The 59,509-nt window shown below is 29.7% G+C and overlaps 3 protein-coding genes across 3 annotated transcripts; 2 read left to right on the top strand and 1 right to left on the bottom strand.

Moving 5' to 3' along the window:
• Positions 1-1,673: 1,673 nt before the first annotated feature.
• Positions 1,674-9,655, bottom strand: LOC129988346 (exosome complex component RRP4-like). The gene is made up of 8 exons (XM_056096545.1): positions 9,290-9,655; positions 7,799-7,903; positions 5,881-6,016; positions 5,722-5,787; positions 5,535-5,603; positions 4,696-4,869; positions 2,844-2,972; positions 1,674-1,830 (listed from the first exon to the last, which is right to left on the bottom strand). Exons 1-8 carry the CDS (start codon positions 9,400-9,402, stop codon positions 1,750-1,752), a joined length of 873 nt encoding a protein of 290 aa, XP_055952520.1. The 5' UTR covers positions 9,403-9,655; the 3' UTR covers positions 1,674-1,749.
• An 8,865-nt stretch (positions 9,656-18,520) lies between these two features.
• On the top strand, positions 18,521-38,198 carry LOC129987575 (uncharacterized). The gene is made up of 10 exons (XM_056095539.1): positions 18,521-18,583; positions 20,356-20,672; positions 21,622-21,745; positions 25,036-25,160; positions 27,949-28,067; positions 29,992-30,152; positions 31,320-31,418; positions 35,690-35,789; positions 37,182-37,245; positions 38,084-38,198. The coding sequence occupies exons 1-10, from the start codon at positions 18,521-18,523 to the stop codon at positions 38,196-38,198; spliced, it is 1,287 nt and encodes a 428-aa protein (XP_055951514.1).
• Positions 38,199-39,895: 1,697 nt separating this feature from the next.
• Positions 39,896-47,806, top strand: LOC129987851 (uncharacterized). Its single transcript, XM_056095814.1, has 4 exons — positions 39,896-39,940; positions 42,748-42,773; positions 43,436-43,511; positions 47,505-47,806. Exons 1-4 carry the CDS (start codon positions 39,929-39,931, stop codon positions 47,703-47,705), a joined length of 315 nt encoding a protein of 104 aa, XP_055951789.1. The 5' UTR covers positions 39,896-39,928; the 3' UTR covers positions 47,706-47,806.
• Positions 47,807-59,509: the final 11,703 nt, after the last annotated feature.

The following is a 59,509-nucleotide window of genomic DNA, read 5'->3' as shown; positions in this document are numbered from 1 at the left end:
GGCTTTGCTAGCAGCAGGAACCTAGTAGCTTTGCTAGCACATGGAACATAAGGACTATGTGGATAACATGAACTGTACATAATCAATTGAAAAGAAGGAATGAAGGATGTTGTACGAACGTATTTCAGAGGAAAAATGCCCGGCATCTGTAGAAGGCGCCGGGCATCCTAAAGTTCAGAGATTTTATGTCAATCTTATCATTTGATCATAGTTAAAAATAACTAGACTCATCCTGATGTAGCTCATTTGTTTCAAAACAGAATGTTTCCTTACATTCTGAGCAGAGCTTAATTAGACAACACTGTACACTCGGAACGATCATTACACAAAAAAGCAAATGAAGATGTGACAATATAGATGGTTACAATAGAATAATTACATTACAGACTAGTTGAATATTTCTCATAAAACAGTTAATTTTTTGGAAAAAAAAAATCCTGTTATTAATAATAGTGATGTCATGTCATTTAACAGAGAAATATGTTATGAAGAAAATTTAATAATAATAAATGAATTCATTTTTCAAAACATTCACTATATGAATAAAAAAGTATAATATGCAATAACAATGTTTAAAAAAATATTGCAATTGACACCAATTGATATCAGAAATGGTGTGAAGCTGGGATAGTTGGCAAGATATATAATACTTTATGTATCATAAGATTAAAAGAAACTTGCACATTGAGGCAATATTGGAGGTCACATAATAAAGTTTGAGATTAGAACAGATAACATTAAAGCAAATACTTAAAGGTAAAACAAAGATAGCAAAAGATCAATGGAAAAACAATGAATTCTATCCTAACAACATTGGAGTACATTAACCTTTGCTGATCTCTCAAAAATAGGTAGAAATTGGTTTTAATTGGCTCATACATCTTTTTTTTTTCCTTCTTGGTAATAGGAAATATTTTTCAAGTCATATCTCTCTTTCTTTCCTCTCGTAAAAATAGGGAGAAATTGGTTTTAACTGGCAAATACATCATTTTTTCTTCTTCTTGGTGATAGAAAATATTTTCTAGGTATATTAATTACTCTTTCTGCATAAAGATTAACTAGAAAAGTTTTAATATTAATAACCTAAAGGTTCCGAGGAACACTGCAGCAAATTTACGGAAATATAGAAATAAAGTCAATAAATGCAGTAAAATGAAATACATGCAAAAAAAAAATTAAATCGAAAATAATGAAAGTAAGCAGAAGACGTATGTGCAGGAGGAAAAAATCAAGGGAAATGAACAGGAAAGATCGAAATACAGTAGCAGACAGTAACATAAAAAAAAAATAGCGGCCATGTAACAGGAAACAAAGTGCAACCGAAACGCTACCAACCTCACAAAGTGCAAAATGACTGTATATTAAAGCTTAGCCCTAAATATTCTTGAATGTGGAGGATAAAAAAATTGTTTTGTAGTTATTTTTGATGATTTCCAAATATTTTTTTTTATCCCGCATGACATTCCCATCTCATATCGGGTGGAGGCTAGACTAAAGTCTAAAGCTAATTTTTCCTCTTGGATATTATGCTACAGGCAATGCTGTGCAGGTACTAATAGTATATATATAGATGTTGCAAAGTTCTATTTGTTTCATTTACAAATCTTTTAAATTAAAGCTAATAATTAAACAAATGCAGATGAGATAAGGACAGCTCTTTAAATAAATAAATAAACATTATAAAATTTTTTTATAAATTATATACAGTAGTACAAAATGCCTAAAGACAAACAAATTGTAATATACAATTTATTGACCTTCTAATTCTATTCTTTGCAACACAGCATCAACAACTTCTTTCATGATCTCAGGTTTCAGAAGCTGTTTTGGCTAAAATAGATATTCAAATTATTAAAAGTTGACAAAAAGATTTTTGTATCATAATAAAATTCACAAAATATATCAGAATGTATAAATTGCAGAATACATTAGGAAAAATTATGGTAGATTAAAAAAAATGTAAACCAAGAATACTAAACTTAAAAGTATGCATGGACAAACAACAACATATATTTATTAAATTAACACAATATTAGGGGCGGGGGAGAAGACAAAATTAAAAATATGTTCTGACATATGACATTTTTCTCTATCAAAATCTTTTTTTTTTTTTTTTTTTTTTTTTTCACTTCTGAGATTATCTTGTACACAATTATTAATTTCAAAATTGATCCAAGGTAAATGCTAAAAATTTGGATCTCACATGAGATTTATTATTTTCCATAAATGAAAATAACTGCTTGTGCTGCAAGTACTTCCAAATTTTTATGCAAAAATTTTCACTGTTTTTAAACTTGATTGGCTAACATTTTCAAAAGTCCTAGAATTCCATAAATTTAGCCTTCACATATGAATGACATTGGATCTTGATTATCTTCATTGTATAAGGTTACTTCCATTTGCTATTTTTTTTTTATTAATAATGAATCAATGAAGAAGATCAAATAAACCTTTTCTTAACAAAAAAATATTTGCACTATTAAAGGGGGGGGATGGAATATCAATGTAATTAGTCTAGTAACCAATTACTGAATGTTGTGTTTATTAATAATTATATATAATTAAGAATTTTAAAAGTTAAGCTAAGAAATTTTATTAAAAATTTCATGACATATGGAAAGATGTTTACAGAGGGACAAAAATAATTATTGTGGCCCACATGTGGCCATAGAGTTTGGCATCCTTGATGTATACATTTATTTTTAACTTGAAGCATTTAGATAAAGACAAAGATGCATTTATATTTGAATTGAAACAAAACAAAAATACTTATTTTTCATTCACTAACAATTTATCTCCTGGTTTTGAAGGAATTTAGAGTATTACAAATCTTTCATACTTACTTCATAATTCATAGACTCTTGATATGCATAAAGGACTATTGTATCAGATAATAGCTTATTATGGGCAGTTAAAGCTAGAATGCAGTTTCTCAATCTTGCAATATTTTCCCGATCTGATTTGGAAATGTACTGAAACAAATTTTAAACGTTAATTGTTAAATTCTTAATTATATATAATTAGGACCATTCATATAAAATTGTATATTCTTTATTGAAGTATATTCATAACCCATAAAGTTGTTGATAGACAACAAAAAGAACAAAAATTGTAACGAATCATGATGTTACAAATTTTATTTAGCTGGGAAAAATTGCTGAAATATATAAACTATATATATCCAAAAAATTCATATTTTAATGCAGATTCAAAAACACTGGACAGATTAATATTGACTAATTTATATCATAAGAAAAAATGGTACATCACTTAACATGCACTTGTGCTAAGATAATGAATTAATCTGCTTAAAAAAATTTTAATGTTCGATTACAATAAAAACTACTACAGATGTCTTAAACTATCCTTTTTTCATCTATAATGAATTTATTATTAATATTTGACTAAATCATTTTCATACATATTATAGCTATATTTTTCTCATTTTCATGTGCCATTAGCAAAAATATTTTCTATTTTTTTTAAAATCATATTTTAAATTGGATTCAAGAGGTCTCAACAACTTTTGCAATACTCATTTTAAGTTAAAAAAATGTTTTACAAAATCAAATTTAATTGATAAAGCCCATTCACTACTTCAATGAACATAAATATAAAACAAATTATTATAATTTCACAACTTTTTGAAATAAAAACACATTTATATTCTCCCTCCCCCTTCTCTTTTCCTTTTAAGCTTTGTGTCCCTAACGCAAATGCCAATTCAAGTTCTTTTAGATGCATACTACAGTACTATGAAATGATATTACAACACTTAAAATGAAGGGGAGGGGGATTTGACCATGAGTTCAGCTGACAACAATAATAAGATAACACAAAATATTTAAAAAATTATATTATATATACATAATATATATAATAATAATATATTATTCTTTAAATATAAATTTCGTTATTCTTGTCTCTTTTGTCGTAATTAAAAAAATTCTAAAACAATCCTGCAACATAAGTAATGTTGAAAAATTCATTTAACTTTAATTTTAGGGAAGAAGCTTTTATTCATTTTCTCCTTCCTTTCTCATATTACATTATTTTTAGAAACAAATAATGGAATTTGCTTTTGAAGAGTTTAAATAAATTTCATTGTTTAAATTTTATTTCCGATTACTTAAAGGTTTTTTTTCTTACTTTCTTTTTATAATAAAAAAAATCAGGATGAGCTTATGTCCCAAGGTAAAGAATACACAGATACTGATTTCAATTTTCAATTCTATTTTGCAATCTCTTAAATATTACAATATGAATATTTTTTTTATGTCTATTGATATTATTCTGAAAATCCAATTGATATTATTCTAAAATATAATCTAAAAAAGAATGCAATGGCTTTAAATTTCTATAAAACATATTAGAATGTTATGGAATTAAAAAATGATAATTTATAAAATATAATTTTTATGGAGAGAGAATACAGAACATTATCAAACTTTTTTTATCATTTGTTAGATCTTTTATCCTTTGAATGGTGGAAATGTTTTTGTTTTTTTTCCCACATTCAATTCAACAAACAAATAATTCATATTAATAAATATATATTTTTTAAACACCCATGGATAAAGTATTTTAAAAATTTCAGCTATATCATGATTAGTGCTTACAATAAAAATACTAGTGCTTACAACACCAGATTTTATAAATGAATATATTAATAAACAGAAAATAAACAAGACTTACTTCTAAATTTTGTACATAGCCACCAGTTTCAACATCTTCTCCTGATGTTGGAGCAATCCAAATATAACCATTATTACTTAAAATTAACTGCACACCACTCACAATATTATGAAAATGAGTTTTGGTTCGCTGAACCAAAGAAGGTGACACTTTCACCAACTGCCCTTGTGAAAGCTTAAAGAAAAAAAATAAAGTTTTATTTTTAGAAATAGTGATTAGTTTCACATAAACATTTTTTTTTTTACTTTTAGAAAAAAATGATATTGTAATACATAAAGAAAAGAACTCACATTAGTGAATAACAAACTATTTTGATTAAATTTTTTTTAAAAAAAGCATTAATTTTTATTAATGAAATGTTATAATTAATAACTATTAAGCAGTTTTGAAAACAGGCTTATTCCTATATCTTAAAACTTAATTACCAAAATAAATCAAAGTCATAATAATGAATACTAACTCATATTAAGAATTTAAAACTGAAATTCATTATCTTCAGTATTTGATTATTCTCAAATTTTGACCTTAATTAAAACAGGCAGTACCATTGTTTCCTTATAATAATAATTATTATTATTGTAAATTATCTAAGGATTCATGGGTTGCTCAGTTATGAAAAATAAAGAAGTCTTTTTTTAAAAAATCATATTTACATTTCCTTAATATTCTCAGATTCAAGAAAAACTATGTTATTTAACTTTATATGAAAACTAGATAAAAACAATGTTACATATATCATATTCCTCTCTTTCTTGCTTTCTTTTTTTTCTTTCTTATTTTATTTATTTATTTGCTAAAATTTAATTGGTCTCACTATCAACAAATTTAGTATCACTTACTTTTCCATACTTTAAACTTCTTGTATGTAGTGACAATGCACCATCAGAAAATACTGATTGTACTTCTGCCTATAATTATCAATAAAGGAAAGTTTTTTTTTTATTATTCATCAAAAAATTCAAACTTATAAGAAAATGCAAGAGAATAATGTACAATCATAAAAAATTACAAGTTGTAAAAGGATACACTAATCAGATCTCCAATTTCTAAGTGATGCCTCATCATTAATTCGTCTTCTTCTGTTTTTCTTCTCTTAAAAACAATAATAATTTTTTAAAAAGTAAAACATAAAATTATCAATTAAAAAAGAATAAATTAATCAGATAAGTTGCAAATATTACTTACCAATTCACCACCAGGCAGATTAACAGAAGATAGTAATAAAATAGCATTCAAGCGAGCATTTATATCAACTAACCATCTTTTATGCTGCACCTCTACTATTCTTCCAACAACTACGTCACCAACTTCACCATTATAACTAAAATTAATCATTAAAATAATCCATTATAACTAAAATTAATAATTAAATGAATTGCAATCAGAAATACTATATGGCAACTCATATTTACTACATATAGAATTTCACAGATGAACACAATACTGGTGAATGATGACACACATGCTTTAACAATTTCATGACAATACAATGACTTTCATGAAATTGGTTTACTTTCAGTTTAAATATATAATTAACAATAAAAATACTGATTTTTAAATTTTTCTACCATATAGTCAATTTAAAGTACATTAGCAAGATACATATATACCAGTATTGTATGTATAATATATAACAGTACATATATAACAGTATTGTTATGTTTGTGCCTTTTCCTGTACTGTTAAATTATGTTGTTACTGATTACATTTGGCCCATTAATGATACAATGAAATTTTTCTTTTCTTTCCCCCAAATAAACAAATTTTAAATTTATTTTGTGGGGTTTGAAAATTATATCTGTTGTTTTATTAAATCAGTGTAATATGCATTCAAAAGTAAACCTTTATAGCAGGTATGCAAATATTTTATGATGTCAAAAAAACCAAAACCAAAAAAAAAAAAAAAAAAATATCTAAAATCAAACCATTAACCAATAAAGTACTGAAAAAATGTATTTAATTAATTTAAAAAAGACAGCATAGAAACTTTTTTTGTTAAAGTAATAAATATCCAAATCATTGCCAGAAGTAATTATTTTCCTCAAACTCTATATAATATATTACATCTATGTTAAATCTTAAATTTTATATTCATTGTTTTACACATAATTTCTATTGATTCTAGCTATATAATTTATAATTTTGATCAGTACTTTCCAAGGATAATTTAACAACATGTCATGTCATCATATAATTTACACAAGATTCAATTTACATCATTAGAAATATTTCTTGTGTTACATAATACAATACCCTATTGATTAACAACTATTTAATAAGCAATGATAATAAAACAAGATGCAAATATTACAGATTTGATTTTTTAAAAAAACCCTGAGGCATTAAGATACATATACATGTATCTTAATGCTTCAGGGGTTACTTAATTTTAATGCAAAAACATTTCTACTTTAATGAGATGGAGACAAAAGTATTTACATTTCAGCTTATGAATCACATTATATTTACTTTTCACAAGTTTCATAAAATTATTTCATGTACCTTTTTCCAGAAGTTTCTTATTCTGAAAGTATAAAAGCCTGAATGAAAATTATAAATTCAGGCCTTTTTGCATTTGATATTTTCCAGTGATATGTATTGCTTTTTGTGCAATATTTTAATAATAGTTATATTTTAAAATATCTACTAAAATCTTAACATGATTATTTAGTGGTAGCAAGAATATGGTGACAAAAATACTTCAATTTTTGTATTTATTATGAATTTTAGGATATTTTGATACTGTAGCTCAATTTTACATTCATTTATAGTACAGTTTTAAACATGTATATTTAAATACATTTGATGCATCAAGATGCATTTAGTAAAAAATTAAATTTGCAAGGAAGTTTTTAAAAAGGCATATCAAGATTATATATATATATATATATATATATATATATATATATATATATATATATATATATACACACACACACACATTATATTAAAAAAAGTTTTAGCATAGATAAGCTTGAGCATAGATGTAGAAATATAGCTTTAAACATGGATATTTTAAAAGATCTAAAAGTATCAAGAAGTGCATATTGCACATTGAATTTACACAGAATAGCTTTAAATATGCATATGTAAAAAGACTCACCGTGATCTTTGTGGCCTTACAGAATACAGCTTGTTTATTCTCTCAACAGTTCCAGCAACAGTAGCACATATTTTTTCATTTTCATCAATCCAGGTTCCATGACCTCTATGTTATGGAATAATATATATTAGAGTCCAAAATTCAAGTTAATAGAAAACACTTCATCTGTTCATAAAATTTATATGACTTGTTTTGAAATACTACTTTAGAAAGTGGTGTAGTAAAATAAACAATTTAAAATTATCACAAAATATAAAAAAAATTATGTACAAAACTTGGTAGAAAAAAGAACAGCACAATAGTTGTAACTTAAGGTGAGATTTAGTATCCAGTAAATATAAAGACGCAGAATGTCAGTTATTTGAAAATGGGAACTTGACAAAGCCTTACTATATTCTTTAATGCACATCTTTTTACAAAATAATATTATTAATTTGCTTATAACTATGCATCTATAAATTAACTGTATCAATCAAAAGATTATTAAATTCAAGATTAAAATCAGTTGTAAATATAAATGTCACAGAATGTATTTGCCTTTATCTCAATAAATTGCTTTAACAGTATAATATAACAGTTTAGCTTACCCATAATTCCATTCTTGTCAAATGGGATTATAAATTTAAATTCAAAATTAATAAATACTTTCCTTAAAAAAAGTGCTTATATAAATCCATAGAAATATGAATAGCTCAGATGCACACAAGAATATTTTCTAAAAAATTTCTATTAAATTAAAAATAAGTTTCAAAAATAATAATTTTTTTCCCTTTCAATAATTAATGGTAAACAGAGTTAGTGAAACTGATGTAGGAACATAAAAATGTTTTATGTTTATGATACAAAGTTCTTTATTAAATAAATAAATGGCAAGTATTTTATTTCCAAAAACATCATCCTATTCATCATTTAACAGAATCTATTATTTAATCTATAATTTTATTTTTGAGTTTTAGTTATTATTTTAACATCTGGTTTTATCCAATATAAGATGTTTGTTTTCTTAACACATTTTATAATTTTGGATTATGCCAAACGAAAAGAACATCACTAGAATCTGACATCCTACTCCAAACATTTATATCACACCAATGAAACTTATCCCTCAATATTAGATTTCATGTACATAGAGGGTATGTGGTGTTCTGGAACACTCTAGTTTCCACTTACTTACTTCCTAAATTCCATGGTTTTATGTATCAGTTAGAAAAACTTTGTAAAAGATAAATTTCAAGCTCAAAAATAGGGGAAAAAAAAAAACGAAATTTAAATTTTAAAAAAATTTATAGCGAGAAAGGCATAAAGACAAAAATATTGGCAAATTAAATCTTTATTGATCAAAGTTATGAAAAAAAGGAAGCAAATTTAGAAGCTGATTCAAAATGAATTGGCTAATGAATTTCAAGATGTATGATTATTATTGTGCAGGACTTTTTCTTTACTATAAGTCATTGTTTACGTATGACCAGCAAACTGGTTAGCAACTCATACCTCATAAATCCAGGATCTGATGATACAATACAACCAGGCGTAACAAGCAAAGGATTTTCGGTAGCAGAAGATTCTTCTTCCTCAATTTCCCTAATTAATCTTATATCAAACATGTTTAAAAGGGACTTTTGTCGTTATTGTACTTGTAAAAAAAACCGGAAAATTTTCCCGATTCACACCAATTTGTAAACAAAATCAAACCATGCTTTCCATGTGGTACAGATGTTGCCAGATTTGATCAACCTATTTTTGAATTCGCTAACAAATTTTGAGTGAGGTCAACCATTGTCTCACAAGTGAAAAGCACAGGATTGAAATCTGAGATTGGGATGAGATTTAGTAAAATGATAGTATACATTTAGAATGTTCATTCATGAAAATATTAAAATGCAATGGCCAGTGAATTTCGAGAAAATGGCCCTCAAACTTTTGGTAAAGCTTATATACTGATAACTTGACTCCCATCTCGATGATCCCGATGGCATGGTTGTCTAGGTAACCGTCTCGTATGTGGTAGGTGAGGTTCGAACATGGCCACGAATTTTTTTACTTTTACTTTTTCTTTTTTAATAACTCCTATTCAATTAAAGATTTGCAAATACTTTTAATTATTATGTTTTTAATTTTGTATTCAAAAATAAATATTTATTATCAAAATACGTAATTATAAAATTAAAATTTTAAAAGAAAAAAATTATAAATTCCGATACATTTAAAAAAATTAAATGATTTAAATTTAATTAATGATTTACAGATAGTTTTAATTGATACACTACTTATTTTTATGCAAGGATATATGTTTATTGTTTTAATACTTAAATTATAATTTAATTTTTAAAAAATAGTAATAGTACTTGCGATGTTGATGGCTTTGATTTTATAATCAAAAAAAATATATTCTACTTCTTTTCTTTTTTTTTTCTTCAGGTTCATACTCATCTAATGAAGCATTATCTTCAATATTTTCAAAAAGTTCTTCGTCACATCTTTCATTTGCATGAATAAATTCGTCATCACACACAATAATTTTTTCAGAGAGCATGTCAAGAGTATTTTGATAAATTTCTTCACCCAACAAAATTGATTCTCTAGAAATTGAAGCTGAAGATTCTGATGCAATAATATTATTTTCAGCTAACAATACTTGATAATAAACAACTGCAATTTTTAATATCAATTTTGACGCTTCCCTGTATAGTAATTCTAACGGGATTTCATTTTCAGTCTCCGATACATTTGCAGTATCCGCATTCATAGACATTTAAACTTCAAAATATATCTATATTATTTTTAATTACTTAAAGGGCAATATAAGACGCAGCAAAATCTTTACTTTCTCTGCCTTTTTTCGAATTTAAATTATTATTAAAATTTGAACCTCTGGCTACGCATTCAATAAATTAACATCTGCTGTCTACTATTTCTTTTGATTATTGCAGTTGGGGACGTTTGCTTACATATTTAACAAATATCAGCTGCTGCCTTCAATTTTTGATATAAATACAGCTTCGTTGAGTTAGAATTGATAATTTATTATTATTAAAATCCAAGAATTTGAGAAATAAATATTTGAAAAAGATACAAGCAAGTTAAATTATCTGTAGCCATTAATGTTACGTTTTTACTTTTCCTTTAAACATTAAATTATAATTTAAGTATTAAAAGAATAAACATTTATACTTGAATAAAAATAAGTAGATATTATTTAAAACTATCTGTAAATAGTTAATTAAATTTAAATAATTTTATTATTATGTATTTTGATAGTAAGAATATATTTATAGTTAAGAATATTTGATAGTTATGTATTTTGATAGACCGAAGTAACAAGAAAACTTGTCACAGCTATGCCTAGACCGTGATAAAGTCTAAAAGACTGCAACAAAATATTAATATTACAGCTTTTACTGTTTTTGTCGGTTTTTCTTTTTCTTTCTTTTTTTTTCTTTTTTTTTTTTTTTTTTTTCTTGCGCATAAAATCTGATGCCTTTCTGATTTAGTTGAATGATTTCTTTTTGCATTTTGATTTAATTAAACATATGCAAGTTGTTATATCCTACAAGAATAAGTTAACAATTGTACATATCTATTTTACATTATAAGTCAATAATATATTTGAAATAAAACATTTTTTTTTCAATCATGGGTTCAATCATTACTTTCTTCTGACACTCACCATATTTCTGTATTTTTAAACTGTTAATCTCCGACAAGATAAAGAAATCTTTAAAGTTTGTCCTTTATTTTAAGTCTGGATAAAATAATTCTCTCAGTAACATTATAATTCTGAAATATCATATCAATAATATATATATGTGTGTGTGTGTGTGTGTAATGATATTTTAAACTTTAATTTCAATTTAATTAATTTCCAAGGTTTTATCTTAATTTAGCTCATAGTAACTTCATTCTAAAATATTCTCTTATTTCGTGATCCAAATCCACTTTCTCTACTTAATAAATTCAAGAGAAGCTTTATAAAATTGCTGAATCGGCTAAACACCGACACATTCTCACGCTCCGCGTGAAGTCCTAAAAAAATGCCCAATAAGCACATTTTTTTTTTTAAAGATCCCTGTATTTCCCTTACTTGTGATTGACATGCGTCAGAAATCCCTATCCGAATATCTTAGTAATATATTAGCACTGTAAAAAAAATATTTTCCCTATCCATATCTCATGTTATATAAGACGAGGGATAATTTATATATATATATATATATATATATATTCATCCATCAAAGATAATAAAAAATTCACTGATAAATCATTTATATTTAATATTAGTACATTTCCAAAAATGTATAATATTTGTATATTATAATTTGTAATATTTTTAACATACTTCTTTCATTGGGAATAAATTATGTTAGTTTATCGATTCTAATTATATATATTTGTGTGTGTGATACTGTTTCATGAAGATGCAAGAAATTCTTAGATATTATCTATAAAAAAATTTAAAAAAAATCTATTCCTTACAAGCTGCGCAAATGGAATTGCAGTTTCTGAAAATATCTGTAGTGCAGTTCCAAACACGAAAGGCAGTTGAAACTGGTTTTCAGTGGAATATTCTACAAACGGATGATTCATGGGGAGGGAAGTGCAGCTTCTGTGAGTCAAAAGACTGGAGCACCAGGAGGTAGAAGACTGTCTTAGCTCCTTCGCCTGCAGATTTTAGCTGGGCATAGTGGAATGGCCTTCACGCCTTGGGTGACCCTACCAGGAGCAAGCTCCCGACGTACTTCACCCATTCCGCCCAGGGACACCCTCCCGCCAGCAAACTTGTGTGAAACTTCTACAAACGGATGAATTCTCTCAGGCGAAATTCCTAAATAAGAAGAATTGGATGGTTCCCCCTACTCATGATTGGTATAGAGCCAATAAGCCGGGACAGTCCTTAAATCTTCCTTGTGATAGAAAAACCAACACTTGCCTGTCGCGCCTTGCCAGTGGCCACCTTAAATGTCTTTTCTTTTCTCAGGGTGAAAAGTTTTACCCTCTTTGCCCGAAATGCTTCCAGCATCAGGCCTCTGCTGAACATATTCTGGACTGTCTAGGATTTCATTGGGGAGAAATTTATTCTTCTCCCTTCCTCGTTTTTGACTTTCTTTTTGTCAACGGATTTTTGGATTTGGTCTGACTACGTCAGACCATGGAGATTAGCAACAACAACAACAACAAACGGATGAAGCTTATTTTCATATAAATGATCGTAATTACCGTATTTAGACAACCAAAATCTTTGCCTAAACATTAATCATTGAAATTCAAAGCTGCATGATTTAGTCAGCTGCATGATTAGTCGAATTTTTTCTTTAGAAAATTGATGCGTCAAGAATATATTGCTAAATACAATAAAAAGATATAGACACGTAATTTTTCATAAGTACATTTATGGATTCAAAAACTATATATTATTATATACTATATGACTTTGAAGTAATCATAAAGCATTCCTGATTCAAATTCCTTTCATTAAGTGTCGAAAGACCAAAATATTTTTCCGACGACTTCGCGATTGGGGGAGGGCAAGGGAGGTATATTAATTGCATTGTACTTGTTTACCTTGTTACTTCATGGGTTTTATTATTAGATATTTATGTTCTAAATAGTTTTCTATCATCAGATTGCGTATTTTGAATTGCGCTACTTTTATACAATTAGTGTCATTTCTTTCTTCTCTTCAGAATGCTATGCCATGTTATTCTTCTTTGAACAAGATAATATCTTTAGATTGCTATTACATTTTTATCCCATTAGTACAAGATATTGTATATCTCCATGATGTATTCCGACATTCTGAACGCCGGCTAACATCAAGCAGATATTGTAATAATATTGCTTGACGTTTTGTGCTAATAGATACTTTTTAATAAAGATGTATGTATGTGTATGTGTGCTTTGGTGCACTACAGGCTAGACCGTTTGACTTAGAGTTACCTAAATATTACAGTATAAAAATGATTGTTTACGTAATCTTAAAATTAAATATATGTATATATATATCTTTTCAATGATAATTAAGTTTCTTTTTAAAATTAATTTTCCAAAAATATTTAACCATATTTTCCAGGAATTTAATTCGCACAAAATACAAATCAAAGTTAATCTACATATCCATGAGGAAAATTAGCTTTTATCAATGTGTTGCCATCGTTGACAAAATCTCGGATTGAAAGGTAATTGCAAACTAAACCTACAAAAGTGTAATTTTGGGCATTTGTCAGAAAGAAGCAAAATAAACATTAAAGATTATATTTTCAAGAAACATAAGTGCAAGGAAAAAGTTTCTACGAACTTTTAAAATATCTATATAGTTAATAATTCTACATTATTTAAAGCAAACATTGTTAATATGCAGGATATCCACTTACCGGGTAAGCTAATTTTTAACTAAAGCAGCTAATTTTTAAATCTTTAATAATATGTGTATATATCTGATGGGGGAAAATATCTAAATGAATTAAAGAATAATATTTTATGTACTTAGAGCCTCTAAATGTTCTTTAGTTTCTTACCATTTTAATTAAAAAGGAAGGTCCATTCTATTGCGAATAAAAATTAAGTTGAATTAAGAAAATTTTAATATTACTATCCAATAAAGAAGCCAGATTTTTTACCAGATTTCTCAAAGGAGATACGTCAATCAGGTTTTGGGGTTTCCCCAAGGCTTATTAGTCTATAATTATGAAATTATTGATTATCTCATCAAAATTTTGATAATATTGAAAACTTCATTACTCAGTCAGATTTGACGGAAGAAGACAGAAACGTTTTTTTAATTCAAAAGAGTGTCAAACAATATGATTACTAGCATAGAAGGGCAGTATGAAACTTAGACTTTATAACTTTTTCAGATATACAGTTAGTGACTGAAACAAAATAAAATAGTATTATTTACATCACTGAAATCTTTTCGAATGTAAAACTGAATTTTATGATGAATCAAAAAGTTTTTCTTGAAAAATCACATTAAAAAAAAAAAACTTATTTAGTTTTAGCATTTCCTTTTCAATTTAAAATTGAAATTTTACGAGAGCTGACAGAAAATTTGAGAGATACAGAGTACAATGAAAAGAACAGTATAAGGTTTTCATTAAAGTTATGAACACAAAAATGAGTTAGAATGAGTTATTAAGAGATCAAGTTATACAAAATATTTAATTTAAATTTTAACGAACATAAATTTCGACAAACCAGCTGGTCCCGAAAGACAGATAGTCTGTAAATAAAAGTTATGCGAAAGATATTTATAGAAAAAAAGGAAATAAACCTGTTCTATGACGATTTACTATGTGACAGACAGAGAAGAATTGTTATTGTTTCTGTAAGCATTATAATGTATATATTATTATGTACAATGGTTAACATAGTTAAGTCAGATGAAATCAAGTTTAAAATACTATCCTCCTTCGATAAAGGTCTGAAATATTATATTTATCCTTTAGTTTCTAAATAAATTTTATCTTCTCTATTAGCATTGCCATTTTTATAAATTGATTAAAGACTTCTGGTCGGTACTTTCAAATTTAAAATGACATGAGTTTCGCATGCACATTGTTGAAATTTTGGCAACTGTATGTAGTACTTCTCAATTAAAGTTGGACTTTTTATGAATTTATAATAAATTCTAATTAGTCAGTTTGAAATTCTTAATCGTATTTGCCTTTCACGGCATTTTTACAATTTTTATAGTTCAAAGTTAGAATTCTGATATCATTAAAAATCTCCGAACATTACCAAATTATACGCAATACACATTTTTGGTAATTTTTTGAAAACTCATTTAGTGAAAACTGAAAACCGTTATAGCAATAACAAGAAACAGCAAACGATTTTTAAAGAGTTACATGACAGCTTATACCTCGCGTGCTTTTTTGATTTTCCTAACAATCGGCATAACATCACACTAACTTATTAGAAATGTACAATAACTTAGAGAACATTTTTTTCTGTTCTATATTTGAATAAAACAAAGAATAATAAATTTTTAATCACATGAGCTAATCTTTCGTAGCTCATTTCTCATTAAAGACAATTTAAAAATTAATGATTACGGCTTTTGCCCAAACTTCCGTTGCCATTATTTTATGACAAGAATTTAAAATATTTATGGAAAGACAGCGTTGCCTTGCGTGATAGGAGTAATAGAAAGTCAGAAAGCCAAATAATTTCATGTAACACTTGCTGATAAAATGCAAATAAGAATGTTTTGGAAGTTCGATTGATCTTAAGTTATATGTTGTTTCTTAAAATGTGTTGCAGCGAATTTATGATGCTTCAAATATTTCAAAATAATATGAAGAATTTAGGAATATTTTGTTTTATTTTCACGCCGTTTCACTGAAGCGTGAAGTAAGTTATTCCAATCTTGTTTCATAACATTTCACATTATTATATGTAATATATTTCTTTATTATATATCATTTCTATCAAATAAGAAACAATATATTAAACAATTGTAAAATTTATTTTAAAAATGAATTTTAAAACCATTCGCAGTTATTATGAAGTTTGATTTGCTTAGGTTTTTTCAATGCATTTGTCCCTTTATGTTGAATACATCCTCAAGTTACACAATGCAGACGTCATTTGTAATTACATATTAAATATAGTTTTAATATTAAAATAATAAGCATACTTCTTTCTCTCTCTCTCTCTCTCTCTCTATATATATATATATATATATATATATATATATATATATATATATATATATATATATATATATATATATATATATATATATATATTGCTTATTAATATTTATAAAATATAATATATGCAATGTAAGAGTTACTCCTTTCAATAAAACAACATTATATTAACAATTGTAAAACTTATTATTTTAAATATGAATTTTAAAGCTGTGTACAATTATTTTAAAGTTTCATTTATTTGGAATTGGACAAGCAATTTTTCTCTTGATTTTGCATACATTCCAAAGTCACATAATGCAGATGTCCTTTGAAATGTAATATTTAATATTAATTTAATATTAAAATAATAAACATAAATTTCAATGCATGTAATAAGTGATTGAATCGCAAATAACGGTAATAAATTTTATTAAAATAATTTTGGTACATTACTCATGTTTATGGACTAGCTGCCCTATCTCCTCAGCTATTAAATTTTTTAAAAAAAAACTGTATAATGATAAAAAATTGTACTATTTTCTGCAACTGTTATTTTAGCTAACGTTTTATAGTAAGTTTTTTTTTTTTTTTTTTGCTTACCCTATATGAAAACAAAATGAATCTCAGTAAATGAATAAGTATTTTATTTTTATTATAATTGAAAAACTGGCCTTTTTTTTTCTTTTAGATTTCTTTATTAAATGTTTTATTTGTTACAATAAATAAACATATTCTATGGATGTTATATCATAAAATGGAGGAGAATGTATTTATGTTTGTTTTGGCGCTCTACAGGGCAAATTACTGTACATAAAGCTATGAAATTTTGCAAAATTGAGCTCATAAAAACATAAAGTAGGTCTTGTTTTATTTTTGAAATATTACTTCATCAACAATCAAGCGAAATTTTGACGGTCTTATTTTTTCTTGAAAACTTCAAAAAATATTTTAGCGTAAAAAAAAATTTTCTTGTACTGTTTGAAAATTAAAAAAAAAAAAAAAAAAAAAAAAATTATCTTTCTTCTGATATCAGTTCATTTGCAAGAAAATTTTCCCTGTAATTCGAATAATGTAAGGAATAATTTTAGGCAAATTTTACACTATACTTTTCATTATTATTATAAAATTTCGATCATTTTCATTTTTACTACAAATATTTTATCCCGCGTTTTTATTCTATTGTCAATAGCCAAATTATAAAGATCTGAATTTTGCTTGTACATTGAAATATTTTTAGGCAACTTTTACAAGTATACTTTTCCTTGTTATAAAGAAATTCGGATAATTTTCCTTTTGACCATAAGTATCTTAGCCCTGGCTTTTTATCCCATTGTCTACAATCAAGATAAAAAGATATGAGTATTGTATGTTGAAATATTTTTAGGCAAATTTTACTACTATACTTTTCATAGTTATAATAAAATTTTGATTATTTTCATTTTTAATATAAATGTTTCATCCCAGGGTTTTGTTCCATTGTCAATAGCCAAGGTATAAGGACCTGAGTTCTGTTTGTATATTGAGTAGGTTTCTTGTTAAAACATGCTGTTTTCTGAATTACTAAGTTCTGTATTTTTGCATTACTAGGGTATTACTGACTCTAGTCAGTTGTTAATCACTAGTTAGGTATGTTTTATCTTTTCCATTTCATATTAAAGCTCAACTTTTTGGCGAAGTGATAAATAGAGAGAAAAGTGAAGATAATAGAACAACGAATAGAACAAATATTAAGTATCTAAAATAATGCAAATTACACGTTTATCAAAATTGGAATTTTAAAAATATTTTGCTGAGATAACTATTAAAGCTAAGCTTTTCATAAAGCCCTTATTGAAAATCTTTATTCGCAACCAGCTGATCACTAAAGGCGGCTAGTTATTTCATAAAAATGAGCAATGTAAGTTTCCAGATTTATGCAGATTTTAGTCGCGAAAAGTCGAAATAGAGTACATAAAAAATACCATAATGGCAATGAACTTCGTCATAAGAAACACAAATAGTTAATAGGATTATTTACTATTTAAATTTGTATTTAGTTTTCCTAGTTCTAAATTCAGCCTTGAAAGAAAGGAATTCCTTCTTGTGCGATATGGAAAATAACGAGTGGGCGAGATACGGTTCATTTAGAAAGAAACAACCACAAGAATTAAAGGTAAGAACAATAATGATAAGATTGTCTTTAAAAATTTCGTAATAAAAATCCGCAACATACAAAGACAAAAAAAAAACATTTTTAATAATTTTATTCAGTTTTATTTAACTCGATTTGTTTCATATTTGCAAAAGATGAAATTTGCAACCGATTTTTTAAAAAATCATTGCATGGTATGCTAAAGCAGCATTTTTTTAACATTTTTTTACTATCAGAATTCTTGATTAGACTTTTTATTTTTGAGTACCCTTATCATTATATTTCCTCTTTGCCCCCTCAACTGTCCAATAGAACAAAATAAATCTTATAAATAATTTTAAAACCTTATTGCAATTGAATATTAAAACGACTCGAGTTAACATTTTATTCTGCTTTCTTTCTACAGTAGTAAAAAAAGCATAAAAAATGAAAATAATATTGAAATAATTTTATATTATCTATTATGAAAGCTAACATTTCATTTTTTGTGAAAATCAATTATTCATATGTGCTTTTAAACGTGTTTTAAAGGAAAGTGTTGAAGTTAAGAGTTTTGTGAGAATCCTCTGGAAAATCGTTAACAAAAAGAGAATAAAAGAAAAGGATAGAAAAAGCAATTATATTTGTAAAACTAAAGATTATTTTAAAAATATGACTTGCATAATTATACAATAAAATGGATGGGTTATTGACAGTCAACTATCAACCAATTATTATGTCTTAATCTACTCTCACCTTTTTCTTGAACTGAGGTGGAAGAAAATCCTATTATTATTAATTACATTTTTAATTACTTGAGCTTCGTCATGTTTTTGTGTACCATAGGTTCAAGAACTTTATGCTTTTTGAATTTTTTTTTTACTCCAGTGTGTCCTGGATGAAAGTGCACTCATTTAATATTTTCAGAATTTAATTATCAGTTAATCATTTAAGTGAAATAAATTTTCATTACATATATTTGGCACCACCTAGTTGTAAAGAGTGTTCCAAAATCAACGCAAGATGTGAATTTGATACCATTTTTGCAGTAAAATGTTGGCAACCCTATTAAAAAAACTATTTGATAGCTGATAGTTTAAGGTTAGTAAAAATGGCCGTTACACGATAGAACAATGTGTTAACGCAAGATTTGTATTAAATAAAAAACACAGTTCTTTTTTTCTTTAAATTGTTTTACTCTTATACTTTTATTGAATCGTAAAGTATAAAGGATAGGATTATGTATGGAATAATACATAGGGCAAATAGACTCCATGACTTTGTTGGCACAAACGCATTCTTTTGCCGAAATTTCCCACGGCCATTTTGCATAAATGTGGCCGAATTTCATTGATACAGCATTGAATTTACTCCTTCAATGCACGCTTGCTTGTTGATATAGACCTTTGGCTTCAAATAATCCTATAAAAAGAAATCCAATAGTGATAAATCACACAATTTTTCGAACTGTGGCCGCAAGACTTTCATTATTTTTCAAGCATTATTCACCAAATAAAACATGTTCTATCGTGTAACGCTCCATTTTTACTAACCCTAGACTATCAGCTGCCAAACGATTTTTTTAATAGGGTTCCCAACACTTAACTGTCCGAATACTGCCAAATTCAAATCATGCGTTAATTTTGGGATTGCAAGAAAAAAAAATTAATCAATTTCTTTAATATTGAAATATAAATTAGGAATTAAAAACAAAACAATTAAAATAAAGAATGCTGCTTTTTAATATATTAAGGATAATATTAAGGGGGATATTTTAATACATAAAAAAAACTCTTTTCATTGAATTTATTCAGAATGGAGACAAAATGCTTCGAGAAAAAAAGAGGTCCATTTTCAAGATCAATCACTATAAATACCAGTCTTTCGGTCTCTACTTGAAAAGCATCTTGAAGACGTCTCTCATCACCAGCATTCCTGAGATAGCGGCAAATAAGAGCTGGACGAAGAGGATCATCAAGATCATAGTCTTCATCATGTGCCTCATCGGATTTTTCTACCAGACGATGAATTTCCTGGGGATGTACTGGGCCTACCCAACGGTTGTCAATGTGTATGTTACTAATCCTTATGAGATAGTCCAGCCAGCTGTGACTATATGCAATTATAACAGGTGAGCAATAGCAAAATGAGGAATGTATAGTATTATGCTAAATGTATTAATACACATATTACACTTTCCCCTTTTAATTTGAGAAAAGTTGAGTAAAAACTTGTATTATCGACACCAAATTCTTAACTTCATCAGTTAAAAGCCCCGTTCCTTTACGGATATGGTCGTAAATTTTCCACCTGACTCATTGTAGGAACAGCCCCGCCTGTGGATCGTCGATCTGGAGCTTCCCGCAAATTGTCTATAAAATGAACAGACATTAAAGAACCCCGGAAAACCAGAAGAGAGGGGAAAAGGGGGAAAATGTGTCTGTCTCGAGATCCGTATGAGCTGTCGTAACAAGATAGCTCATATGGATCTTGAGACAGACACGGAAAATTGGCCATCCATTGATCTGTATATTAGCATGATAATTCCAAAGCGCAACGACTGGAACAAATGAAATGTGATTACAGGTTAAATACTGTTGTAAGTTAGTCAGAAAAAATGGTGTCCAAATACATATTCTATTTTCTAACAATTCTGTATTAATCGTAGTTCACTATATTCTGTAAAAATGCTGGATTCACCGCCCACACAGCCCCGATTTGTCTCCCAGTGAATATTTCCTTTTCCCGGCATTGAAGAAACACTTATCAGAAATAAGGCTCATATCAGACGGTGATGCTCAAAAAGAGGCCGAGAATTGGCTCAATAGCCAAGGACCTGATTATTACGAAGACAGATTAAACAAATTGGTCCAGCGGAGTGATAAATGCCTCAACAGGTTTGGTGATTATGTAGAGAAGTGGCCGCCACATATGTCTCTTAATTACCATTTGTATCCTGAGTCTGTTGTTAATAAAGCATTTTTCCTTTGCCTTGTAAACTTTTTTTTTTTTGGATCACCCCTTGTATAAGAGGATCTAAATGTTCCAATGTGAAGTAAAATCTGATTTTTACTTTCTAGGAAACGAAGAACTTTTATATGCACTCTACCCGACAACGAATGCGTGTTTTTGAATTCTGATGAGTTCTGCAAAATTTATCCACAGTATTGCCCTCATATGGATCCTAAAAAAGCCTTTACTGGGGTAAGTTGAACTAAATTTAACATTGAGTGAAAGGAAGTATAAAGATTTATGGCTTATTCGAAACTAACAGATTTGCAATAAAATTTCGACTTTCTCAAAAATACTAACTGAGATAAATTAGGTCTAAACTGAATGTTAAAAAAAATTAAATTAAAAATTTGGCTAGATATTTATTTTTAACAGATTTTATGAATAAGTACATAATTAACAAATAAAATGCTAAGTTATTTTGGTCGATAAAGTAATGATAATTATTTTTAAAAATTGCAACAAATAAAAAGTAATTTTAACAATATACAGTAATTTGAATGTAACAAATGTAAAATAATTTTTATGTATAAGTAATGCGAATTGCATCTAACGTGTTCATAGTTTTTTTTTTTTTATTATTATTATAAAGGTGAAAAATTTTTTTATTGGTTTTTTTGTTTAAACATATAGTAAAACACAATATTCTCTCTGGGAATTAAGAACTTTAAAAATAATTCATTATTGATAATCTTTATCTAATATTTATTAAAGAAAACGATTCAGAAGTAAATTAGATTTTTCAATTTTAAATTCCGATTTTAAAATAAATAATAACAAGATAAATTCGAATGACAAACGATATTCTAACATTATATTACTTGGAAATTCGAAATACCGTGCATTTCAAATCAAACAATTAAGTGTGTTCGATGTATATATACGTCACTCCAAATCTTCATTTTATAGTTGTCGAAGTGTAATTTTTTATCTAATAAAAATGAAATCTTATTTGCTTTATTATGATTTTCTGTCAAATTTGTTATTTAACCCTTTATATTGTGTTCGACTTGTATATGCGTCAACGTTTGATTTAAAAAAAAGAGGACTTGTGTCACTTTAGAAAATAAATTTTGTAGTTAAGTGGTTAAAGAAATATAAACAATAAATTTCTGTTTATATATAACATTATTGTATAAATGTTACTGCTGATAAAATTTTGATATCACATAAAAGCATTACAGTGAGTCTCAGAGACAGCTTTATAGTGTCAATAAATCAGTTAATAAAAAAGCACCGAAGAATAATCTACAACCAAAACTCAACAGAAATTCGTTTAAATATTTTTAACTATTTTCTTGGGTGATTTCAAGTAACAGGATTATTGAGAAATATTACAATATTGTACATTATTCATTGCACGATCAATTTTGTTTCATAATTTTCAACTAAAGTGAGGCTATTGAGTTAGCTAAATTTGAATACTGAATGAAAAAAAGAAAAAAGTTGGAATGCATATCTTCTTTAAATGATTATTTTTTCCTTACATGTGGTATTATATTATAGTACAGTGAAAAATTCATCATCCTTTCATATCTCTACAATTGATTCTGGTTATAATGTTTAGATTGAATTTTACAGATGAAACAGAGCATTAGTTTTGCAAAAATGCAGGTAATAATATGGTCACACAATGCGTGTTTTGAATTTATTTTAATTACACACATAATGACCCATTTATATAAAAAAATTATAAAATTTATTCTTCAAAAATTATAACACCAAATCATTTTTTTTATTCGGAATACAAGATTAAATTTCATTACGAAAAATCTAATTTCATTTTTAGTACTTCCTTACTTTAAAAGAAATACACATTGTATTCTTTGCAATGAAAAGTAAAATTTTCCTGCTAAGTAGATAAATTTAACTATAAAATTGCATGTAAAACATTAATTTTTACCTAGTCATCGTTACCTACCAAAAGTCACATTTTTTGAAAATAAACAATATAGTATGTATTTACCTTACCTCGTAACTGGAGACATGAATTGCTTCACGCGGCCAGAGATATGGAGTCAAAATGTCTCAATTGTTATTTTTCTTTTTTGTCTTTTGTAAAAAGCATTGGAATTTATTTTGGAAACACAATGAATTCTAGAAATCATGCAACTACCAAAATTATTAAAAATGTTAAATTTCGTACTATTAAATGTTGGTAAGAAATTAAAAGAAAAACCTAAACAATCTTTTAATAAGTATTTACTTCGTTTAGATATTACAGAATTACACTAATGTTAGTAACTGTTAGAATTTAACAAACAAAAATGAAGAATACAATATTTTAAAATATTATTTTATTTCTTTATTTTTTTGCATTATTCAAATTAAAAACAGTTTCAGAGACATGGAGTCAGTGACTCCATAAATAACAACAAAAATTTTGAAAAAGAATAACTCGGTTATACGCACGTGTTCATATTTAGACTTTTGCCAACATACTGCCGAAAGAACAACTTGAAGGTACTGAGGAAATGATAGTATTTAAGGACAAAATATCACGTGATAATCAGAGCTAATGAACAACGCCGATCATTTTGACTCCCGTCTCCAATTACGGGTTCAGTAAACTGTTCTGGAATCCTTTCTTTGTGAGGATTTTTTTTTGAATAAGTATCATTTTAAAAGACAATCACCCTATAACATTGAAATTTTTTTTTATTAATATTTTCAGCTCTGTTGACGGAATTGCCACAAACACCTAAATAATATTTGAGACGGTGATGATAAAAAAATTACGTGTCAACTCTTCATTGGAAGCTATGAGTGACAAGATCTTAGAAAATGAATTATTTTTGATAGGTCTTAGGCTAGTAGAAAATAAATTTAATTTTAAATACCGCCTTTAAAAGTACAAGATATTGAAAGATTATAGTATATATCTAAATGTCTAATTATTCTTAAATATTGTAGAAACAGATTCAAGAATATTTAACTTTGCAAAGGTTTGAATTTATATATATATATATATATATACACAGTAGACTCCCGATTACCCGTGCCTGCCGCACAAAGTTTTTTTTTTTTTTTTTTTTTACTGATTTTTTCAAAAAGGCGCAATTTTACAGTTATGCTTTTGTAATTACAGTATTAAAACAGTACATATGTATTCATTTTTCTGTGTATCCTTGACGCCTCTCGTAAATACAAAACACTTTTCTGTTTTCATTAACAAAATGCATTTTAGGTTAGTTTTGAGTGATATACTAAAATATTAGAGTTAGTTAAACATTTCCTGCTGTTTATTTTACGTTTTATTGTACATAAAACGATTTTTCAAAGTTGGAATGACTGTTTTCTCTTTTGCTATACCCGTTTTTAGCTTTTTTCGGATTATCCGCGATTTTTGTTATCCGCGGCGGCCGTGCCACCCAATTCCGCGGATAATCGGGAGTGTACTGTATATATATATATATATGTAGAAACAATTCCCGTCATACTTTTCTACATCCATTTCTTCACACATCTGTTTCTACTTCCAGATGGCGTATCTGAATGATCTGATGGACTGGGAATACAAATGGGAATATACATACGAGGAGTGCCACAACGAAACGATGATCGCTCATTGTGAAATAAAACTGGGAAGGCAGAATACCACATGCAAGTATGCTGTTAATGTTTTCAAAAGATTCTTTAATTGATATGACATATTTTTTGCAGACAGAAAAACAAATTCGGACCATTTTCAGTTTAATTTAATCATTTTTAAAACACACTTCTAATTCTAATTTTAATAAAAAGCCGTATTTGTCGAGGGAAGGAGGTTTAAAGGAAGGATGAGGCAGAGTGCACACCGCATTCACTGGGCATTGATTCCTTCTTTATTTTTTCAACTCAATGAAGTATTTCTAGTTGAAAATTCAATATTTTCTGTTAAATTAAGCAATATAAATACGAAAACATCAAAGACTGTTCAGTTATCAAAAATGAAATTGGAGTACCTATTAGAACGACCATTGTTCCATCCAAGGATCCCAACCGATAATGGATATGCAAGCGACTAAGTTTTTCTGCAAATTACGTCATGTGATCTTAGTTTAGCGTAGGTTATTTAAATGCTTTCAGATTATGGCAATAGCAGTTAAAAGAGAAGATTACAATAATGAATTGATCGAAGAAATCCAGATATTCCTAAGAGACATCAGAGACTCTCTCCAATTAGTAGTTGACACTTAATACCAGTGCAGGGAAATGTGACCTATACTGGATAAATGAGAAGTCTTTTTGTCGAAATGCATTCTTGTCTTCCGTGTTCAGCTAAATTAGAGTTACATCCAGTTATAGACGTGATATATCACAGAGACGTCAAAGAATTAAATATCAATAATCAATGACCTTAATCCTATTTATGGAGAAATAAGATAGTTTTTTTGGATGTGCTAACTTGGTTTGAAATGGGCGTTCTTGCTACCCGTTCATCTACCTGTTCATCTTACCGACAATTTGCGGGAAGTTTCCGATTGACATCCACAGGCGGGGATGGTCCTAAAATGGTTACGACCATATCCTTAAAAGCAACAGGCCGTGAGAATGAACTTTATATTCAACTCCAGTACGATCCAGTGATGCAGGATATCAATTAATACCTAGATGACAAATGGGTCGTCCAGGTACATACTGAAGTGCACTAATTAAAATTCTAAAATATCAGACACTATTTGGTAGATTAGTTTGTGTTCTATCAAAATATTCCAATAAGTTACATTTAATACTCTACGCACTCTGCAGTCAGACATGGATGGGATTCATAGAGCATTTGACAAAGGACAGCACATCAAGCATGCAGTCGCCATTATTGCAATTGTACCAGATAATAGTACCAAGATTATTTACATGCATCCTGCATTTATTAAAACGTTAAGAGCCGATGCATTTTTGGCGTCCTTCGGTTGATATCCGTACTTCGACTGGGCAACGGTGGCCTGTTGGTGAGGTCTCGGCTCGTGAGTTTTAGGTTCAAGTCCCGATTTCACCGAAAAACCCTCGTGTAAGGGGGTATGTTGACGTTAAATCCGTTGGGGCCAAACGTCCTCCCTCTGGTGTGGTGTGGTGTGAAGAGGGGGGTGCCAGCTCAGGTGTCGTCCTCGTCATCTGACCACGGCTCAAAATGACAAGGCACGTCCCAAAATAGCCCTAGTGTTGCTTTACAACGGGACGTTAATATAACTAAACTAAACTAAAATTAAACCCTACTTTGACTTATGCCTAGACTTTTACTGATATTTATTCGAAGATATTTCTTAATTGGAATTTTGCTTCTTTGGAAGGGATATTGATGACGATATATCGAAAGCCTTATTAATTGAAAGATAAGTAAAAAGAGGAAAGGAAGGATTTGGTTAATATGATTGGTATAGGAAAAGGCTGAGATTCATGAAGGGAGTGAGCAACCGTTACATGATTTAAAGGGCAATAATATAAGAGTATGAAATATATATAGATAAATAAAAGAAAAAAAACATCACACATATTAATAACGTCGCCGATTTAGGACGGTGAATCAGATTATATCGATCTAATATTTTGTATCAGATTGATATAGCATTACTTGATCGAAAAGATTACCAATCAGTATCAATCAAGTCCAAAAAATCTGATACCGAGTATTTGATATCTCTTTCTCTGTATCAGCTTTGCTTACTTGATACAATATTCATTCAACCTTACTGTGAATGGAATCAGTTATATACACACTCCTTTTAAATTCAACTGTTTTCGCAAAACATTCAAAAAATTCCAAAAATATTGCATTTAAAAAATATTAATTATCATGTGAATATTCAGTTATTTTAATGAATAATTGAATATAGATTGTATTTACTCTTTTTTTACATAGAAAAGTGGGATCCGAGTGCAGTTTAAAATGGCGAATTTGAAAAGCACTAAATGGTAATTTGTTATTAATTACATAATTTGCCCAATTTTAGGTCAATAATTGTAAACATTATACATAAACTTGCTGTGGACCCATAAATGAATCATCTAAACATTTTTTTAATAATGCTGCTAGTATTAAACATTTTTATTAAAAACTTCTCCCATTAAATTAAATTTTATATATATTTCTACATTTATAAGTTCTTTTATCATGTTTAGATGAAATTTTATCGTATTGAAAATATGCAGAAAGAATTTCAAATTTGAAAGAAAATTTTTCACGAAGTTTATAGATTTAAATATTTGATACATAAGTTATTTGTATGGAGGGGAAGCAGGAGTTTTAATTTGTCCAAAACTTGGTAATGATGTTTGAATATCGGTAATCGAGAAATGGTACAATTTTGAAGTAAAAAAAAGGAAAGATACTATGATATTTGTTGCTCTGATAATCGCTGGTAATTTTCAAAATCCATGGATAATATTAAAACATTGATTCATTCATTTAATTTTAGAAAATCCTATAACAGAATTCCTGTTGTGGACAGCAAAGGCGATCCTAATTGCTGTTATACCATCGAATCGTTGGTAGGACAAGCAGACGCTGAAGATTCTTTGTATCCTAATACTTTCAGTAAGTAAAAAAGAAACTCAATTTTTATTGTGTCCTACTTAACCCTTCAATTTACTATCTAAATTGCACGTATATTCTTTAGAAAAGTACATATACAGATTGTCTTAAAATAGTTATCAGTGGGCTCTTTTTTCCAATGAAACTTTCTTGTCTGGTGTTTCAGCAATGACATTAGCCCAAAGCAAAAATAATTATATGATAATACAAGCTGCGAGTTTATTGAAATAAAGCAGAGTAATTAAGAAAATATAGAATTGTTAACACACGAATTTATTTTAAAAGCAAAATTACCATAAATATTAGTGATAAATATTTCTAGCATCACATTTCTTTTCATTGCCAAATATAGACTGTATTTTTTACATACGATTGTATTCTATTTTATTATTCAATAAATATGATAGTTCCAAATTCTTCTTCGAGTCTAGTTTTTAAATAAATACTGCGTTAAATCAGAATGTCCACTGGAAATTTTTGGAATTTTAATATTTCCTTCATTGTTGGGGAGAGCCATATGCATATAAACCCTGGGATGCTGGATTCGTGTAGACACTTTCTTTCTGCTTATAGCTCGAGATACTCAAAATGAGCAAATCAATATACGTTATTATTACATGGTTACTTCACATAAATAAGAGAGTGAAACGCATTTGACTTTTTGACTTCCTCTTACACGTTGTATAGTGATCGTCAAAAAATTCGAGCTCGAGATTTTGATGAACCTCCACATTGTAGACTACCCTGTGTTCGAAAAACACATTTTTAGAAAATGTTCATCTGTCTGTCTTTCTGTGACAAAGATTACGCAGAAACACTTTCAGCAAGAATGTTGAAATCTTGTACACAGTCTGCATATTAAATTTGCAGATTTCTATCAACTTGTGAGTAAAATCTGTTCTGTGGAAGTCCGTCTGTCTGATTGTTCGAATATGAGTTAACACGATGATTACAAAAAGAAGAGCACTAGATAGATAAAATTCGATACACAAATTGAAATCTATAGGTTAGACACCTGTTAAATTTTGAGCCAATTCCAACTGAGGGTTGACTATCTATAAGTCTGTACTTTCAGAAACATGTAAAAGCAATAATTCAAAAAAAGCAATGATATAAATATATCAAATTTGGTATGGGAATTTATGACAACAAGTGCAGTTTTGCGTCAAATCTTTGCTTTAATCCGTTGAGAATAACGAGTCTAAAACAAAAATTCTATTTTTGGCTACTATTAACGGTTGTCAGGGATTAATCGCCAAATAACTCGCCAAGGATGACACGATAGATTCAGTAAAATTTCTAAATTCGCTCCAAAAATTGATATGTCTATTATACGCAAATGCCAAGTAAGGCGTTCTCTGACATTGACAGATTTATTAGAGAGTATGCAAGAAAGTTTTGGAGGGACAGTTCCTCCTGGTTTTTAATATTTGCACAACGAGTACAAACTTTAAGTTTATATTTTTATTGCTTATTTAGGTAATATTTTTCGATCATTTAGGGCTACTAATATTTATTTTGCGACATCGTATGAAGTTATTGATGACAAATTAAGGATTTTATAACTCGTAGCTGATATAGTTGTTTCTGAAGGCAATACAGGATATCATCAAGTAGTAGTTTTCAGAAGGATATTAAATTTTACTTGGATAATTATATTTTGGTATTGAGATCTTGAGAATAATTGGTTGTTGAAAACTGCATTGGTAATGCTTTTTTTATGTTTACTCCTGATTTAAAAAAATGCTTCAAAATGCAGTGATTTTTAATTTGTTTTGTTTATTGTGAAATTTGTAAATTAATAAGAATAATTTTAAATAATGGTGCTAGATCTCGGAGAGTTTTAAAATTTGTTTGAAAAGAATAGCTAAATCCTTATTCTTCGTGAAGATCTTTTTTGTCAGTAGAGTTTCATGTTTATTTTCAGTCATTGAGTTGGACATAAACACCCAGGCAGAAGAATACGTAATGTCCTCCATTCCGGTGATGATTCAGGTGAAAATTCACGACCGAAGGTCCGTGATGAATCCCTTTTCTGACGGATACTCTTTGGAAGGAGGAATGCAGTATAATGCGTATGTATCTATGGTAAGTTATTTTGATTGTTCAGAGCTAAAAGTTATTAATTGAAAATTCTCATGAGATTTTTTTTTTTGCTAGTTATTGGCAAGAATATGACACAATGTATCTATGCATCAATTAATATAATAAAATGATAAATTGTACACACATTAAGCAACCCTTTTACCGTTTGGTTATACATTATGCTCATTCTGAAGTTCAATGACTCTTAAAAGAAATTAAGAATTTGAGTTCAGTAATACAACTGAAATTTATGACTAAACTTCTAACGTTCTCTGAGTATCAATCATTATTTTTAGATACTTTTGATCTGAACAATTAGGTTCTAATTACCAGGTACTGAATAATAAAACTAGACTATCTTTCTTTTTATTAGACAACTTTTTTGGAGATGAATTTGGATTTATCGGTATAATGTGGATTGATTCAACTGCTTTGATCAAAGTAAAATATGCACGAAGAAAAAAATCTTCTTTTTAATTTAACTTTTCGTTTTTTTATATGTGCGTTTGAAAATACAATATGCCTAGAATTATTAAATATTTGCATAAACATACATTCTAATGGAAATAAATACCTATAAATGGATATGTTAACTTATTACATGTACTTATTCACTATAAGATACAGAACTGAATTTAGCAATTTCAGTTTTACATTGCATTTTCGGGAGCCAGTTGTAATCTGTTTAGGCTGTTTAGAGTGTTAAATGCAATCACATAAGTCAACACCGCCCGCCTAATTAAAGACATTCGGATTAAATCTGATTGACTGTTCCCGAGGATGCAACACTGGCAGGAATTATTGTTGAGTCCTAAGGACCTTCACCGGCCAAGATACAATCCTTCCCGTGGGAAGTAAATCCCGTCATCGATAAGAGGCAGACGACCTCCACTGTTACTATACTCAGTAGAGTGACAAGAACCAACCACCATACCGGGAGTTTCTTATCATCATTTTCTGAGGTGTCTCCCTGGAGAGAGGGTTAAATGTAAATTAAAATCTATAAAAATGAAAAGAATGAAAATATGAGTTGATTATCAACACTAGAACAATGTAGTATCTGGCTTTCTTCTTTTTGGAAATTTCTTCAAGTGATTATAAAGATCTTCATTTCCTTTTTTGAAATGAAAAAACAGTACTAAATGAACTTTCGTTTTGCTTTTCTTTCAGCAAACTCAAGAACTGCTACCTTCTCCGTACGACACGCACTGCTTGGATTATTTGGAAATATGGAAGAACAATAATGGCACTGGACCCCTGAACCATTTGGTGAGAATAGAAGCAATTGCATGTAAAAATCGACTTGTGATTTGTAAATGAATTTTAACGTATCAAATCATTCAAAATATACTTGTTGTTCAGATTCCGTTTACAAAATTTGGTTTAGTTATAAAATGTAACTTAGTAAAGTTACGTTTTTGAAGCAGTGCATGGCTATATGAGGACGACCTTCTCAATATTGAACTTGGTTACGTGAAGAGAATAATTGTATATTCCGACTTCAGAATTCCATATCACACCAATGGGGGATGCGTATAGGTCTTGACATTAGACTTAATCTCATTAGCCTATATATATATATATATATATATATATATATATATATATATATATATATATATATATATATATATATGTGTGTGTGTGTGTGTGTGTGTGTGTGTGTGTGTGTGTGTGTGTGTGTGTGTGTGTGTGTGTGTGTGTGTGTGTGTGTGTGTGTGTGTGTGTGTGTGTGTGTGTGTGTGTGTGTGTGTGTGTGTGTGTGTGTGTGTGTGTGTGTTATTTAAAACTCTTAATTTAATCCAAATTAATTTCAAAGTTTTATCTTAATTTAGTACATTCTAAAATATTCTCTTATTCCCTGACCCATTTCCACTTTTTCTATTTAATTAATTCAAGAGAACCTTTGCAAAAATACTTACATTTGCACTTTCACACGCTCCGCGTGATAGGATAGAAAAATGTCCAGTAAGCACATTCTTTTAAAAAAGATTCCCGTGTTTCCCTTATCAGAATTGACATGTGTGAGAAATCCCTATCAGAATCTTAATAGTATATAGACACTGTGAAAAAATATTTTTCCTATTAATATCTCATGTTATATAAGACCAGGGATAATTTATTTCTCTCTCTTTTTACGCTAATCTGCTTTTGTGCCGCGTTGTGAGCGGACGTGCCTTGTCCGCTCCTCTTGTAAATAAATTATGCCTTCCCGGGATGGATTAAAGTGAACTTAAAAATGCAAAGTGTCTTCACTGTCTTCGAAACTGCCTTCTGCTTTCCAAAAAATATTAGGCTTACATATATAATGGATTTTCAGTTGAAATTCATCTTGAATTTGGGAACTCCAATTGAACTGCTGTAAGTGTATAGAGAACATCATAACGATTTTTTTGTTTGGTAGGGGAAAAAATCAATAGTAGTGCGATTTGGGTTGGACAATTACAGGTTAATATAGAAGTTTCCGCTCATTTAATTTGCAGTATAACCTCTAGAAAATGGAAAAATAAAAAGAAAAATGAAAGTTTTGTTACTATTTGCTCACCTTTTTATTTCTCGTATATGAGGTATAGAGAAAGTATTGTAATCGGTGAAAAAATTTGAACTCGAGATTTTGACGAATCTCCTCGTTTCAGATCTCCACGAATTCGAAAAACACATTTTTTACATTAGTCAGTCTGTCTGTCAGTGTTCAAATAGGATAATTTAAAAACATTTCGAACAAGTTGGCGAAAATTTAGCATATGGAATTACAACTCAATTTCAAGATTTATATCAAATTTTGAATGATATCCGTTCAGAGCGAATCTTTCAAAACGCAAAGCGCTCGGTAAATAAAGTTTAGTATACTGGTTAAGCATTTAAAATATAAATACTTATCAAATTCGTTAAAGGGTTGACTGTCTATCGGTTTTTATTTCGCATACATATAAACACAATGACTTAAATCTTTAGAATTCAGCATGTTATCCAATAATGCTATAAAATAACCAAATAAAATACAGGTTGTTAATCCATCATTTTAATTCATTTAATTTATGTGTCGTTTTCAAGTTATATCAGGATCGTTCTGAAGCGAATTTATAATTTTAGCCGAGGTCAAATGAATGTAAATAGAAAGTATTAAATTTTTTTAAAAAAAAATCAGTTTCGAGATTAGAATAATCTCTAAATTGTAAGCTTCTCTCTTGTCCAAAAAACATATCGTTGGATTTAAATTTGTGCGAATATCTGTGGACGTGGCAATCTTTATGTAGTTATAAAATCAAAATTTCAGATTTCTATTAAATTTTAGAGGAAAACTTTGTACGTAAGCCTGCCAATTAGCATGATAATTTAAAAGCGGCTCAGAGAAGGCAAATTTATTTTTCCATATAGTTTTATCAACAGAGTTGAAGAGTTGCATTGGATTGAGAGAGTCATTGGATTGAGAGTTGCATTGGAAGAGATGCATTGGATGAAGAGAGTCAACCTTTATTTATTCATGATTACGCGAACCTGATTGTTCATAAACTTATTAACTTAGATAGATGAAATTTGGCACTTGGTTTTGTCGCATTGGAGTGAATATGCGACATATTTTTGGGCTCAATAAATTAATGGGGAGAAGTCTAAGGTACATCTCCGGTTCTTAACTCTATATTATAAAACAGAAAAAAGGCGCATTATTGCGTTAGTGTAGGAGAAAGTTCTTTGATTAGTGGGAGCAACTGGTAATGTTTGAATAGATAATATGCAGGATACTGACATTTTGTTATGTTTTATTGATAACTAGCCGCCTTGCATGACCAGTTGTTCGCTGCATTGATGTTTGCTAAAAATTTCAAGTAAATCCTTTGTAGGCTTGGTCTTAATCGTTTTCTGTACAAAGTATTTTGAAACTTGAAACTGATAGATAAGTAACACGGGGTTTTTTCAGAGGTCTTAAATCAAGCTTTCATTTTGCTTTGCACATCTATTCTAAATTCTTGTATCTCTTCTAAAATTTGAAGCTTAATTTGAAATGGGAATGAAACTAATCTAAAAAATTTCTTGCTGGCAGTGAACATGTTCATTAAAAGTAAAATTTTGGAAAGTAGAATCATTAAAGTTTTATATACTTTACTTTATTTCAACTTCATACTTTGATTATCAACAACGGAAAGAAATCTAGAATGAAGTATATATAACAGCAACGAATACGACTCCAGTTTCTTTGCAAGAAGGAAAAATTTTTGGTATTATTTTCTTCTAAAAGAAATTTTAATGCATTTAAACAAATATCAAAGAAAAACTAATTTTTTTTAATTTTAAGGTAGTGTAAAAGTCTTTTGTGATAATATTTTTCGGAAACCATAGCATAAAAATGTCCAAATTTGCTTAATTTTTAATTAAAATTATAATTAAAAGTTCAAAAAAAAATCTCTCCTTGATTCTTATTCCAACCTTCCAAAGAATAATTTGGTGGTTCAACAGATCCACCTATAAGCTTATCCTACAGAATACCAACACACAGAGATACATACATTCACGTCTATTATTAGTAAAGTTTTAATCGTTTGCTTTAGATCTCTCATTTCTAAGATCATTCAAATTAAGATACTTCAGAATACTGGAACACCCTAGTTTCTCTCTCAAAAATTAGAAAAATTATATATTCTCTTCAGAAACCACATTGACAGCACATATTCTTTAGTGATTGATGTACAAAAGAGGACCCTGCTTTATCGTTGTTTCTGAAGCAAATGTATGTTCGGAGATCTTTTGAGGACTCGGAAAACTTTTTAGTTCCCAAATCAATCTGGGAAAATTTTTCTAAGGAAAAAAAGCATGAGCCACTGTTATTTAGAAGGAATTTTGCAGTGACCTTCAGGCATCGGGCGTCTACCATAGCTTCGCGAAACAGGCTTTTGATGCCCTTCAGTACTGATGGAGTTAAGGATGATTATTGAACTATTATATTTCGCGTATAACTAGAGTTAATTCGCGCGATGACACTGTCTCCTTACAATTAACCCCTTACCTGCCGAGGATAACTTGCGAGATTCAGCCCCCAGTGCCACGAATATATATACGTATATAGTTGAGCGACATATATATATATATAATATATATATATATATAATATATATATATATATATATATATATATATATATATATATATATATATATATATATACGCCAGAGGAAGTTAACACATTGATTTAGGGAGACGTATATATACGCCCGCGGCAGGCAAGGGGTAAATGAGACCCAATGATGTGAAATAGTGACAGGTTCTTTCTGTTCTTTTAAGAAATGGTATGGATTCCAAAAGTAAATTGGCCTTACACATATTAAAGGTGTCAAGTGAAGATTTGAATAAATTTCATTAAGAAATGATAATCTGTTCTTTTAATATTTCATTTTTTAAAAATTACAATTAATTGGAGTAAAATACAAAAGGAGATGGGAATCACACTTCAGCTTAAAATTGTATTTAATATGAAATTATTATGTACCATTAACTGATTAAATTAAAATATGCGGCTTTATAATTTTATGAATATTATTTTCCAGATGTGTGTGGAATATTGCCAACTGAATAGACTTCTGGAATTAGGCCAATGCATCGATAAAAATGTAGATTATCCCCATGAGCATCAACTATGTCCCAAAAGTAAGTTGCATATATTTCAATAGCAATGTGTTAAAAATCTCAAGAAATCCATCAAAATGCTCATAAAAGTGATGAATTTAAGTGAACTGTTACCAATCTATCCTTCGCAGCGCTTTCCTTCCCTTTCCAGTCCCCCCCCCTTTTTTTGTTCTTTTCTTTTCTCGTATACGAAAGATTTTAAAAGTACTAAAATTGTCAAAAAAAAATTGGAACTCGAGATTTTGACGATTCTCTGCGTTTCAGATTTTTCTGACTCAGAAAATTACCTTTTTTTTAGAATTATGTCTGTATGTCTACCAATTCATCTGTGAGCACAATAACTCATACGCGCTTTGGGATAGACGGATGTGGTTGTGGCATACGGACTTTTAACTCATTTTGTAGTTTCTTTTAAATTTTGAAAGAAATCCATTCTGAAAAAAGTCTGCCTCTTTGGCTGTTAGAGTGCAAGGTAATTCTATAATTACAAAATATAAAGAGCTAAACAGGTAACATTTGATACACGTTTAGCAAATAAAATATAGATTCTCATAAAATTTCGAATCAAATCTGCCAAAGTGTTGATCGCATATCTCTCTATCTTTCGAATGAGTATAAACACACTAACTGATAAATGCAACGTTTCAAATCAATGAAATTAGACATGTGATCTTCTGCAACAATAGTTGTGTGTCAAATTTTGATTTCTATCGGTAGAAAAAAAAAGGCGTTCAAAATACCTTAGCATTATGTGCTAGATTTACACATCTGGTTTCGTAACTATTGTTCGCCAAAGCCAAGTAAGGCATTCGCAACCTTATTCAAGAATTACAATATTAAATCAGAGAAGGGTCGGGGATTTTTATTGGAAATTAAGCGAGAAAGTTTCAGGAAGACCAGGATTCACTTAAAGTACAGATAAAATAGATCAAAGAGAGAAGCTGAGATTTATTTTCGAACTAAAAAGGCTTAGCGATTGGGTTTTATCTATGTGCAGCAGCTAACTGAGAGTGTTTGAATCATTTGTCATTGCACTGTTCATATTCGATTATATTAGCATCTGTAAATATTTACAGAAAATATCATTTACAAAATTTTAAAAACAACAAAAGTTTTTAAATAAATAGTACAATTGACATCTAATATTTAAGATTTCTTTAAAATCCATGAATTTTTTATTCTTTGTTTAATTAAATTCACTGCAGAGTAATGAATCGTCAAGTGATTTTTTTAAAAAAAATATAGTAACATAATTAATTTAAATACTTTAAAATACAAAGATGAAATTTTTAATTTGCAATTGTTTCTTTAAAGATTTTATTTTTGAATGTCTTCTTGGTTAATTTCAAAATGTTTGTTAAATTTTAACAAAACTATTATTTATTTATTTATTTTTATTATATTTTTTTGCAGATGAACGAACCCTTACAAGTGATATTGTGAAAAATTGTACTTTAAAATGTAGAGATGCCTGCTAGTAAGTACACAATATTTCATAGATATTTCAGTAACAGAGGAGTACTTTATGTATATTTAAGCATTTGTAATGGGCTAACCTGATTAGTTTTGCTCTAACACTTTTAAGATACCATCTTAAAACTATATTATGCAAAGTATTAGAAGCCTAGCGTACTAAAGAAGCAACTAAAAGAAGAAAACTGGCAACTAAAAGAAGTAAAAAAAAGAAAAAAAAGAAAAGAAATGTCTGACTGGAAAAGTTACAGGAATGAATTACAATATAGAAATTGAAAACAGAATGGCAAAACATTATTAAAGTCCATTAAAATGAGGAAAAAATTAACAATAGTTACATTATAAAAGGCGAAGTTTTTTTTTTTTTTTTTTAATCATGTAAAGATTCTCAATGCAACTCAACGCTCAAACGCCTCATAATTCCACGAGTAAACCGAGTTTACTTTATTGTTAAGTCCACCTTTCATATTTCCTCTGATTCCTATTTTGACGGATTAAACCCATCTTAACGCATGTGTAAATGCGCGGAGGGTTTTTGTATCCGTTGGCAAGCAATATGTAGTTTATCATAGGATCAACAAGAAATATAAATCTAGAACTTTAATATAACATTTTCTACTGTTAATTCTAGTTTTTGTTGTTATTTTTTACTGGTGCGAAGGTGGGGTTTAGGCAGTTACAGTCATAAATCTAATGTATTTCTTAAAAATCAATGTGGAGTATGAAATAGAGATAGTTGTATCCTTTTTATTTCACAGTCTGAGAAAATGTGCCATGATCAAAAAGCTCATCCATTCCACTGATTATATTTTTACGAATTTTTAATGTTGCTTCCAGCGTAGTGGTTGTCCTGATAAGGAAGACAGTTTCACAGATAGTTTGGATGATGTTGGATCAATTACCCCCGTCCTTCGCAACAAACTTTACAGTCATTCGGCAATTTTGGCTACAAAATAGGAGATTCCAGAATGTACAAGTATTCTCAATAATAAGTCCATTAGAAAGCGAGTTATACTGATCTTTCTAGAAGTTTCTGGGCCCTGTCAGGGAAATCATGTTGATGTCTTCGTAATATGGCTCATTTTTCTTACTTTACTTAAAGCAAAGTAGGGAGCAGTAAATATCAATTAAAAGTTAAAATTTAAATTTTGTATAATTAATTAAATTGTTTAATTTAATTAACTTAAAATGTTTTTTTCCTCTTTCCTGGTGTTATTCTACACTAAAATACAATAAATATCTAAAGCATACAAAAATAAAATTGATGATAAAATAATTCGCGAAATATATGGTTAAGCTGAGATGTCTCACTGAAATATACGAAAAGCTTTGATAATCCAGCATCTTGTCTTATATCAATGTAAGACGTCATGTCCAAAATAAACTTAATTTACTTATTGAACAACTCTTATTGCTGTCTTTCTTACCAGTAGACTGCTTTTGTACCTATGGAGTACAAAATGAATAAGATTAGTAATTTTATATACACAGTTAGTAGATTACACACATTAATACATAGCTTTCATTTATTCAAATATAAAGTATGGTAATTGTTCTCGACAGCTAAATGTTGAATTTCCACATTTTAAGCCTTCCTAAAGTCCAACGCCCCAAAATTTGAAATTATATCTATATATATTGATCTTTTTTATCTGTAAACACGATAATTCAATTAAAACATAAAAGCAATTTAGACATGAAAACTAGTATGAGATTCTTTCTCCAATTTTACAAGTAAAAACCAGTGAAACGAATAAGGCTAGTGATCATTTGTTTCGTCACTTTTCGCTCCTTTCATACTTCTGCTTTTGTGCCGCTCTGTAATGAACCTGCAAACGAATTTAGGCGATATTCTTCGAAAAGAAATAAATCTATTTCTCTGAGGGAGCGTGAATACAGTAAGCCAAATATACAACGAACTAAATAGTTGAAAGTTGGCATATGATTCCTTTAGATGAATTATAGATCTGAGTCAGTTTTGGACTCGATAAATTAATTTTGTTTATGTGAACACCATAGTCCAGAAGCGCAACAATCGATATGAATAAATTTTAATAAACGATCTCATAAAACTTTCTCTTTAATTCTGTAGTGATTTTGATTTGGTTATTATTACTCTTTAAGCGTATATAAATTAGCGAGATTTAACCCTTTGCTCTCGGATGGTACCTCTCACACACCATTCAAGACGGTGCATCAGTTTGAATTTTTATTTATTTATTTTATTAATTAATTTTTATTGTTAAAAATGCGTATAGAATGGCAGAAAGATGTAGATTAATTTTACAGGGAAATTAAACCTAAAACTGTTATATATATTTATTTTTTGGGACAACAAACAAGCCCTTGTATTAGGTGAATAATTTTGCATCGAATTACTTTTCCGAGTGAAAAAGGGTTAAAACTATACTAAAAATAAATCAAATATTTTTAGATTTATTAGGATCGTATTGTGGAATATTTATCTTGGAATAAAGGTACATATTTTAGTTTTATCCTTTCTCTACCCTTGAGTGATATATTTTTGATAATTGCCGGTCGAGTTGCATCGTTTTTTACGTCCAGAGCACTACAAATCTTCATCGTAATAACTGTAAAAGTTTAGGACTACGAACTCAATATTAATTATTTTTTCTTTGTATTTTAGTGACCACTATTATGATGTCCGATATGAAAAAATAGGCAACATGGATCATACGGTAATTGAAATTTTATTTATATGTGTGCAATGACCTTTATTAAGAAATATTACTATTTCAAGGTTATTTCAAAAGATCGATTAAGGGTGTAATAAGGAGATCAGCCACAGAGAAACAAATTATTTTTACTACAGGTATACGGGATCGCAAAGGCGAAGGTTTGTCGCCACAAGTATTCTTAGTTAGTGAATTAAGTAAAAGAATAGGATATACAAGAAAAAATGTACATGGCATGAGGATATACGAATTCACAATAGCACACTATCGCAACTACACGAATAATAACACTAGATGGCGTATTTAGCATGGCAGACACTATAGCAAGAAGAAGGCAGTATCAATAAAATATATTAAGATAAATGTTCAAATAGCTAGTTTCGCGAATGTATATGAGCTTCGCATTTTCTTATTCTCACAAATGTGTTGTGTACCATTAAAACTGAAGTGTACATTTTATCCTATATTTTTTTTTTACTTAATTCAACAATAAAATGTTTCTTGAGCGATCTCCTTTTTATTCTATTGTTTCAGTGTAAATGACTTAGTTTCAAAGTTTATATATGACCTTTAAAAATATCTTGTAAAAATAAAACTCATCCCACAGGTAAATGAATGAAAAATGCCGTGCAAATAAGCAGTTTTTCACTTCCCCAGTGTATAATAATAGTGTGGGGTTAAGTTGTCTTCTCGCCGATATTGGGGCTTAAAAAGCACACGACTGTACTTTTTTTATATCAATTTTATTTTTAGGGGAAAATTTGTACTTCGCTTAATGTAATGGCCATTTCAACAATAATGTTTTGAAGTCATCTTTATCCTCATAGCGCTGATTGCCAAGATGTTTATTTGAAATGTAGAAACGAGTGGTAGTCACAAGACTGGAGACTTACGGAGGATTATCAAATTGTTTCCAGCCAAACAATACGATGATATTTGGAATATGATTAGCATATTGTTGGGTACCCTCTTTACAAAGATTGTGAGGTCTTTGTTTTGGATCACACGGCGTAATTTAGTTAAGACTCAGAATAGATCTAAAAACTTATAATGTCACCACGAAGCAAAATTCCACAAACAATACTCACTTCCTATTCCAGAATACAGTAAACATGCTTTTTGGAGCTGAACTTTACTTTGGTGGATAATATTGAATATCACCATTCCATGAATTGCTGTTCAGATCCCGATATTTAATGAGTCACCATGGTTCGTCGCTTAGACGATTTGGCTTAATAAATCGCCACCAAAATTACTGTATTTTTCAAGATCAGCCAACGCACAAACTAAACGTTTGGGTTTGTGCATTTAATCAATATTTTTGGTACCACTTGCGACAATTTAAGTATTCTATTACTAATCCTTAAAAATCACTTCTTGAAACTTGAGGAAATTTATTTGATAAAGTTGAAATCCTAAAGCACCGAATCTTTCTAGCTTCTCCGTCAATTTTCTGCATCAAGTCTTCAGTAATGAAATGACGCCGCCTGCTTCATTTATCATTATGCACATTCGTGCGGTCATCTTTAAATACACTCCCGAGTATCCAATTCGCGACTATCCGGCCTAATTTTCTTTTATCGTAATTAAATGAGGAAGACAAGGCGTTGCATTGGTAATATTGCCAAAACATTAGAAGCGGGCATCTGATATGATTCTCCTACGTGTCGTGTGCAAAATGCAAGTGTAATATGAAAAGAGCAGTGTTCTGTTCGTCATATATTATAAGGACTTTTTCAAAAACTAAAAACTAACTATTGACTCTTATCTTAAGGTTTCCTTTTCATATGTGTGTCCATATGTTTATCAGTGAAAAATAAAATCAGTTTGAGTCAATTTTCTTAAGAATTAGACCTACGACATAGGTTAATGTTTTGTTTATGTTTCCTGCGTTTAAGTTAGGCATTACAGAATTTATATTAAACAGTCTATATCCTTTAACTTACTTTTTCTCGAATAATTTCTTGAAATGTGCCTGCAGTATATAAACTACCAGTACATAGCTTTCTATTTACATTTCTATAACTCGGCATGTTACAGGCAACTGCTTCTACATTTCACCAGGCCCCTGGTGCTTTCACATTCTACGTGATTTGAGATAAATGGAGGGCTTAGTACTCAAGAAGAAGCGAGAAAATATTTATTATAACAATGAGTTTGGGTATGAAAACGTCTTCTGGTATTGGTGGGTAAAGAAATGAGTTCGTATAATTCCGGTCTATCCGGATTTTTTTGTTACATGGCTTGCCCTTCAGCCACATTAGGCCGGATACTCGGGAGTCTACTGCACTCTAATCACTTTCCTAACATTCCTTCGCTCATAATGTCTTCTTCATACCTATTACTACACTGACTTGCTGCTTTCACATCTTTCATACTCAGAAAATAAAAGGACAAAACGTATTTTTATTTTTATTTGGTTGAGATATTTTAAAACTCACAAAAGACGTAAATGCATTTAGATGCTGCCGTAATGGCATTTGTGGCAGCGAACACATGCAAGCACTCAATACGCATGCGCGGGATGACAGCCATAGTGGTGCAGCTACTGAATTTCAAAACAGTACTTACTTATATAAAACACGCCCCGCATTTCACTTTAATGATCCTCAAGATAATTAAAGATTTGTTTGCGATATATTAACCTTAAAGAATTTTTTAAAAAAAAAACGATTATTATATTATGTGATTCTCTCAGAAATCTGTTTAAAGAAACCTTAAATTTATTTACAAATGCCATGTAAAAACGATATATTTTTAATTTTTTAAATTATTCAAATCATTTCAAGACATATTTTTCTTTTATTTAGTGCATTGAAACGGATGAATGGTGCAAGTAAGTATAAAAATTGTTCAATCATTTTACATTCAAGTTGTTGCTCGATGTACAACAGAATAAATAAAACAGCTCTTGCTAATGATATTCCTTTTTATTTGACTGCTTAAATTCATAACATAAATGTAATTCCAGAAACGTGTCTTCCACTTCTATTATTTAAGTACCTTATTACACTTTATTTCACAGCCTTTAAAAAAAAATTTTTTTCTCTCAAATTTCCATAGCATTGTTACTTATGGTTGTGGTTTTCCAAAGCTTGACTTTTATCCCATTTATACCATTATTTCTCTCGTCCCTTGAAAAGTGTGAAGGAAAAACACCTGAATGATATTGTATTTTTTTATCGCACCTTGATATTTTTTTAATATTTGCGATGAATAAACGCATTTCAATAATTTAATTTTAAATAAATGAATTTTAAAATAATTATTTAAATTTGCCTGAAATGTCTGGTTAATAAAAGAAATGTCCATACTAAATTTGATATTCTAAAACGAGTTTTTCACAATTCCAACATTTAATTTATTTTTGCAGAAACTGTAAATTTTTTGTGGCAGATTAAATGCCAGTAAAAGTATATATTGCACAGAAAATCTATCATTTCCATAAAAAAATTCCAATAATGTCATTAATCGATCACTTTTTTTTTTTTTTTTTAGGCGTTCACGCATCAAATTGACCATCGTTTTTAATAAATTCCGTCTCACAAGATTTGTTTATCAGCCGAAATTTGCGGTAAGTATTGTTCGCTCCACAGGAAAAATAGGCAATTATAAAGACTATAACATTTGAGAACTATTCTGGTTTCTTTCATGCCAACTATTCAAAAATTCACCAAAAATCCCTCATCTTAAATGGCTATACGAAATGGTAGCTTCTTTTAGGGTTGCAATAAAAATTATCCAGAATACCACATTTAGTGACCGAACATTACTTTTTAATTCATGCCCAAAATGTTGACATTTGTGATATCGAAGATTCAATTTACATATAATGCTACATAGAAACCAGTCTCAGCAAAAAGACAGTCCAGATTGATAATACGGGAAAAATGACGAGTGCTTGCCCTGCCAAAGATTGAAATCATAACATTTCTATACAGGGGAATTCAAAATTCAACATATAAGTTTTAGAGGTGATAAAAAGTATCCACAAAAAATACCTCATAGGGAAATATATCTTGAAAACGCTAGCTAGAAGAACCGAATAACAACTGTTTTCTATCTTTTAACTGAATTGATTCGTTAGCGATTTCAAGTTCCCACATATTTAAGTCATTGAGTTTTTCAATTGTTGCGTTTACATGCGTGTGAAATTACATACCTACAGACGGTCAACCTCTTGATGCATTTGATTCAAAATATGATAGGAATCTACACTTAAAATTTTAAATCTATGCATTCAATTTTATCCGTCTAGCTCTCTTTGTTTTGTATTAACATATATTCAAACCCAGATAGATGAATGCATAGATTATGAATGGATTTAATGAATATGAATGAATTTCATTCAGGATTAGATAGAAATCTACGAATTCGGTGTGAGGACCATATATCAAATTTCATCCATGTAGCTAAAATCGGTTCTGAGCTATCGGGATCACAAATAGGCAAACATAATTCTGGAAAGGTGTTTTTCGTTCTCGGAAAGGTCTGTAGCGGGAATCCTCAAATCTCAAATCTTTTGATGGTTACAGTTCTTTCTCTTTGTATACTTCCTATACAAGAAAGAAATACAAAAAAGGGTGAATATTTTTAATAAATGTTATATATATATATATATATATATATATATATATATATATATATATATATATATATATATATATATATATATATATATATATATTGCAAAATTTTAATCTATTTGATCAACAATATTGATCAAAGATTTCTCTGGCGGCTTCCTAATTCGGCTGTTTATTTTTTCGAACATTATTTTCATTCGAGAATTAACTGGGTCATAGCATAGTGTCAAATTATTCCTTCGTTATTTGGAAAGATTATATTGAGTAGAATTTCTTCGTGAAAACCTGAACAGATAAATGGTATCAAAAAATATTTGGCTACCCATCCTGTCAGAATTCTTTTCAGGGACATATTGTTTACGTGGCTCTAACTTTATATTCCCGTGATCATAACCACCTAATGTTTATTTGGGGGTGGAATGCTGATGGATAATCATTAATTTGTGAAGATTCGACAAAAAATTGATCCATTGATGATAATTGAGGATGATGCACTATACAAGCAAATCATATCCATTTGCAGTAATATTTATTTAGGTATATCTTTAAACACTTTTCATTAATAACAAGAATAGTGTCATTTATAAAATTGCATCAATCGAATACTTGCAATATAACATAATTGTAAATAATCTTAATTTTAAACAAGAAAGAAATTTCACTAAAATTCCTATTTTTTATGAAAATATTGATGGCTATATTCAAAGAAAAGAATTTGCATAATTAATCTGCTTTCACAGAACTTACTAACAACATTCAGGATGAAATCTTTTCAAAATTGTTGTAAAATAGTTATATTTTTGAATTTTTGCATAAAACAAATTTTAAAAAATACCAATGAAAATCAAAATGTAGCAATTAAATGCCAAAAAGGTTTTAAAATTGGAAAAAAATTGACTTTTTTTTTACTAAAAAGGGAGAGAAAGGAAAAACCTTTTAGTTTAAGTGTCTATCAAATGACTCCTTCAGAATCTTAACAAATATATTACTTACATTTAAAAAAGATGTTAGTTCTAGCCAATCATTATATAATGACTTTCGACTGATAAATATCATAAAATTTTAAATTTCCTTTGCATTTTGAAACATTAAAACAACAACAGAATATTTCTAAATGAACACATTGTTTATTATCTATTTTAGCAACTCCCGAATATATCAAGGAATTATTGTACAAAATTTGAACAAAAAATGTTAATTGAATTTTAATTTGTAAGGCTTTTTGTAAGAAAATTCTAACACAATTTAGAATTTGAAACAATAACATTTAAAGACACGAAACAGCATTAAAACATATATTATGAAATATAAAATGTATCGTAACTTAATGCAAAGTGAATTTAGAAACAAAATTCAAAAAGTATTTGTAAAAAAGACCTAGGAAATTAGAAATATTAAATATTAAATATTTTATATCTTGGCAAAAGAAAAAGTCTTCAACTCAAAACGACTTTTTAAAAAATTTAAGAATGTCTACACAAATAAACTTGATTGATTAAAAAAAAACTTGAGAAATAAATTCCAATAATTGAAAAATTCAGGGAAAGAGAGAAATCAATTACAAAAGCCTCCTAAAGCTTGAAATGTCTCTAAATTAAACAAGATTTTATGAAAACGGTTCTTTAAAATATAAACGAGATTCTGCAACCTTCATGAATGGGATTTTTAGTTTTTGCCATAAATCTTTCGAGAAGAAGTCATCATAGAGCAGGTTTGGCATATTTTTATATTTTCTCATAAATACATCACAAATATTTCTGTTTCCCAGAGCTTTTCGGGGAACTCTTGTATGTTCTCAACGGTTACAGAAAGCATTAGGTGAATTCCTATAGAAGACTGCCAATGCAATGGTTTTCAAGACAACGAGAAAATTTCTTCTGTCCTTCACCGATTCAAAAGGGATATAGATATATGAGCCACTCAGAAGCCAATGCGGTTAAGTCCATTTTTTGATATTTTCTGATTTTTGGAAATTTTGATGAAATAAATAATAATCTTCTTAGTTATTAAAGGATTTACTCATTGGTTACTTTTTTCTAGGTTAGACAGCCCTTTTTTTAATAGCTTCTGAATATATTGTATAATAATTTCAGAAGCCATTGTGAATAAGTCCACCTTTTATCAATATATATATATATATATATATATATATATATAATTATTTTTTATTTTTTTATTTATTATATTTTATTATTTTTACATAAATTTCTTATCTTTTTCAGCTGCCAAAAGGTATAAGTCCTAAAATTTTTAAGATGCTGTCATTATTTCAATAAATACTTACGTTTTTATTTACATATCTTGTTTTTTTGCAGAGTTTACACCTCGAAAAAAGACTTTATACACTTTTCTAATTGAATTAATAAACCAAGAATTTTAAAAACTAATGTATCAAACATTAATTTTCTCAATTTCTGTGTTTTGGACTTAACCGCATTGGCTTCTGAGCGGCTCATATATAACTTTTGAACGAAGGGTGGTTTGGGGTTCTTGGGATCATGAAGAACTGAAGATGGGATGTGAAGGATTGAAGATTATATATATATAAATTCATAAATGGCCATTTTAGCTCCAAGGGAGTGGAAATGGTGGTGGGTTGAAATTTTCTCTTCACTATAACTTCCTTAATATTGAAGATGGGAACTAAATTAGCCAAACTAGCGCCTCACCTTAGACGAACAACTTTTGTATAAAAATCCTTTCAATAACTGCAATATCTTAGAAGTTGGGGCTGAAAAAGGATTTTCGCACCTAAAATTGACTGTTTCTAACATCAATAATTTATTTTGCCATATAGATGTAAAGGAACATTTCGGTTTTCAGAGAAGAATTTTTTTTAATGGTATAAGATGGTGAGGAAACCATTGAAAATATATTACAGTGAATAGTGTGGGAGGCCAGGCTAACAAATAGATATATATGTCAATATTTTTTGTATATCATAGCACCTATGAAATATTATTTTTCCATTGTCTTTTCAGAGTGTGGAGATGTTCAGTTACATCGGAGGTTACATGGGAATGTGGTTGGGACTCTCTCTGGTCTCGCTCTTCGACCTTTTTGAGACTATTTGCTACCTTTTGTTCTACCCAATAGGGCGAATGCAGGTAAAAGCAGGCAAAAATTCTGTCAAACCTACACCTGTACCGCAAAGGAATTACAAAGTGGGAACAATATATTAAAAATTGGACATATGCATGAAATATAATCACAGAAATTTATAAAAAGCAATCAATTCGCTAAGATAAAGCAAAAATCTAGAAAAAACAGTAAAGTGTGTAAAATAAATATGGCCCAGTTTATAAGAATAAACAAAATTAGAGTTTGAAAATCTGTTTCGTAATTTAAGCGAAAAAAATAACTAAACTTAGAAAACGTATATTGTTTTAACTTGAAATTACATGAATGAAGGTTCAACCATTAACTAATAATAAAAAAATAGTTTGCATATTTATCATTCTTTTACTGCAAAAATAAAAATGGTGGTAAGCCATTTCTAAAAAAAATCGTATATTAAACTAATAAATTTGCTCATTTATTCCCCAAGGTGGTTTTTTTGTGGTTTATTTTAATATAAAATCTAATAAATTTTGAATACTGCGGTCCTCATAGGATATCACCGAAAGCAGCACTTGCATATGAAATTTTATTTTAATTTATTTGTAAAAATGAGTTTTTCTCACTGCCATTTAATGGTAGACAATAAAATACAAACATTAAATTCAAGTGTAAATAACATATGAATAAAATGTGTTTAAAAATTTTGTTTTTGTTGTTTTATTACATATTTTATATGTCTTGGCATTACTTAAATATTATTCATAAGAGTGTATTTTTATTACAAAATGATGCAGCAACAAGCTATTTATTACCAAATAAAACAAATCATCTAAATCATATCTTCGATACCTATTGTTCTACGGAAAGAATTAAAATCCTTAAGGCAGAAGAATAATATGCTGTTAATAATAGACCGACAAACTATTAACTCAGAGAGTTGTTAGTAGATATCAAAAGAAACAGCAATTGCAATGGAATATGATATCGCACACCCTATCGAGAGAGTGAAAATCATCAAAAAAAAAACAAAAAACATGCTAGCTCTGAGTTCAAAAGACATTGTCAACACATATAATGCATACATGTGAGCAATGGATAATTCCCATATTAATGAAACGTAAAAATCTCAGCAGAGGTTTAGAATCAACATGTGGGCAAAAATCCACGGTGATTATCAGTTATAGTCATATTTGCTGTCAGAAAGCCTGAATAGAACAAAGTACCTAGTTTTTTTGCAACACACCTTCCAGAAATGTTGTAAAGTATGTTCACCGCAATGCATTAAGGCGTGGGACTAATGAATGATCAAGTTCCTATATATTTTCCCCACGAATGATGCTACATATTGTTACAAACCTGTAATTTTGCTTCCCGGCACAAATAGTGTCATCTTGGGAAAAACCGTTGTACGATCTGCCCTGTGCGTGCTGAGCGGGTGTCGCGTCAATGACCTCAGAGCTTGGCGACCATTTGGCAACTTGGCAACGAATTTTGCGACTTTGGCTACAAAATGGATAATGCTGGAAAGTTCGAGAACTTTCACGATTCATCCACTAAGAACCGAGATACACTCAGATAAGCCTTGATTGGTCTAGAAGTTTTTAACTCCGCCTCCCAAGAACTATAAAAGGCTGGCACTATGGAAGCTGCGTGGAAGTCGTGTGAGTGAGTAGTCGGAGTCGCCGACAAGTAACGAATCTTCGAGAGGATAGCGAAGCAACGGCGAATTACCAGCGTTGTGTGAAGCGAGTACTGAACTACTGTGTGCCGAATCTTGTCGTCCACTATGTCGTCGTATATGTTGTGTAGTAGCCAGTTGTGAGAAGTAGTGAGTAGACAGCTAAAGCGAGAAGTTCAGCCGTTGGAGAGACGGTAGAGATAAGCTCCCAGGATCACCTCTCCTGCTGTATTCTGTCTAGTCGCTTCGTGTCCTGTGGACTATTACTACCTGTGGGCTACTGTCTGCTGTAGTGTGCTGTCCTGTGTTCGTCTCTGCTGTAAATATTTGTCATTTGTGTGTGTATTCGTCTTCTTTGTGTTAGTCTCTTCGTGTAAATAAACGTTGTTGTTTTCCTACTGATGCCTGCTGATTGTGTGTTCTCTTCACCATACAATCACTATCAAAGCGAACCCGTCAATAAGGAGAAAATCCGTAACAATATACAAAAATGTAGAATGAAGACCTATTGCTTCGTTTCCCTGTTCATCGGATATCAATCCGTGTGATTTCTTCCTATGGAATAAACTTAAATCATTTGTTTATGTTAGCATTTAAAGGCACAATGAAGGATCTCATAGCGCAGATTGCCTTTGCTGCTTTAGATATCTTAGGAAATCGTTTTTTACACTATTGTAAACTGTAACCACATAAAGAAACTCTTGTAATAATCAATCAAATAAATTTTTTGGTGTTATTATTGTATTTTTTGTCATTCCAGGAAGACATCGAAGCATGCGTACATATTGATCTTCGTTCGAAATTTTCGTAATCGATTTTCATCCTTTCATTGCGGTTTGTAATATCATGTTCCATTGGAATTTTTGTTTCTCTTGATGCTTATTAACAACACTCCGATATTTTTGGTCGAACATCTTATATATCTTCCATATTATTTTTAAACGATCCAAGATCCATTAATATACTTTGACAGATAAATAGAGATAAAATAATGGAATAAAAATGAGCAATATGAATTTTCCGTTTGTTAAAAAAAGAAAAATATTCTCAAAGGTTAAACAGAAGATTTGCGAAAGATTTGTATGTCCAGTATGATACAGTCGTTCATAATTTAAAGCCCTAATCCAGACGACCAACAGTAATATCTTCGCCGCATTAACGTTTAATGAAAATAATGATACAAAAAGCATTTTGAATCCTCCATAAACAGCTTTAATGAATTCATTACAAAAAAGAAAAAAAAATTGCGAATAAGAAAAAGATAGTTAAAGCTACAAAGGATATGCTTTAAATTCATACGAATCTGGAATCTCATAATATTTCTGAATATGAATCTATGTTTTTACTCAGTTTTTCATCAATATCCTCTAAAATAATTACCATACCAATGGAATCAATGTACTGTCTTAAAGATCAAGAAGTTGTCGTTCAATGATACCAATTGAATGGGGATACATTTTTTTTAAATCAAAATTCATTTTAAATACCATTTTTAGACATTTTTTTGTTATTGACATCAAATTTGAAATAATTTTATTGTTTTAATCAAATTTTGCTTTCTTTGAAAATTAACTCCAGTGCAGAAGGTTTTCGTTGAGTGCACACCTTTCAATATGTATGCATGCAAATTTAATGAAGTTCGTTTTTCGATGCGATATTTTTTTAAATTTTCGCAAGTTATTTGAGATCCTAACCAGCATATTAAATCATTCTCTACCGAAGGAAGATCTACAGGGAACCAGCGAGCGTGGTTTTCACAAAATTCTCTCACATATTCTCTAATAAAAGATTTACCTTCCTTCCTACTCTAGCATAAAATTGTAGATCTTGGGCATGGCGAGAACATCATGAGAGCTCATAAATTTATTTTCAAAATCCCGCACATGACAATTGTTTGCTTCATAGTATAATAAAGAAAACCGATATTTTTATATTATTAACCGCAAACAATAGTTACTAATGAGCCTACCAAAATTATCTTAGGTGACATTTTTGAAGATTATTACACAAGCATCGAACATCGAATGCAGATTTGGGGCGCCTTTATTCCACGACAGATTGAAACCAAAACTTGAAACAAAGCTATAGTTGTAGTTACAAGATCGCATATCAAATTTCATTTATCCGAGTTACGTTTTTGAATTATCGCATTTACTTTGTCATGTTTCCTCGCTTCCCTCACATGGTAACTCGCATCCCTCCCATATGTAAAGTCATCCGTTTTCTAATATGTTTAAGTGACTACGGACTACCAGATGTGGATCCTTTTACTGGTAGAGTCATTGTGACTGGTCATTTTTTGTATCCAGGTGAAATACCATAGATGTGTGTCTCGTCGTTTGAAATAGATCCATCATGTCTTCAAGGGAGAAGAACGTCAAATCATCCAGATGTTAAATTTTTTACCTTATGAAGAGACTCTTCAAATCTTCAATAAAAGATCAATCACCAGCAATCGTTGTCATCAAGTGTCAAACTCAGGTGGAAGTCAGCCGGTGTTAGCTATCAATTGATGATAATCAACATGTGTTCGGGAGGGGTCAGCTACAAAGATGGATCATTAACAGACATTCCCATGATCGACTGGAGATCCCTGAGGAAGCACTGCTGAGCAGCTATTGGGTGATGAGGAACTCAATTTCATCAATGTAAAAATCATAGGCGAAAATCTGACGGAAATAAAATTCGGTATTTTTTGACAGAAGGAGGAGAGCAGTGAGAGGTATTGAAAGAGAAGTCGGTGAGACGAGAAAATGTTCCTGATTCTGCGAGAAACTCCGTGTGATTCGGGTTTCAGTGTTAGGATCCATCCGATAAAGATCGGTGGATTTCTGGAGCGGCCCCTGGAGTAGCCGTTTGAGCTAACAGCATCTTGGCGTCTTTTTGGTGTCTATTCTACGATTTTATCGTGGAACTATCTCATGATTAAACTTTCAATGTTGTGTGAATTTGTAAATAATATTAACCTAGATGAGAACAAATTTCTTTATGTGCATATGTAATGCTGTAAATAAAAGGATTGTTTGTTTACGCAACTCTCTTATTTGATCGGTCAGGATCAAGACATTACAACATACATACAAAAGTAAAAATCGATAGACTGACAAATCCTTTTACGGATTTGTTCCAGATTTTATACGGATCTACTCTTTAGATAGTAAATCTGTGTACTAAATTTTTTCTATATAGCCCTTTTCCTTTTAAGTTATAATGTTAATTTTTATTCGGATATTGAACAGATTTCCTCTGAATAAATTTCCTTGAAAATTTGATAGATATCTACGAATTTGATGTTAAGACCATATACCAAATTTTCACTTCTCTACTATTTTTAGAGTTACAGTGTTCATAGACAGGCGTAATTCCAAAAAGGTGTTTTTCGAATTCAGAGAAGTCTTTGGGATGTGGAGACTCGTCGAAATTAATGAAATAGATTTAGCTCCTGATTGATGCTTATCTAGTTTACGTTGTATTTAATAACTTACAAAGATATTACATAGAAAAAGTTACTAGATTCATAATAAATGAAAAAACGAAAAGAAAAAAGGAATTTGGCTGTTGAATTTTGGATAAGATGATAAGTGGAAAAGGCAAATAAAAATCAACGAAGGATGCTTCAGCAGAAAATTCTTTTATTAAGTTTAAAGTGTTGTAAGGATTTATAAATAAAAATATTTTTATTCCAATTAGAGACGAGTATATAAGTTAGTAATACAGGATGGGCGAAAAGTCCGTAAAAACTTTAAAAATTCATAAAACCCGAAAGAAGCCAAAATAAAAAACGGTTTGAAGGTTAAGAATTGATAGGTAAAGGGATTTTTTTTAAGAGAAGAAAAAAAATTCAATAAACAACCGACAAATGGCGCTGGTACAAACAACTTGGTTGAAAATTTGCAAATGAGACAGACGACTATAAATACTTTAGCTCTTCATCCAGAATTACATTCTTGCCATGAACTTTTACAGTCGGATACCGTAGAGAGAGAAGCATTTGCGAGGTGAACTCTAACCAAAATTTAATAAATTATTTTAAAAAAATTAAATCTACTATCGCAAATTTCAAGTTATCATGTCAGAACATTATTTTTTTAAAGTTATTATCTGTCTTAATTAATTTAAGTCATTAACCAGTTTGAAACAATCACGAGACTTCTTTATCGATCTCTATCCCCCCTCTCTATAATGATAATTTTTTTTAAACTTTCATTTTCAATTTTTCCAGCTGGCAAACAAAATTTTGGATCTCGACCGATTTTAAGATGGAAAAAAAAAACCATAGTTTTTATGAATATCGACGCATGTGTAATCTGATACTATCGTGATTGTTTCAAACCGGTTTAAACTGGGTAATGGCTTAAATTAATTAAGACAATTCGTAAGAATTCAGAGAATGTATAATTTGGAAATCAAGTTATAACTTTAACTGGCGATAAATCGAAAAATGTGACAACTTTCTGCATTATTTTCTAATAACCTTATTTTAATTAATTGAAATTATCCCAGAACCAACAATCTTTATCGATTAAACAATGTTTAAACTTGTTTGGTTTATTTTTAAAAAACGTTAAGCGAGTTTGGCAATAACACTGTGATTTCTAAGGGAAATACTACAACAGCAGACGATAGATAATTCAAAAGCTATACAGTGAAAGCCTATTCCAAAATGAAAATACATTAGGAGACGATGGATAATGGAAAAACTACACTGCGAAAACCGACTCCAAAATAAAACTACATTACCAGACGATAGATATTTCAAAAGCTACACTGTGAAAACCAACTTCAAAATAAAAAAAGGGATAAATCGCCAATTTGTTACCTACACATTTTGAGGCTTCAACAATTTGTTGCCTTCAAATAGCTTCAAAAACCTCAAGCCAAAACAGTATCATGTTCTCACATGATAATAAGATTCCTTCTGGGTCTTTAACATCTTGTGGACAGATGAAACTCATTTTCCGCTTCATGACGCGTTAGTAAACATAACTGTCGCTTCTGGGCGACCCGTCAAATTCACGAATGTACACTGAGAAATCAATGCATTCCCCAAAAGTGATATTATGTTGTGGCTCCACAGGTTCCTTCATGATAGGAACCCTCTTCTTTGAAACACAATGTCCAGGAAATGGGTGGAAAACGGTGACAGTAAATGCTCAATTTTATTTAGAGCTTCTGCTCGAAAAGGTTGTTCCATGTTTGCTTGAAAAAGATATGCCTTCTACTGTTATATTTATGCAAGATGGAACAACAAGTCACACTGCTATCCAATCAAGGAATTCTTGATACAGACATTCGAGGAAGAGAGAATCATTAGCAGACACTGCAAGTTTCCGTGGCTTCCTCGGTCTCCAAATATGACACCAGCAGACCAGGACGCTATGGGGAAATTTAAAATCCCGTGTGTATCCGGGATTTATCCCGTACATCCAATCTGTCGGAATTGAAAGATTCAATCCTCCGAGAGATGTCGTTTATACAGCCGGACATGCTGCACTCTACCGCTGTTGGATTTGTGACACGTCTGCAATGTGTAACCACTTGTGGTGGTGGACATGTGGAACACATGTTGCTATAGTAAATGATTTGGTAATATTTTTGTTATTTGCTTGTTTTTTGTTTCACTTATGTACGAAACGCCACCTATCGGATGTTTTTGAAATATTTTTTTTTCTTATCTTAAAAAAAATCACGACGCATCGATGCTAAATCTGCAAAACGTTTTTTATTTTGCTTAATTTTCCGGGTTTTATAAACTTTTAATTTTTTCCCGACTCTTTGTCCACCCTGTATTATAAATAAAGTTTTCTTGTACTTAAACTTCATTGCTATTGCAAATAAATTATACGTTTCCTCATTACTGAATTGTTAAAAATGGCTTTGTAAAATACCTCATTGCACAATGTGTGCCCCCAAAAAAGGAAAGACCGTATATTTTCCTTAAATAATGCAGTCAAATACATACTTCCATAATAAATTTTCATTACATAAATCATACGTGCCCTCATTACAGAATTGTTAAAAATGGCTTTGTAAAATATCTCATTGCACAATGTGTGCCCCCAAAAACGGGAAGACCGTTTATTTTCCTTAAATAATGCAGTCAAATACATACTTCCATAATAAATTTTCATTACATAAATCATACGTGCCCTCATTACTGAATTGTTAAAAAGGGCTTTGTAAAATATCTCATTGCACAATGTGTGCCCCCAAAAACGGGAAGACCGTTTATTTTCCTTAAATAATGCAGTCAAATACATACTTCCATAATAAATTTTCATTACATAAATCATACGTGCCCTCATTACTGAATTGTAAAAAATGGCTTTGTAAAATATCTCATTGCACAATGTGTGCCTCCAAAAATGGGAAGACCGTTTATTTTCCTTAAATAATGCAGTCAAATACATACTTCCATAATAAATTTTCATTACATAAATCATACGTGCCCTCATTACTGAATTGTTAAAAAGGGCTTTGTAAAATATCTCATTGCACAATGTGTGCCCCCAAAAACGGGAAGACCGTTTATTTTCCTTAAATAATGCAGTCAAATACATACTTCCATAATAAATTTTCATTACATAAATCATACGTGCCCTCATTACTGAATTGTTAAAAAGGGCTTTGTAAAATATCTCATTGCACAATGTGTGCCCCCAAAAACGGGAAGACCGTTTATTTTCCTTAAATAATGCAGTCAAATACATACTTCCATAATAAATTTTCATTACATAAATCATACGTGCCCTCATTACTGAATTGTTAAAAATGGCTTTGTAAAATATCTCATTGCACAATGTGTGCCTCCAAAAATGGGAAGACCGTTTATTTTCCTTAAATAATGCAGTCAAATACATACTTCCATAATAAATTTTCATTACATAAATCATACGTGCCCTCATTACTGAATTGTTAAAAAGGGCTTTGTAAAATATCTCATTGCACAATGTGTGCCCCCAAAAACGGGACGACCGTTTATTTTCCTTAAATAATGCAGTCAAATACATACTTCCATAATAAATTTTCATTACATAAATCATACGTGCCCTCATTACTGAATTGTTAAAAATGGCTTTGTAAAATATCTCATTGCACAATGTGTGCCCCCAAAAACGGGAAGACCGTTTATTTTCCTTAAATAATGCAGTCAAATACATACTTCCATAATAAATTTTCATTACATAAATCATACGTGCCCTCATTACTGAATTGTTAAAAATGGCTTTGTAAAATATCTCATTGCACAATGTGTGCCCCCAAAAACGGGAAGACCGTTTATTTTCCTTAAATAATGCAGTCAAATACATACTTCCATAATAAATTTTCATTACATAAATCATACGTGCCCTCATTACTGAATTGTTAAAAATGGCTTTGTAAAATATCTCATTGCACAATGTGTGCCCCCAAAAACGGGAAGACCGTTTATTTTCCTTAAATAATGCAGTCAAATACATACTTCCATAATAAATTTTCATTACATAAATCATACGTGCCCTCATTACTGAATTGTTAAAAAGGGCTTTGTAAAATATCTCATTGCACAATGTGTGCCCCCAAAAACGGGAAGACCGTTTATTTTCCTTAAATAATGCAGTCAAATACATACTTCCATAATAAATTTTCATTACATAAATCATACGTGCCCTCATTACTGAATTGTTAAAAAGGGCTTTGTAAAATATCTCATTGCACAATGTGTGCCCCCAAAAACGGGAAGACCGTTTATTTTCCTTAAATAATGCAGTCAAATACATACTTCCATAATAAATTTTCATTACATAAATCATACGTGCCCTCATTACTGAATTGTTAAAAAGGGCTTTGTAAAATATCTCATTGCAAAATGTGTGCCCCCAAAAACGGGAAGACCGTTTATTTTCCTTAAATAATGCAGTCAAATACATACTTCCATAATAAATTTTCATTACATAAATCATACGTGCCCTCATTACTGAATTGTTAAAAAGGGCTTTGTAAAATATCTCATTGTACAATGTGTGCCCCCAAAAACGGGAAGACCGTTTATTTTCCTTAAATAATGCAGCCAAATACATACTTCCATAATAAATTTTCATTACATAAATCATACGTGCCCTCATTACTGAATTGTTAAAAAGGGCTTTGTAAAATATCTCATTGCACAATGTGTGCCCCCAAAAACGGGAAGACCGTTTATTTTCCTTAAATAATGCAGTCAAATACATACTTCCATAATAAATTTTCATTACATAAATCATACGTGCCCTCATTACTGAATTGTTAAAAATGGCTTTGTAAAATATCTCATTGCACAATGTGTGGCCCCAAAAACGGGAAGACCGTTTATTTTCCTTAAATAATGCAGTCAAATACATACTTCCATAATAAATTTTCATTACATAAATCATACGTGCCCTCATTACTGAATTGTTAAAAAGGGCTTTGTAAAATATCTCATTGCACAATGTGTGCCCCCAAAAACGGGAAGACCGTTTATTTTCCTTAAATAATGCAGTCAAATACATACTTCCATAATAAATTTTCATTACATAAATCATACGTGCCCTCATTACTGAATTGTTAAAAATGGCTTTGTAAAATATCTCATTGCACAATGTGTGCCTCCAAAAATGGGAAGACCGTTTATTTTCCTTAAATAATGCAGTCAAATACATACTTCCATAATAAATTTTCATTACATAAATCATACGTGCCCTCATTACTGAATTGTTAAAAATGGCTTTGTAAAATATCTCATTGCACAATGTGTGCCCCCAAAAACGGGAAGACCGTTTATTTTCCTTAAATAATGCAGTCAAATACATACTTCCATAATAAATTTTCATTACATAAATCATACGTGCCCTCATTACTGAATTGTTAAAAATGGCTTTGTAAAATATCTCATTGCACAATGTGTGCCCCCAAAAACGGGAAGACCGTTTATTTTCCTTAAATAATGCAGTCAAATACATACTTCCATAATAAATTTTCATTACATAAATCATACGTGCCCTCATTACTGAATTGTTAAAAATGGCTTTGTAAAATATCTCATTGCACAATGTGTGCCTCCAAAAATGGGAAGACCGTTTATTTTCCTTAAATAATGCAGTCAAATACATACTTCCATAATAAATTTTCATTACATAAATCATACGTGCCCTCATTACTGAATTGTTAAAAAGGGCTTTGTAAAATATCTCATTGCACAATGTGTGCCCCCAAAAACGGGAAGACCGTTTATTTTCCTTAAATAATGCAGTCAAATACATACTTCCATAATAAATTTTCATTACATAAATCATACGTGCCCTCATTACTGAATTGTAAAAAATGGCTTTGTAAAATATTTCATTGCACAATGTGTGCCCCCAAAAACGGAAAGACCGTTTATTTTCCTTAAATAATGCAGTCAAATACATACTTCCATAATAAATTTGCATTACATAAATCATACGTGCCCTCATTACTGAATTGTTAAAAATGGCTTTGTAAAATATCTCATTGCACAATGTGTGCCCCCAAAAACGGGAAGACCGTTTATTTTTCTTAAATAATGCAGCCAAATACATACTTCCATAATAAATTTTCATTACATAAATCATACGTGCCGTCATTACTGAATTGTTAAAAATGGCTTTGTAAAATATCTCATTGCACAATGTGTGCCTCCAAAAACGGGAAGACCGTTTATTTTCCTTAAATAATGCAGTCAAATACATACTTCCATAATAAATTTTCATTACATAAATCATACGTGCCCTCATTACTGAATTGTTAAAAATGGCTTTGTAAAATATCTCATTGCACAATGTGTGCTTCCAAAAACGGGAAGACCGTTTATTTTCCTTAAATAATGCAGTCAAATACATACTTCCATAATAAATTTTCATTACATAAATCATACGTGCCCTCATTACTGAATTGTTAAAAATGGCTTTGTAAAATATCTCATTGCACAATGTGTGCCTCCAAAAATGGGAAGACCGTTTATTTTCCTTAAATAATGCAGTCAAATACATACTTCCATAATAAATTTTCATTACATAAATCATACGTGCCCTCATTACTGAATTGTTAAAAATGGCTTTGTAAAATATCTCATTGCACAATGTGTGCCCCCAAAAACGGGAAGACCGTTTATTTTCCTTAAATAATGCAGTCAAATACATACTTCCATAATAAATTTTCATTACATAAATCATACGTGCCCTCATTACTGAATTGTTAAAAATGGCTTTGTAAAATATCTCATTGCAC

The sequence above is a fragment of the Argiope bruennichi genome, chromosome 10 (assembly GCF_947563725.1).
Source record: "Argiope bruennichi chromosome 10, qqArgBrue1.1, whole genome shotgun sequence".
NCBI classification, from domain to species: Eukaryota; Metazoa; Arthropoda; class Arachnida; order Araneae; family Araneidae; genus Argiope; species Argiope bruennichi.
This window is presented reverse-complemented; position numbering and strand designations above follow the sequence as displayed.

Bases quoted from the DNA above. Each gene is read 5' to 3' on its own strand.
- LOC129987851 (XM_056095814.1), top strand. The intron at 42,774-43,435 runs GTAAGTATAAAA...TTTTTTTTTTAG, and splicing joins GAAACGGATGAATGGTGCAA to GCGTTCACGCATCAAATTGA. The intron at 43,512-47,504 runs GTAAGTATTGTT...TTGTCTTTTCAG, and splicing joins TTTATCAGCCGAAATTTGCG to AGTGTGGAGATGTTCAGTTA.
- LOC129987575 (XM_056095539.1), top strand. From the start codon at position 18,521: ATGGAAAATAACGAGTGGGCGAGATACGGTTCATTTAGAAAGAAACAA. The intron at 20,673-21,621 runs GTGAGCAATAGC...TTTACTTTCTAG, and splicing joins ACTATATGCAATTATAACAG to GAAACGAAGAACTTTTATAT. The intron at 25,161-27,948 runs GTATGCTGTTAA...ATTTAATTTTAG, and splicing joins AGGCAGAATACCACATGCAA to AAAATCCTATAACAGAATTC.
- LOC129988346 (XM_056096545.1), bottom strand. From the start codon at position 9,402: ATGTTTGATATAAGATTAATTAGGGAAATTGAGGAAGAAGAATCTTCT. The intron at 7,904-9,289 runs GTATGAGTTGCT...TCCATAACATAG, and splicing joins TCAGATCCTGGATTTATGAG to AGGTCATGGAACCTGGATTG. The intron at 1,831-2,843 runs GTAAGTATGAAA...TATCTATTTTAG, and splicing joins AAGAGTCTATGAATTATGAA to CCAAAACAGCTTCTGAAACC.